Raw genomic sequence first — 72,089 nt, forward strand, 5'->3', positions numbered from 1 at the left:
TTTCTTACATCTTTTTTTTTTTCTTTTTTTTCTGGTGTGTTGTGAAGCTCACCATTTTTTCATTGTTCCTTTATACGAAGCTGTTCATGAATGTGTATATCTCAGTAATATGAGTTTTTGGAGCTCTCTAGAGGATGAGTTTGTAAGTGACCTTTCAGCTTTCCCTTTCAGCACTCATAAACCGTATTGAAAAACATTTCTAAAAGTTAGGTGGCACTGAAAATGTTTGAGCCTCAGTATAATTCCTAGTCCTCTGAAGTACATATGATCACAGGAAATAAAAGGTGATCATGAAATGGCAGAGTTCTTCAGCTGCTGCTGCTGCCCATGCTGCTTTGCAGCTGCAAAATAAAACCAAGGTTTAAGTTAACTGGCTTCATTTTCTACATGACTCAGAACAGGAACATGCAATTAATCTGACGAGCAGTTACTTCTTAAAAACTTACAGATCTGGTTGTGGTATTTACCACTTGTTGGGATGTCCTAAGTAAAATTTATGTGCACAGTTACAGGCTCTAGAAAGCTGCTGTTCAGGAATGTAAGCTCTTGGCATTACAATGAATATTACTAAGCAGATATCAGTGGTGACTAGAAGAAGAAAAAAGACTTAAGAGTTCATTTGTGTAGAAGAGGAGAATAAAAAATTAGATTTTTATATCCAGGGTGCCCGTATTCTGGAGCCTACTGCAATTCTGGTTCTATTACCTTAAAAGTAAATGATGTATCAAATTGGAAAAAGAATGATAAAGCACGCTAAGGATGATGAGATATTAAACAGTTTCCATGTAAGGAACAAGGAAACATACTCTATGTATTTAGAGTGGAAAATAAATGAGTAGGGAAGAACATGTATGAGTGGCACGGAGAAGGAATGACTGTATTTTTCAGTGTAAGAACTATGGAGTATCAAATGAAACAAGTACGTGGAAGCTCCAAACCTAGCAAGAAGAGGTATTTCTCACAAGAAGCAGTTAGGCTGTAGAATAACTTGTCATGAGGCATTATGGATTCTAGGAAATTATGTGAATTCAGAAAGCAACAGACTCTTTTAATGGCTGGAAAATGAAAGTGTATCAGAGGTGATCTAGAGCCTCCAATCACTGGGAGATGGGTGACTAGACAACCAAGTGTTGGTGTATGTTTAGTTAACTATTTCTTATATTCTTATCATCCCTTGTCACCAGCTACTGTTAGTACAAGCTACTGTGCTAGACAAATCTCTGCTCACCAAACAGACAGATAGTCCAAATTTATTTATTTATTTATTTGAATAAACCTCACTGAAGTCAGTAATGGTCATTGCATTTCACCACAATGTCTTGTTTTAGAGGCTGACTTTAAATAAGTGGCATGTGTTTTAGAATTACTGAGTATGTCAACCTGGATTCTCTGTTGTTTTAAATGAACTGTGTTTTGCAGTACTGCAAATGCACCTCAGAGAATCAAAGGACTCATTTCTGATGGTCAAATACTTCTTGTTTTCACATTTGGCTGTCATTCATATGAGACACTTCAATTCCTGTTTTTGTAAAAAAAAACAAAAGGTCAGGATGATGTCCCATGCAGGGAACCCAACAGATAACTTTTCCTGTAACAGTAATTAGCCTTTGTATTTGTTCTTTCCCAAAAGGAAAAAAGGTTCAGTCAGCCATTTGGTGACATACTGTGTTGACAGAAAACTGAAAATTTACTGGAAACAAACCCCTCAGGTTTTACGTAGGCATATGATTGCTTTGATACAATACAAGGTAAGCATTATTCTACAGCGTTACTAAAAAGTGCGTCAAATGTGTTTTCATGCAGTTTTAGAGAAGTTTTTTAATAAAAAGAGTATAATTTTGAGGACTATGGTCTGAATGCATATTGGAGTTTAGAGCCCAAAGCTGTGCATAAAGATTTGCAATAGTAAATTATATTGTACAAGAGATCAGTTCTGTACTGCGTGATGGAAGCTTTGTTTTAAACCTCTGTTTTATGCCATGGGAATGTACCTTCCCTTGGTGTCCTAAGGTTGCAATTTAATTGTTAGTTTTTCAAAGGTACAAAAAGTATCTTACCTGCATATGTCTCTTCTTGGATGAAATGGATTACCTGCAAATACAGCTTTTACACTTGTGTTTGGGAATGCTTTAGAAGTGTTATAGCTTTTTTTTCTTTTTCCGGAAGTATTTATGAATGCTTTTTAGTTATCTGATGTTCCTGAGCATTTCTACTTGTAAATATTTATACTGTGCCTTCAGTCAGATATGTAATTCTTAAATATAAATGCAAAACATTTATGATACATTTCTCAACAGTGGAAGCCAGACTTTCCTTCTTTCTCCAAGATTAAGACAACACATTTGTGTGTGTGTGTGTGTGTTTGTGTATCTGCTGTATTGTATATATCTGCCAATGTGAGTGAGGATCAGAAATCTATGTTTCGTGTTCTGCTCTTCCTTTTGTAAATTTCTCAGTACGTTAACTAAAATTGTTGTCTATTAAACACAAAATTAGACCCCCAAAAAACTCAGGACATATATTTATGGCACAGAAATATTATGCATGTTCTGCATTATTGATATTAATTATGCATGTAGAAATGCAATAAGGTGATAATGTTAAGTGCATGAGATGAAACACAGTCATAGATATTCCAAATAGTCTCACTAAATTCTGGCAGGCAACTTGTAAGAGATAATGCATTTAATGATTTTTAGTCTGCTTTATGGATTATGAAATATAAGAGCTCATAATCCATAATTATCAAAAAAATATAATAGATATGTAAGGATCTGTAGACTGCAGCTTTTGGTTTAAGAGCACAGCACTCCAGACTGGACTCTCCTTGGATTGACTAGACTAGTAGTTTTTCTGGTTACATTTTGTTTCCATTTCTTGATCAAACAGCCAGATAGGACCAAATAGCCCTTAGGGTTACCAGTAGCTCATTTAACAATCAGTTTCCAGTAAATGTAAGCCAAATTTACTACTGCAGTTGCCTAGTATTTTTGGCATTATATATCAACCCCAATCACATTGAAATAAATATTGAAGTGACTTGGAAGGTGGACACCTTCAAAGAAAAGCCTTCCCATGGAAAAGTATTTAAATACAGAAGACAATCAGATTAAATCTTTTAAGTCACATTGAACCAAAATCCAAACACAGTGGAAAAAAATCATTGTAATTATTTCTTGGTGTGAGACTACTCAGCGTATGGATAGCTTTGGTAAGAATTGTGACTTTTACTGAGATGATATTAAAAACTAATGCAATATGAGTTTGCATTTTGTATTTTCCAAACTGTAATTTACAGAATTATGGAAGACAAAATACAGCCATATCTCCCTTGCCTTGCCTTGCCTTGCCTTGCCTTGCCTTGCCTTGCCTTGCCTTCCCTTCCCTTCCCCTCCCCTCCCCTCCCCTCCCCTCTATGTTTTTCTGCTATATATGTCTGGCTACTCAGCCTATTCTCATTTGGTCCTCATAGTTATCTCCAACCTTTCTTTAAAATCCCAGTTCACAAATCCTCCTTTCAACCTTCACTGCAGCCTATGCTCCCATCATTAACAGGAGTTTTGAAATGATTTTGCTGGTTCACTGTCAGTGTCTGCTTACAGAGTATAACATTTAAAAGACAAAAGAAAAAAAAAAATATCTCATTTTTTCTTGTTGGCTTTCAACACTTCCTAACCTCTGTATGACCCAGAATCTTGAAATTCCAATGTGTTTCTCTGCTGTAAAATTGTTGGTAACATCTGAAGTGAAGAGGCAGAATGAAAGGTAGGGTTTTGATAGAACTCAACTCAGTGGATCGATTAGGGGAAGCTTTAGGGAGGTCTGTGAAATCCTTGAAGCACACAGAGCAGAGTCTGAAGCCTTGTTATGTTCGCCACATAACACAGGTTTTTGCTGTCTGTTTTTAGTGCTATTAATTTCAGTAGTAATAAATGAAGTCTCTAGTAACACTTCCACATTTTCTCACAGACCTGCAAAAAAGAGAGCTGAGTGCTAAGTGGCTTTGTTCTGACATGAATTAACAAATGGCATGGTCCTTCAGTGGGCAGGGGAAGACTACAAGGTGGAAATGTCAGAGGGGAATTGTAATACACTATGACACAAGAAGACACACTGAAACTACTCCCTCCTAAAACCTGGTTACAGATCTAAGCATTCCTCTAGTGTGCAATTTAAACGCTTTCATCTCCTATTTTAAGCTGTCATTACATCTTGTTAACTGCTGCTAGCTTTGGTTGAAGCACAGCATTTCAATGTAGGAGCAGGAGTTTACCAACAGCAAACCTCTTCAGCCTAGGCAGCCTTTGTTTTATTTCAGGAATCTCACTTTTCTTTGCCACACAATATGTTAAACTCCCAGAGAGGTAATTAAAAATACATGTGTTTAGTATGATAATTTAAAACACAGCTACTATATGGAAAAGGTATTACCACAGAGTACCCGGGATGAGTGCCAGAAAGGCTTAACAAGGAAAGAAATATGTATGTTTGTTCTCTTATCTGCAATACACCAACAAAAGCAAAATTTTCTGAATCACAAGGATCCGCATAGGAATTCAGAGTTAGGCCCTGATTTTGAATAGTAACTGGGCACACTTACCACTGTCCCCCCAGTCCACTAGAATTTATTTTTGCTTAGAAATACAAAAGGTGTCTTCCTTATTTATTTTGAAATCATCAGACCATGGTCACCACATCAATGGCCTCTTTCAAATCTGCCTTTTGGTATTTTTAAGGTTTGTGATATACTTTTGACACAAGGATTTGTCTGCTTAAACCCAAAGCAGTGTGAGGGAAGAAGTCATGCCAGATGTAGATGCAATGCTTCAGTGCACCATTTGGGTTTGATACCGAGATTTCAAACAGCCAGGTAATCTTGCAAGTCCAATCTTTCACAAATTTAGGGGTTTAGGTTACTGTTACATCCACATGTAACCATCAGTTTTGGAAACTGTAGCTGGTGGGTGATAATTCCATTCTGTAATTGATCTACTGTTTTTACAGTTGACAGATATTTGTGATTTGAGTCAGGTTAACGAGAAGCATGTGTGTGTGTCATTTAAAATATATGTATATATAACACAATGCATTTAGCTTCGGATTACCTCATGTATGTAGAAGTGTTTCTACTTTTTGCCCCCATACAGTGAGTACCAACAAACATCTACCCATATATCACTGAAACGAGATCTTTGCACACCCCAGACTGGGAATGTTAATCAGCAGTCTGAAGAAGCGTATAAGAAGTAAATGGTTCTTTCTGGTCTTGGACCCATATCTTTCCAATGGATAAGCAGTGCTGTTCTGATAATGGATAAGCAGTTTCCAATGGATAAGCAGTTCTGTTTCATTTGGCATTCTCAAGGAATAGTTCAGGAATATATGAAGAAAGATAACTGAATGAGTTTTTTGATGTAAAAGTGGTTTTCAGGACGCCAGACACATGCTAAAAAAAAATTAAAAAAAAAAGTCCATTCAGTAAAAAGAGTACGCCAAGTATTAATTTGCTACAGTTTCACTGTGTATGAACACAATTGCCCGTCCAAATAGACAACTGAATTAATAATTGAGCATGTGCGTTTCATGGGCAAGCACGGTAGTACATGTGTAAAATGGATGTCCAGTGCAGTGCAGATTTTGTTTTGTTTTATTTTAAAATGGACATTTGCTTTCCAGCTGAAATATTTGAACTTCACATTAAACAAAAATTAGCTGCCGTCAGTTTGGCTTGGTCTTCAAAACTAAAGTCACTGGCAAATGTGAATGCTCAGTTTGTGTGTGCATTTGTTGAAATGAGGCAAAGATTTACAGTCGCACGTGTTAAAAGGATTGCGCTCCCGGGCATTAAAAAAAAGTTAAGCTAAAGAAGACAAAGGCGCGATCAAAGGGAGATGAAAACGCCTTATTCATATACCCAAGGGCTTCCTTCGCCGTGGTTTACTGCAAGTTAGGAATTGCCCCAGCCTGTCCCGCTTCTCTGCAGACAAATCTGTTCAGCACCGCGCTGCTCCAGACCTCGGTCACGAAGGGGGCGGCCTGAAATCGGCCTCCTCGATGGATGGTGGCCACTGGACGGTGGCTGGTGGCCTGGATCCTTCGCCCCCGAAACGAGGGCGACCTCCAAGGTTTCGGGCTGGTTGGGTTTGCAGTTTGAGGTTCAGGCACTAGATGTCTCCTCGGGCTGCACGCGAACACGGGCCGGCTGCGCTCAGCGGTAAACAAAGAAGAAATGGCTAGAACTGAAGTTATGGGGCAGCGTTTATAGGAATATGCATGAGTTATCACTTGGTTCCCAGCTGTCTGGAATTTTCCCAAGGAAATAATTAAGTTGGAAAATGTTGGCTGTATTTCCGGAACCGTTTCATTCGAAGCATTTTGAATCTGATCAGGGTTTTTTTTTTTTTTTCCCTTCTTCCTTTTTTTTTTTTTTTTCTTTCCGATTTGTAGAGAGTTTGGCCCAACCTCAGTGCACTGGAAACGGTGGGAGGTCCCAAACTTAAGAGCAGCCCGTTGTCAGATCTACATCAAAGCCAGCAACCTGGGCGGCTGCCCTGGAGCTCCGGGTCTCCAGCGAAGGTAAGTGCTGGAGCTCCTCAGTCCCTCCGAGTTTTTACATCAGACCGATGATGTGCTTTGCTGGGGAACAGCTGAGGGCACCGGTTCCTTAAAATCGAGAGTATTTTGGGGTTTGGTTTGGTAGTAGTCCAAATCAGACCATATATTTATATAGGCATATGTATATATGCAGAAACCAGAATCAGATTTTCCAGCCAGCTCTTTTCCCAGGTCAGAGGCTGTCTGGGCACCGGCTCACGTAAGTACCTTTATTTTCTTTAAGCCCAAACGCGTGAGTAACTTTATTCTCTATTTTTCCCTAAGCCTGAACGGAACGAAAACCAGCTGGTACCCGCCTCCTTCTCGCCGCCTTCCCTTGCTGCGGGTTTGTGCCTCCCCTCGCTGCCGCTGCTCACACCCGGCAGGGACCCCCACCACCACTACGACCACCCCCCCCCCCCCAGCACCTGCGCCTTTGCACCGCATTTTGGGGGCTCGGGCACCCCGCGGCACCTCTCTCCCTCCCCTCCGCCTAGCTACCGGTCCGGGGGTCGCGGTGCCGAGCCCCCCCCCCCCCCCCCACCCGAGGGTACCCCCGCGGTGCCGGGCGGGGCGAGGGGCGGGCGGCTCGGCCCCGCTCCTCCCCGTGCCGGGGGCGGGACGGGACGGGACGGAGGAGGAGGAGGAGGAGGACGAGGACGAGGAGGCGGTGGAGGGGCGCAGCCGCCTCCTTTCGGGGCTGGGAAGCGTCGCCCCCGGGGGGGTTGCGCCGTCGGCGGCCGCTGCCAGTTGCGTAAGGGCGGCAGCCGGGGCGGGGAGCCGCGGGGGGTGTCGAGCAGCCGTGCGGCCGCTCGCCCGCCGTGTCCGGGGTGGGGAGCGCCATGCCGCCGCCCTGAGCGCGCCGCCGCGACGCGACGGGCCCAGGTGAGAGCGGGAGGGAGGCACCGGCACCGGGACCTGGGAGAGGAGAGAGGGAACGGGGGGAGAGGGCCGCGCTGCCGGGCGGCCGCCCCCCACCGGCCTCTTTTGTTCCCGGCAGCGGGGAGGGAAGGGAAGGGAAAGGGAAAGGAAGGGGAGGGGAAGGGAGCGGCACGGCCCGGCCCGGCCCCGGTGACCCCGTGCCGGGTCCGTGCGGCCAGCGGCAGGTGTGGGCAGGGCGGCAGGTGGTGCGGGGACCCGCGCTGCTCCCCCTCCGGCCAGCGGCAGGGCAGGGGTCGTGTGTCCCCCCAGTGTTTGGGTTACGGGCTGCCCTCCCGGCTCGTGGCTCGCTTTACTTGCCCAACGGCCGTGGGGGGTAGAGGGGAAGAAAAAGCAAAAAAGCCACCCCGCAACAACAATGGGGGCTGTATTTCTCAGCCCTCCTAATGAAAGCGAGCGTGCGGTGACAATTGTGCTACATCAGGGCTCAGTCAGGGCTGTGTGTCGGAGATGCCATCCTCACTTATGTTTTAAAGGTTGAATCAGTGGTGTGGAGTCTCTTTAAAACCGAAGGGACTTTATATCCCTTAGTAATTATAACAGTGAAATAGCGTCCCGAGCTGCAAAGCTAATTAATTGAGGTGGGTAAAACAGCACTTGAAATTTTGGGGTAGCATTAGCCCGGTTTTGATGCAGCATGGCAAAAGATTTGTAGGAGTGTGGTGCCTGTGTTACTGATGTGAAACGGCCCGTGGATAGCAGTAGGGAGGAGCAGGAGAGGATCATCTTTGTTCTTACAGAGCGTGTGGCTGCTTTGTCTGCAGGGATCCTGCGCGCTGCCTCTGGCGACGTGAAGTCTTCTGCCAGGTTGAGCTTGTTGGGAGCAATATTTAGCTTGTTTTTCTTGCCCTCTCCCTGCTAGTTCAGCGTCCAGCAGAGAGCTTGTTGTGGGCAAAGTGCCCAGAAGAGTAAGTTTTGTGTAAAGCACAGGCAATACCCCCAACTATGAATGGGATTTGTGAAGGAAAAAGGAGGAGGAGGAAAAAAAAGAAAGGGGAGAGTGAGAAAGAGGGAAGCAACTACAACAAAACAGAAAACGGAAAGTTGTTGTGAGGTCCTTGATAAAGCGAGGTTGCCAAAGTGCCTTCTGAAACTTAGCGTTTGATCTGAAGGTTAGCTGTGGTGAGTGCTGCTAGAGGTAGGTATTTGGTAGGTGGCAGACTATAAGGTTTATTTTAATTAGGAATGTCATTACTCTAACAGTGGCTAGGGTTGATGGGGAGCTCTTAACCTGTTCATCAGACTTACTGCTAATTGTTGGAGGGTGGACACACTAAGCAGGAGATGTTGATGACCCCAGTGTAGGAAAAATGTCTTTTTCTTTTTTTTTTAATCAAGTCCTGTTATATCCTCCAGAGGTTTCCCAGCTATAACTGGTCCCATGACTGGAACAGTTGCCATTTGGTGGCACAAATCACACTTCTTCCAAGTTGACAAACCAGGTCATGGGGCAGAAGGTTATTTTTTCCTTTAAGGCATGATTATAAAAATAGATATGGCAGAATGAGATTTGCTAATCCTAGCAGCTTGAAGAACAAACCATGGGGCCGGTCTGATTTAGACTCTTGATCATGACATCCTTACCATGAAAGGTGCAGATAGATGCCCACATACCCAAGAAAATACAAACTAAAAGAATTCAGTACCTCTCCTTGGTGTTGAAGCAGTGTTGTTTTTCTTCCATGTGAAGCAAGAAGGACGGGCACTGGGAATGTCGGGGATGTTGTTCAGTGGCGCAGCGCTGCCAGCTGTACCTGTGGGAGATGGGGAAGCCCCAGGCCTCGCCTTGCCACTGCTCCGTGGGCAGGCACCAGGCCTCTGCGTTGTTCGGCCTCTCACGGGAGGTGGTGGGCATGAAGACGCGGAGCTTGGCTGGAGGTCTCCTGCTCCTCAGCTCCTGCCTGCCCCCCTCTGTGACCCAAAAGCTGTTGGCAGCAGTCAGTGGGAGCCTAATCACCTGGCCAGTCTCCATGTCTGCATAGCCAGAAGTTGTGTGACAGGAGCACAACGGCAAAGCTCATCCTTTGCGTTAGCAAGGCAGTTCTTTGGAATTGTCTAAAGTGTACATCAAAACAAGATTAAAATCTGTAACGTTTAAATTACAGTTTTTTGTTTCGAATCAAGTCATGCTTAGACTTGATTCTAAGTCATTCTGATTCTAAGCCATTCTGAGCTTATTTTTACAAAAAAAGGATTTCGGTGTTGATTTAGTGGAGGTGTTTTTGGCAAGACAAATGGGAATGAATTGTTTGTAAATGTGGATTCAGAAATCCACAGAAGTATTTTCCTGGAACAGCAATACTGGGAAAGGAAATGGGGAGGGAGTAGAAAACTATATACCTTGAAGAAAGATGTGAGGGAGAAAAAGTGCTGAATGTGCCAATATGGAGAGGAAATACTGAAGACGTTAGAGAATGCATGCTTTAAGACCTGTATCTGATTTTCTTTGTTTTATCTTTGTTGTGAAATCCATTAACAAAAAGGAACATACTAGTAGCTCTTCTATCTCTTTTGGCACGTGGGACTGGAAAAAAAAAAAGGTAGAGTAGTCATGTGAAATGACTAGCTCTACCTAGCAGCACACTGCAAAGCTTGGCTGCTGGGTGCAAAGTTCTTGGAGTTCTCTAGAAAGGAATTTACCACAGTAATCCCAAATATGAGCGGAGCTCAGCAGAGTGCATACTTAATGGTGGCGTAGAAGTCTTTGTTTTGCATTTTGGAGACTTGCTTCTGTTTTTACACATCCCATTTGACATCCCATTTCTGCTTGTGATTCTTACAGATGGGAAGTGATAGAGAATGTTTTTCTTTTCTAAAATTGTCCCTTGGAAAAATTTTTATGTCAGGTAATTTAAATTACTGTATGTTATTCACCAGGCTCCCAGCTCATGTATTTCTGTGACTCCTGTGATACCTTAAAAAGCTGGCATCCAGACATATTCAGGTTACTATGCATTAGCTTGGCTCTGGGAAACTCCTTTCAGCCTGTACCAGTAGCAAGACTGTTAGCTGTAAAGCTTTGGGATGTCACAGATTTAGCTGGTATTTGCCCCACCCTTCTGCTGGAGGCCACCAGTCCTGTAGCAGTATTGAAGCTGTTCCCATGCTTCAGCTACCATGTACCAGTCTGACATGTTAATTTAGGACATCAGGTAGTTATATTTTATGCTTGTGATATCAACAGACAATTACAATGACTGAGCTAAGGGCTTTTTTTGCCCTTAGAGCAGGAGGTGATTTTTGGAAAAGTAGGGGCACAAGATGTTTAAATGAGATTTTAAAGCTTAGTAGAAGAATGGCTCTATCATGGCAGAAAAAGTGTCCAGACAATTACCTGTTGTCTAACAGTGATGAGTAATAGATGTCTGGTAAAGATATTATATAATGATACTACTGCTTCCAGCCTCCAACAACGTGAAGCTCAAGGACTTCCTAAACTATTCTTTGTGTAACAATCTTTGACTGGATTCTCATTTCTCATCTGTAATTCTGTTGCTTTCTGAACCTATATAAATTCTTCATCCAGTACTGATTCAGGTTCAAAAACTTCCCATCTGCTTTTTTCTTTTTTTTTTTTTTTTTCCATTAGAAGAGTCATTTGAATTCTCTGTGCTGCTGCTGACTGCATGGACCTCTGTCATATACCCTCTTAGTGATCTTTTTACAGGATGAAGAATCCTTTGTGGGATCTAACAGCTAAGAGGTGCTGATGTCACATTTGCTTGGTCAGTGGATGTGATTTGGAATTCTTAGCTTAATCATCTCTTAATGCAAACTCCTTGGCTCATAGAAATGCAAGGCAACTCTGAAAGAATGTGGCTGTGCAGCTACACCAATGCAGCCAATGGATGGCAACTTCTCAACCAGCACTGCAGTATTGTCTACTTTGTAGCTGATGCACAATTAAAAAAAATTGCAGAGAGAATCCTTTGAGTAATCAAAACAAGGGATGACATAAGTTACTGAAATGTGAGTTAGTTTGGGGAAAAAAAAAAAAAGACTTTGGAGCTTTAGCAAAAAGGGAAACCAGCACAAGTACAAAGAACCAGGAGGAGGAAGAAAGAAATGTGTATACTGTTGTGGAAGAGAACATGTTATGATACTGATCAGTGCGTTAGATATAATTTAAATATGATAGGCCGCTGATTATTAAGTGATTCTAGCAATACAGTGAGGAATTTCCTGGAGCATGTATGTTTGTGGCTTCTGACCAAGCTAACGTGGCATTTGACCTTCCTCACTGCCTTCTACATTCTGTGCTGTCATATTTGTTTATACCATTTATAATGTTTTTTTTTTTTTTTTTTTTTTAATAAGGGCTTTTCAGCCATAATACTGGATTAGAAGGAATTAGATATTTAATCTTACCCTCCTCCTCTGGAAGGCCAAAAATCTATTTCATCAGTCATTCGCAGTAGTGCCAGAGCTGGACCTTACTTCTCTGAAAGTGTATTACTATTATAGAGATTTTTTTTGTAAAGCCCTGAGATGTAGTGGTTTATGATCGGATTTGTGTTCTTCCAGATACTGCAAATATCTGCAAAGACAACTTCTTATCATCAATACGATAAGTAGTAGTTTTTTTTCCCTTTTTTTTTCCCCTACCATCTTCTTCAGGTGAATGCTGCGAATCAATTACTTTCACATAGATGCTGTTGACTTAAACAAAGCTATTTATTTGCTTAAAATTAGGCTTGTACTGGGATGCATTGCTGAGATGTGGGAGACCGAAGTGTTCTGTAAACTAAGCCTCACAATGTCCCTGTGACTGTTTTTCCTCATGTTACAGGCTTGGGGCCTAAATGAGCTGTGACTCACGCAGCAAGCTAATGACAGATGCATGATTAAAATGCGAATCTCCACTTTTGATCTCTTGTGCAAATTATTAAAGCTTTCCTTTCTGAGAATGAGAAACACAGTAAAAATGATTCCCTTCGTGTCATCTGTTTCAGCAGGCGTGAAGTCTTTCCTGGTGCACCGAGCGGGATCCTCTGTAATAGAGACATTGGTAGATTCACTTGGATACAAATTTAAAAAAAAGGTTTCTGAAAAATTTCCTCCACCCAAACATTCTATTGTCTAAACAATGAATGGAAAACAGAACTGAGTTCCCCAATCTGTAAACGATTTATAAAAATTAAACCATGTCAAACAGAGACAAAGGGAACAAAATTGAAGTTGCTGGAAGTGTTATGGCATGATTTTAAATATATGGACCACCATTTCAATGCCATGGCTTCTGGCTATTGTTTCCTTATTTCAGAGGGCAAGATCTAAAGATGTTACAAGTGTATTATAGCAAACCAAAAATAGCTGTCTCTTGACATCTGTTAGGAACAGGTGAGTGCTTACGGGAGAGTGTTTGGTGTCCAGGAATCAGAGAAGACAGACGTATCCCTGCAGTCTCAAAACTACGAGGATCCCTGAACTTTGTACATCAGCTTTCTGAAAAATTAGGTATTTCATCTGCTGTGTCAAGTGCTCTCCTGGCTATTATGTGAGTGAAACCAAGTGACTATTGCAGAGCTCATTCACAAAAACTGCTGATAAGAGACAAAAGCATGCCCAATTATCATTGGAGAGAGGAAACACTTGTAGAGGAAAAAAAAAAAAAGACACTTCACCTCTGGTTTTTCAGCCCTCAACCTTAAGGGTGGTCTACCAAACACCTTCAGAAGAAGCCAGGAACTAAATTCATGGCTCTCCTCTATGTCGTAAGCCATAAACATGAGTGGTTTCAGCTGACATGCTATAATTTCATATTCATTCCCACAGTCAAATGCATATTCCACAGACTACAAATTACCTGTCTCCTTCCCTTGGGAACCAAGCTTTTCTACCATCCCCTTCCCATGTCCCAACATCCTTTCTAATCCATGGATAGTAATTGGGTTGTTTTGCATATCACCAGAAACATACAGAACTGTCTCCTACTTGTATACAGCTTTGGAATTCTCTTCTGCATCTGAACCAGAGAAGGACTTGTATGCTTAAAAGATTTTACTAGAGCAAGTGGTAAAGATGGCTTTTATCTATGGACCTTGTCTTACACTATAGATATTATTCGTGCTTGTACTTCTGTGTCTTGATCCATGGTACTTTGGAAAGACTTTATTTTTGAAAATGTGTTCCTCAGTTTGATTAGTGCTTGTGTATCAATCTGATCTTGTGCATTTTCTGTGTGTCAAAAAACAAAACAAAACAAAAACCCAAACCAGTACAATTAAGTCACTACACAGCAAATTCAGAAAAGCTGGGTCAATGTGATTAATTTTGGACAAAGTTTTATAATTATTACCTTGTAATGTATTTGTAACCTTTTCTCACTGGCCATTGCTGTTATTCCTCTGAACTTCTGAAACTGCTGGGCAAGGGAGAAGACTCAGTGGTGGTGTGTGGCAAGTAGTATATGTGATAGAAGTCATCTACTGCTTTTGCAGTTTATTTAGTTGGGATTTTGTAAACATTGTGATTTCCCACAGCTACCTAACTCTGTTAGTTTTACCGTGCAAATATTCCTTCCAGCTTTTGCACTTCGTGATGGAAAAGTAGTTTCCTATAAACATGCTGCCTGTTATAACAATGAATAGGCATAATTTCAAAACAAGGCAGTGGAATAAAATGTGAAACAACAGGGCAGAGCATGTGGACACCCCCATGTGCCTATTAGGGACTATCTTTTTCCTTAAGGGAAAGCTTAAGATTTGTTGAACTGGGGACTTCTGAGGCATTCGAAACATTTTCCTGAAATTGGTATCCCTAGCAGTTAATGGCCAACGTGGAGGCTTCTAAAGGCCGTCCTCATTGTACTTCAGTAGTTTATACCACGTTCTATTCAGGAATTATAGCTACTCAGGAACTTTAATACAGACTTCTTACCCCTCTTGAGCACCTCACACCAGGCAAGTCCCTTTGCCAAGAAAGCAGCAGTGACCAACGTGGCACTGTGTTAGAAAGGGAAATAATATTCTTGATATGTGTGGATTTCTCCTACCCTTTCCTGGTCCTTTTCTTAATGACAATTACATACTCTGAGATTAAGTGCTGTATTAATAGGTCAGCATGCAACTGCTAGTGTTTGATAGCCAACAGCAACAAAAGTTTGGGTTTTTTTCTAGCTTCCTTTCTGTTTAAGAATACTTAAGACCTGTGAACTATGCATCCTTAAAATATACTTAAAAGGAGGCATTAATTTATTTCCACTATGTAGAAGTAAGCTTACTTACTTACAAAGTTTTGAGAAGATGCAATGTTGAAGGAGTTTTACAGCACATCTGATGTGTTGCTGTGCTATGCATTGCACAACAGATGTGTGAAATGTCTAGGTGTATTTCACAGAATCACAGAATCAATTCTCACTTTTTGGGTAGTTTCAGATGATGTTTTGAACTGCCTTGTGAAGGGTGTAGAATAATCCAGTTCCTGTTCAGGAAACCAGCCCCCTCCTGAGTAACAGATAAGCATGCCACTCTCTTCTGGCTTCAGGAGAGTCAGATGTTATCCTGTGCTTTGTACAGTGAATACATTTCTATTTTTTGCCAGTATGGGACAGTGTAGGTTCATTTAGGTGTATGGTAGTGGCACAAGTTGGAAGGGGTGAAGGAACATGTGAGGAGAGTGGAGATGTTGCAGCCTGCTCGGTGGCACTTTGGGGTTTGCTATCAGCACAGCTCAGGTGCTCTGTTGACAGAAACAAGCTTGCAGGTAATTGCTGCTTCTGTTGAGCAATAAACTGGTTTTGTTTTTTATTCTTTTAGAGTGGTTTAAGCTAGATTGTCTGGCCTGATGAATACAAGAAGTACTTACCTGCTTGCTGATGTGGTGTTAAGGGGTGCATGAGCAGAAGCCTGGGTTGTGTGGAGTAGTGCTGGTCTTGCAGAAGGATGGCATGCAAATGTATCTAGCTTCCCAGCACAGAGGTAGTAATGAGAACATGGTGGGCTGAAGCAGCTGTCATCTTCTAGCTGAATCAGCGTATTTGAAGTTTCACTGGTATTAGTTAGCTGGAAGCACATACTTACATGTCCTTGAGTAAAAGCTGTGGTGAAAAATGGATATCAGGTTTGTGCAGACGGAATTCTCTACAACTAGCTGTGTATTGTGTAAAAACTTAACTTTTAGTGAAATCACTGCAGCAAACTGCAAAACAAAATTCCGTGTCATGGCAGTGACACAACTCACCACATAGGATTGTAAAAATGGTGGTTTTCTTGTCCAGGGCTGTGCTACCGAGGGGAGATACCTAAATCGTGGAGCTCCTTGTGAGGACTTGTTTTTCTGTGGGGCTAGGAGGTCCTGGAGATAGGCCAGTCTGCTCTGGTGGCTTTGATTGCATGGGGGCTCCTTTGATTCAAACCCTTTTTTGCCTTCTTTTTTAAAGGAGCATAACATAGGCACAGGTCAAAGGGAAATGGAAAACCTTAGTTGTAGGTGGAGAAAGAAGAAGTGCTATGTAGAAAAAGTCAGGTGATTGGGAACTTGAAAGAAAATGTGTTTTTAAATGGTTAAAACAGTTTTTTTTTTTCTTTCCCCCAGACCCTGCATTTTGGTTAAACTGTTTATGTACAACCAAATAGCCTCACTCTCTAGGGCGCTACTGACTATATAGCTATCTACTTCACTTGCATTTGTTTGATGCTATCTGAAAACTTCCACAATGGAAATAAGTCAACAATTTGAATCAGATTATCAGTGTGTCTTAATTTAAAAGAAAAGTCAGTAGCTGCTCTGCAGGATAAAATTCATCTAGAGAACTTCAAATGACACAGGAAGAGGGAAGGAAGTGTTGAAATGGTTACTCCTCTTGTAATGGAAAATTATATGGTAAAATTTTTGATTGTGCTAAGTATCTCATTATGGCTGTTTTCGTTATTTTTATTTTGTAATGGGGAAAATGTGCCTCTGCAGTCTATTTTCCACCCATCCTTGGGGGTGACCAGTGTTACCACTTGAATGGGGTAGTCAGAAAATTTTTACGGTTTGGAAAATGGGGGTTGCAAATAGGGCTGAATGCTTTGTAACATATAAGACAAAATATGTTTGAAATATAACACAAATGTTTTCAGTGTGTTGCAATGAGTGACTTTTTTTTCTTTAGAGTGGTAGCAGTCTAAATAGGCCTTAGTAGACAGAATTGTGGTAAAATTATGTTGTAAAAGTAAAGCTTTGCATAAGCATTCTGGATTTAGTCTGCATAACTGAGTAGTTAAAAGACCTGTTAAACTCTATGTGTTTGACATTATAATGAACACTATATAGCCAGTTTGTCAGTGAGGTAGATAAACACCATTTCTGAAAACTTTAGCCAAGTTTATGGAGTTTAGGATCCAAACCATGAAAAAATTTCATCTCTGGATCAGAATCTTCTTTATTTTTAACAGAAAAATGGTTAGGTATTTGTTTTGGTTAGACATAAATACTGCCTTTGAATTAGTCGAAAATCTTGTTCTATAGTAAGCTTTTAACACTACTTGTAAGACAGAAATGATTGAGATTTTACTGTTGAAAGATGTCTAATTGAGTTCAAAAGCATGTGGTGAAGGAAGGCTATTTCACAATGGTCATAAAGCAGTGGGCAATGAATTTTGAGAGCAGAGAATTAGGTATGGGAAACAGTTTCTCAAAGAAGAGAATGGTGAAAATCAATTTACTGCAGCAAACAGGTGCAAGAAACACTGCTGGAGGATTTGGCATAAGTTTTGCACTCTGGGATGGCTACTCCAGTTAATGTTTCAGTGCCTTTATTGTCATTTTGCATACATCTGGAGGTACATTGTCTCCCATGAAAGGGTAATCCAGTCTGCTCAATAATACCAACTCTCTTGCCTTGAAACAGTGAAGTATCAGATTTTGCAGCATGTCAGACAAAAGACTCCTTTGCTATGTCTCAGAACAAGATTACAGTTGTCGTATTTCTTCTTCACCAGCGTGCCTGGCACTTCAGAGCATAGCTTAGACTTCCCTTTGTTAATGGAGGAGAAAGAGGATCTTTATGCATTTGGTAGTTTTTGTTTTCGTTATTGGTAGTTTTTATTTTCATAATTCATTTTGTGATTTAATACATGTGGTTTATGCTTAATCCCCTTCAGGATTTGGTTTAGAAGGTTAGGTTTCAGTTAACTGAAACTTGAGCAGCCTTCTCAAAAAATCCCTTATCCCTTAGAAATGTTAATAATAAAAAATAATAATAATAATAATGCCAGCTTTGTGAATACTCCCTACCATACAGCACAGTTAAACAGAAAGCTTAAGAAAGCAGTTGAATGCAGTTTGGGATCTCTTAAGGCACAGAAAAGTGCAGTGGTTTAGAACCATTGGCTAGAGTGGGTCAGGGACAAATATTTTTAGTGGCTTTTCTCTCTGGCTGCTTCAGGAAAAGATAGAAATAACATGAGTAACTGAAATAAAAGTAGTGCTCAGTTCTTGGTGGTAGGTACAGAAATCTGGAGCAGTCGTGTTGTTTCCAGGATTTGTGTCCAAACCCAAATATCTCAGCAATGAGACAAACCCTGAGGTTTGTGGAACAAGACTTTCCTTACAGGATCGTTCCTGATGTACCTTTATTAGAAACCGAATCCTGCTGCGAGCGGGTTAAGAGTTGGCAGGATCCACATTCCTCAAATAAAAAAAAAAGTGTTGACTAAGTTGCATCAGCGTGAAAATAAATAAAATTGTTTTTATGTATTCAATTTAAATGCTTCTTGCTGCTTCCAGGGTGGAATGAAGGCATGTCTCCTTCAGCTTCTTTTCCACAAAGGAAAACAATGAGGAGCTTGTTGGGTTTCTGCATGCAGAAGAAATACATTTAGGCATTCTTCGCATAACTGTGGGGAAGAAGGGGTTGCTAGCTTTCTCATTGTTCAACTTGTTTCTTAATCACACAGTACAAGTCAACTGTGAAAACCCTCTGTGAAAATACCTAACAGAAGTGGTTTGTGCTGTAGTGTTCCCATACCAGATTCTTTCCAGTTTGTATTGGAGGTATTTGCTATTGTTGCAAACTGTTACACTGTGGCAAAGCACTAATATCCACAGTGTGACTTATACTATAGAAATAGCTACATTAAGGAGGAGGCATGTGTCTTAGAATTGCTGTGTTGTTGTTGTTGTTTTTCTTTAATGTACTGTGCTCTGTATTCTGAAAGCCTGTCTCTTATTTTTATTTTTATTTCTCTGTGTCTGTGTGTGCCTTTTGCAGTGACTTTGTAACATGCAAGACACTGATGCCAGGGGGAGTTCCCCTGCTTTCCTTCGGCCTCAGAATGGGAGCAGTCACAGGTCTGCTGGGTATGTCCCAGGGAGAATTGCCCCTCTTCGACCCCCACCACCTTCACAGAGCCACGCTTCAGCCGAATTTACCTCTGCAAGACAAGAAGCCCGGGCGACGTTCACATCCTTACCATCTGGACAGAACCGCCGTCAGGCAGAAGCCAACAGACATAAAAATACTCTCATTTGCTTTGCCATTTCTAGCTTGTCACTTTTTCTTGCACTGGGAATTTTTTTGGGAATAGCTTCAAAATACGCTCCAGATGGTAAGTTCTTGCATGAACAAAATCGTACTAGACGTTAAGGTCCCTGTGAACATAGTACAATAATTCTGCATCGGAAGCAGTGTTAAAAGTTCAGGGTAAAAATAGGATGCTTACTGTAATTTTAATTTGGAAGGAAGCTGTGTTCGGAGGTTTGGTTCCTTTTGCTGTTATCAGTGTCACTTTCTGTGTTTTTACTGTGAACTATTTATTTACATGAAGAATAAAAGCATAGCAGTAAATAAAGATGACTGGTGAGGGGGAAAGAAGTGAGAATATTGTATTGTATTACATGTGTAATTATCACGTGTACGTAGAAGTTGCCTGTTCACAAAATACAGGCAAAATGAAATACTGTCTGTGTAAGCAGTAACTAGGGAAGGTAGTAAGGAGCATTCAGGTAAAACATTTAAAAGTCTAGGAATTTATACCAGCAATTTATTTGCTTCGTTTGTAAACAAGTCGAGCAGGGAGTTCTTTGACCACTTAGCCCTAATTTTTTTTCAATTTGTCTTAGAAAACTGGGCAACATTGATGGAATTTGGAAAACCTCTAAAATGTGACTGTCTATAAAGCACAAAGAGGCGGAGTGATTAACTGCTAGTCATTAAATAGAGAGCCCTCTGGCCAAACACTTACTATGAGACCCAGTTGGTAAGGGTTTGTAGTATCTTTTGGAGCATGGGTTCTGTTTTGCTTACCTGAGGAAGAAATAGGGTTTCTAAAAGTTTTCAAAATGATTTTTGGAATAGAAACTGGTGCCTGTTGTAACACTACAAGCTTAGACTCCATGGTGGCTTTTGGAGCAGTAGTTCAGAAGTTTCTAGAGTCAATGCAGCACATGCTGAACAAATTAAATAATCAACTGAAGGTTTTAGGTGACAGTATAAGATGGATGTGTTCATCTTAACTGGGACACAGTTCATGGTGGGTTGCAGAGATCTCTTGGGTGAAGTTACTGAGTTTTCCTAATAATTAGGAAGGAAAACAACATAGAACAAACACTGAAGTAGTAGTAAATGGAAGATGACTGCTATATTGTAAACTAAATCACTAGTAATATGGGCATATAGACACGCAGTAAGGACTCTAGTTACAAACAAGTTGAAGACAAAGCTGATGGGTGATCTAGCACGTTGATTCTAAGAAGTACTTGAGGGGAAAAACAACAGCAACAACAACAATAGTAAAAACACACTCCAAAACAAACAAGGAAAGCCTTTCTACTTTGATACCAAGACTTTAAAACATTTAATTAAAAGCTGTAGGTTTTAATGGTTGTTTTAGTAGAGGTGAGGCTGTACTGCATGGACAATGTAAAATAATAGACTTCTCATGCTTTAAAAGCTGGTAACGTGAAAGAGATGGGTTTGCCACTTTTAAAATGAAAATGTTTTTGGAGTATTAAAATTTTAATAAGTATTATTATTTTTTCCTCTGCAGTAGTTCATTCCCAAGGCACTGAGTTTTGTAGATTTTCTTACACTGCATATGTGGTCAACATGTAGTTAGTTTATGGATCACCAAAGATACTGAGGATGCTGCAGTAGACCTTTTTATCTTTGTCTGCTGTAGTAACTTACATGGAAGTTCTGGAATAATCAAAGGATGTAACCGCTTTCCTTTAATGTCCCGTTGCTCCTCTATGGAAGTCCAGCCAGCTTTCAATATTGGCTGTTGAACTGTGTCTTTCAGAAGTTTCCCTCCATTACCTTTTAAAAGAAAAAACACGCACACGTAAGATCTATTGGAAGCCCTCACACAAGAGAAACTCCATGAGGGCACAAAGGAAAATCTGACTGACTGAAATTTTAATTTTGTGACAGTGTTGCTGCAGCAGCTCCCCAAGGATTCTTGACAGGTTGAAATGTTAATACCCTCAGCTCCATCCTCACACATGCGGTACTAAAGCCAGCCACTGCAGTTCCAGCTAGGTGTGCTCTTGCTGAGGGCTAATTGGAAATCCATATTGTCAGTGCTTTTAATGGTTGTTTAAAAGGCAGTGAAGGGAATGTGAGACTTAGTAGTAATTGTGTGTAAATCCTAAACCTCCGGCATACCTTCCCCACAGGGAAAATGATACTTGTCTGCATTTCTGTTCCTGCCTGTCAGCTGGTTTCTTTTTTCCTCCTTACTTTTATCTTCCTGTCATCATCTTTTTTTCTAAGAAGTCCTTAGCACTGGAGATCATGTAGAGTGCTGGAAATGCAATTTCCTTCCGCATTTCCAGGGGCTTTTGCTACAGGGTCAGGAAGACAAGCAGCGGAGGTTGTCAGGGAAAAGTTCTCTTTGGCCTTTGCAGTTCTCTGCTGGAGCTTGCCCAGGGTAAACAGGATCCTCAGAAAATTTAGCTGCCAAACTGTGATAAACTTCTGCTGAGCATAATATAACACTGATAATTTTTTCCCAGAGGCCTTAAAAACTCCAGACTTGGTGGCTAAGCAGGTAGAAAGCAACTATTTAACTACATTTTGAGAACTGTTTCCTGCCTTTTCTCCTGCCAAAATTCATATCCTTTCTCCAACACATGGAAGGTTCTAGAATTTTATTTTTTTGGCAGGGTGTTGTGTGTATGTGTTTTTTTTTTCCACCACATGCAAAAATATTATTTCCCCACCACCATCACCTTACTAGAAGCAACTAAACCTTATAGACAGCTGACCCATTTTTACAAAAATGCACTGAAGCAGAGGCCTGACTTGAAAAAATTTCAGCATGAGTGGTTAAATTTGGCAGGGCTATAACTACCTTAACGTTTTCTGGTTTATGCTTCTGTTTCCATTTAACCTTAACTGTCGAGGCAATGACTGTGGTCTGTAAAATCCAATCAGTAATTTTGAAGGTAACATATGGTGAGGTACTAAATATTTGATGTTTCCCTGCACCCTTCTGCAATTACTAAGGAAGAATTTCAAAATACTTTTGCTGAGCACATCTGATTTGCCTGCCAAAAGTTGATCCACCGTGCTTCAGAAGCATGATCATGTTACAGGAGTGCCTATTTCTGATTCCATTGGCTTCCTTCCTCAAACATAATGTACAGTAGATTCAGTGGGGTTGTTGTTGTGTGTTGTTTGATTTGGTTTTGTAGTTGTTGTGCTGTACCTATTCTCTAAAACTCAACAGAAAAACTTGTGCAGTTATTAGATCTTTTTCCTCCATGAATCACGCTAAGTAGAAATTACCAGGTTGCTGACTCATGGTTTCCTCACACTGCCCTTTGCTACCAGCCAGGAAATGTGTGTTTCTTCACAGAGACTGTGTGTGTAGTGTCTGAGGAAAGGGGCTCAGTGACTGTGCATGAGTCAGGCAATAGAACTGCGTTTTGTCAGTGACTGCTCAGCAGTCTTGCAGATAGCAGTGTTTCTTGCTTTTTGGCTTCCCCTCATGTGTTGAATTTCATTTTTTTAAATGCTGTTTTCTTAGGATCCCCCAAAAAATTTCTTTCGTTTTTATTTTTATATTGCTACTTAGATGCCTTTTGGCTTCATGCAGTTCTGCTAATTTTTTCCCACTGGCAGGCAAATCTTGGTTTCTGTGGGTTTCCTGGGTTGGAAAGGATTTGAGATGTGGAGAATAACAGTGAAGGAAAACAATTTTGTCAGCAGAACTAAGGATGGCTTATGTTAAATCTGTGGGTAGGCTTCTCTTTCTTTGTCTTATGGAAAAATGAGCTATTATTGCAAGTAGCTTTTTGCCCCCAACATTTCAGATGCATAGGGCGTTTTTTTCCAGAAGATGTGAAAAGGCAGTTATGACTGTTAATTTCAGTTGGGCTTCTAACGTGTTTATTTTGACATCTGTTAGGTTGTGTTTTTTTCTCAATAAAAATGTTTGTAGTCTGTGTTTTTAATAAGAAAATCAAAAATTCAGGACATACTTTCAGTTTCTGTTTTCATAGTACTTCTATGCTCCTGCATTAATCAGCTGCTTAATATTCTAAAAATGGGTATGTTGTAAGTACCATATTGCTGTAAGTTCATCTGAAATCACACAACCCTGTCACTTCTGTCTGCTGCTTCTCCTTCTCTGGCCTTAAAATATGGCGTTGCTGCCTGGGTAGTGCCAAATCTTCAACGGAGTTTTGAGGAGGATCGTGTGTATCACTTCTATAGCGTGGTTCAGAGACTGGTGTTTATAGTATCTTAGGAGCACAAACCATGAATTTGGATCCAAATGCTTTGCTTCCCAGGACACTGCTCTACCCATAGAAGCTTAACACTAAATATATTAAGGTCGTCCTGTCCCCCTTTCTCCCATATCTGCAAACCTATACTGGAAGAAGTGATTGGGATGCTCAAAAGCAAGAGGGGATGGATTAGACTTTCTCACACAGGTTCCTGTGACCTTGAGGGAGGTGAGATATTTAGATACCTTACCACCATGTTAGTGTTTCATGTAGGTGGCCTAGGATATCCTGGGCTCAGGGCAACTGCTGTGAATTGGAGTCCTTGCTGCTGAGCTCTTCTCATCTACTGTAGATGATGTAGAAAATCTCAAAAAAACAAACCAACCCTCAAACAAATAATACCAAAAACTAGATGCCTATTGGGGGGCTTGAAAGTACAGTATATGTTGGCAGTTCAGTCTACTTGTGGTCTTCAGTGTTTTAATTTTGGTACATAATTACTTTCCATCCTTTGAAGCTTAGCCCTGATTCAGGTGTCTTTTTGGCTGCATGAATTTAAACAGTAGAACTAGTAGCTGCAGTACTGTGAACACAGAAGGAGGTGGGAATCCTTTGTGGGTGACTGACTGCCTTATTTAGTATGCATCTTCATGCTGCCCTGATTGCTGTGGTCCTGTTGGTGATGCTTATTTAAAAATAAATAAATAATGTATTTCACTTTATATTGCAGAAAATTGTCCTGATCAGAATCCTCGTCTTACAAACTGGAGCCCCGGAAAAGATCCTGAAAAGAGAGTTATTATCAAAAAGGGGGATTTGTTTCGTCTGAACTCAGATGCTACAGTACACTCTATAGTCATACAAGATGGAGGTATGAAATGGAAAGATGAAAAACATGCTTCAATTCATAGAATCATAAAATGCTTTGAGTTGGAAGGGACCTTAAAGATATCTAATTCTAACCCTCTTTCAACGGGCAGGGACACCTTCTGCTATACTTTGTTGCCCAAAGCCCCATCCAACCTGACCTTGAACACCTCCATGGATGGGGCAACCACAGCTTCTCTGGGTAACATGTGCCAGTGCCTCACCACCCTCAGAATAAAGAGTTTCTTCCTTCTATCTAACCTAAATCTCCCCTTTTAGTTTAAAGCTGTTCCCCCTTGTCCTGTTACTACACCCGCTGACATAGAAGCATGCACCCCAGCTTTCCTGTAGGTATTGGAAGGTCTCCCCAGAGTCTTTTCTTCCCCAGGTTGAACAATCCCAACTCTGTCAGCCTGTCTTTATGCATGGCTTTTACTTTTGTGATTAGTGGAAAATTACATTGGAATTTTGGTATTGACCAGTTCCTTTGCTTTTACTTTTCTGCCTGCTGTCAGGCCAGACATACCAAATGTTAAAATGATAAATGAACACTATAAAGTCTGTCATTGGAGCAGTGACATGGTTTTCTGTAAAACAGTAAAAAAAGACTTGTGTAGTAGCTTTCTAGGTATGGGCTCTGATTGTCTTCTGATGGTGAACATAGTGTGTTAGCAATTTGACCAAGATGGTAGAAAAAAAATAGGGATAAGCTGACCAGATGCTTAGAAAGGTAATTCACAACCAGTAGAAGTTACTTTCCTAAATATTCTTAACCTTATTAAAAAACTTAATAGTTTGTTTTCTGGGTGCGGAAAACAAATCTTTCTTAATCTTTCTGTTGCTCTTATTGTGATCTTGGTTCTTCGAGTCTATCTTAATATTGCTTTGACTTACAGATTTCTTTTTTCCCTTTAGGGTTACTGGTTTTTGGTGATGATAAGGAAGGTTCTAAAAATATTACTTTGAGAACTCGTTTTATCCTGATAAAGGATGGTGGAATGCTTCATGTTGGAGCAGAGAAATGCCGCTATAAATCCAAAGCAACTATTATTTTGTATGGGAAGTCAAACGAAGATGCTGATGTGCCGGAATTTGGCAAAAAATTTATTGGTGTGGGTCCTGAAGGAACGTTGGAATTGCATGGGCACCAGAAGTTATCATGGACTCTTCTGTCAAAGTCTGTGAATTTCTCAGGGCTGGCCTGTGGTCATTATTCATTTAAAAAGAATTTTTCCCGAGGACTAAATGTGAGAGTGATCGATCAGGATACAGCGAGTGTTTTGGAAGTGTTGAAATTTGATACTCATGATTTTTCAGAAGAAAGCTTGAAGCTCCAGAACTTACTGAAAAATAGAAGTCCTGGTCGCATTATTGCTATTGCTGTAGGAGATTCAGCTGCTAAAAACCTACTGGAGGAAACTAGAGTAACTATTCAAAATCTTCTGGGAAGTAAGTTTGTCAGAGGATTGAGTTACAGGTAAATAATTCATTTTCCCTTTTGTGTTGCGTAAATATGAGATACAGAATTTGCCTTCTTTGGGTGGTTTTGTTAAACTTGGACAATGTCTGCTCTTACAATACTGACAATTCTTTGTAGATTTTAGGTAGTACAGCAGTAGTGCAATTTGGTTTGTGATGTTTTAATATTGTAGAGATGTTTAGTTACAGGTATCTGTGATAAATTTCATTACTTATTCAATTACACTTTCACTGTTCTCTACAGAAACTAAAAGTGGGTACAGCAAAGGATTTTTTTTTTACCCATTCAAGCACACAGTTATAACAACATAGAAATTGTTTTCTGTTCGGGGGAGGAAGGAATGCCAAACTAAAAACTGAATACAGAGAAGGGGTGTTAATCATCTATTTCAAACATCATTTTACTCATCCCAGCAGATTGGTGAAATGAAGGTACATTAGCCTTTTGCTGATGCTTCAGGGGAACTGATTTGTAAAAATATTTTATTACTGAAGCATACTTGTCAGGTGTGTTTGTATCTTTTGAATGTTCTTTTCAGTTGTTTGGGGATGAAATGGTGGGACGGTAGAAGAGATACAGTAAATGTTACTGTAAAGCAGAGAGGTTAAACTTCTGCACTGTTCATTTAGTTGTTGCAAATGACCTCCTGCATGTTCTGACCCTACCTTTGTATTGTACAGGGTTAACAGTAAGTGTTTAAGGGACACCAAATGCACTAACAGTCAGGCAGTTCTTCAGATACTGTTAAAATGGTTTCATATAACCTGGTTTTATTTTTATTTTTTGGTGTTTTCCAGGAAATCAGTAGCTTAGTTTTTTCTGTTCTGTTCTTACCCTCTCTATTCCCTGACATCTGGGCTCCAGTTGCTCCCCACCCTCTGCTTTGGCAGAGCTGGGCTGGGGCGTGAGTCAGGATGGCATGTTCTGACCTTGCTTCCCTCCAGGGGCATGTTTGTGGCAGCCCCTGTGTAAGCGTCTAGTTATGGGGTCCTCTGGAGAGTTCTTGTGAGTCTGCAGCTGAAGCAGTTTCATCAGAGGTGCTGAGACCTATATGTCCTGTAGTAACTACTGTCGTCTTGTGAGGTGAAGGCCACGCGGCGGTTGGTGAGGGCCCTGGGCAGCCAGCCTCCATCTGATGAGGAGCTGATGGTTTCTCGTGTTCATAGCTACCGATGGCCTCCACGCCAGTAGGCCTGAAGTGAGGACATTCTTTAACCCGCAGCCAGGTGTAGGAAGCACTTTTTCTTCCTTCCCTGCTGAACTGGTTCCTGTCTATTTTCACTGGTCGATAAGAGACTCTGTAAGAACATAAACTTGTCCTGTCCCGACTGCTGTGGAAGACGGGCGAGAAGTTCACTTCTGAGTCCTCACTGAGGTTAAAAGCAGGGTTGGTTTGTTAAAACTGGTGGAAGGGATTTCAGTATGGAGGTCAACAGTCCATTGCATCCTTGTCTGCTTCTGTCTCCCCATGCAGATTAATATGTTTTAAAATACCTTGATATTTAGCTTAAATGTTGATGTGGGAAACATTCAGCTCGTTGTTGGTGCTCCTGAAAAGCTGACCAGGTATATACTATTGCTGTGAGCAGATTAACACTGAACAGTTTGATTTGGCTTTTTAAACACAATCATTAAGAAGAGACTGAAACAAAAACAACTGGATTGAAGGTGGTTTTAATATCTGCCTTTGAATCAATCACTAGCACTGGACTACAGTCCAGCTAGCTGTTACTGTTTTCATTTTGGGTGAATGATTCAACCTTAATGATGCAATTTTGTTCGGCCTTTTAATAGATGATTACTTCCTCAGCACATAATTACACCATTACAGAGCAGTAAAGGACAACAAATATTCTTGTTTTTTGAACTTGGTGGCAGCTTTCTGTGGTGCATGGTTTGTTTTTCATTTCCAAAAACTTGGATTCATTGAGCAGAGCTATAGGAAGTGGAAATACATCCAGTACGGTTTCCTGCTCCCCACAGGCACTCAGCCAAGGTAAGTGTCCAGCTGAGGGAAGGACTAGTCAGGGGAAAGAGGCCAAAGCTCTTGTACTTGGCCTTTGGAAGCATCAGTGATTCCTTGTGTGAAGGTTGTGCAATAGAATCCAGTACTTCTATTTTTTGTGTCTGAGTGTCTTGAAAGACTCAAGAAGTATTGCCTGTCAGGAGCAGTGGTCATCAGCAGCCGCTGCTGGCAGTGTCCATCCTGATGCAAGCTCCGTCTCCTGGGCTCCTCGCCTTCTCTGCACAGACGCTGCATGCTGACCGCATCCCCATGCTGGGAGCGTGCCGCAGCACAAGCGTCAGCACCGGCTCGTCGTCTTCCTGTGCTCCCGTAAGCATGCTTGTGAGCAGAATACTGCATCATTTCTGGCACTCGTTGCTAGCGGTTTTCTTTTTAAATTTTAAAAAAAAAAGCGTATGTTGTTAGATGTTGCACCAAAAATGTATCAGAATGTCTTCTCAATTAAGAGCTATCATATTTGCCAATTCATTTATAGAACATTGTCATTTTGAACTATGCACCTTTCCAGTGATATATGCCTATTCTTGTCTGTATTTTGAAATTACATTCTAAAATGAAAATGGTAGATCAGGCAAAAGGGTAACCTGTATGCTCCTTGTCTTATCCTGTGCCTGTTTGTGAAGAATTTAAGGGCAATTATATTTAAATACATAATTTTATTTTTTGCAGGCAAGCCTGGGCTTTTGTTGGTGTGATAGGCGGTGGGAATTCTTCCTGTAACGAATCAGTGCGAGACTATGAAAATCACAGCACTGGTGGGAAAGCTCTTGCTCAGAAAGAATTTTTCACAGTGGATGGTCAGAAGTTTGTTGTGAGAGCTTACAGTGAATGGAACGATGGTAGGAAAGTATTTTGTGAAACCCTGTGGGTAGGGAAAAAGATACTGTGTATACTTTTTTTTTTTCTGGAAGTGTTTGTTGCAGTTTAAATCTCTGAATGCTGCTGTAAGTTTTGCGTTTTGCTATCCATGTGGCCAGACTATTGGATGAAGTACAAGGATGCAGTTCTTTTTCAGTCCGACCTATTTTCTCACTCTATATATTTAGATCAAAATTATGATTATGTGAACAACATAAGTGTTCTTATCAATATGCTGAAACAGAGTTGTTGTTGTTCGGTCATCTTTTCTCCTTTCAGTCATGCAAATTTTTAATCTAAGCTACCTGAGACATTGGTTATGAGGCTAAAAAGAAAACTGAGTAGGAGCCAAAAGAAATCTTTTATTCCTGTTACAGTCTTAGGTTTTTATTTGATGCTGAACTTTGGTTCTCTCATCAATTAGGCGACTTTTTTTTTTTTTTCCTGCAAAGTTCTTTCTGGTGTAAAAACCCTGGAAGATCTACCACTCATACTTTTATCCTTTTTATTTATTTATTTATTTATTTTTATTTGAGAGATCTATATCATGAGTTCTGCTTTTATGGGCAGTCTTTTTCTGCTTGTAGAATTACTAGCAATATTATATTTGCCTCAGAAGAATTTTTTCAAGGTAGGCAGATACTGATTTGTTAAGTAATTGAGCTATTTGATGTTACCCCTTCACTGTTCATTATGGCCCTATGAAACTCTCTTGACTCATAATAAATAAAAAAAAAAAATCTCCACAAAAATGTACCTTTGACTTGCTGGTACTGTAGGCTTGGAGTCAATGAGTAAACCAGACACCGATTCCATTCTTCCTATTCATTAAATAGAACATTAAATAAAATGGGAGGATGTTAAATACAGTGAGTTGCTGAATTTAAAGGCAATGAAATGCTTGTGTAGTTTAGCCTGCCAAACTGTTTTATTAGCTGTGCTTAGAAAGGAAAGATTTCTGTTGCCAAATCTTTGATTATATGTATTGAGTTTTAAACAGCAGAAAAATATCACTTGGGACAAGCAGAACTAGCTGGACCTACACATTTTTGCTATATGATATATTTGATATATTAGTGTTTTTTAATTTCATGGGTTATTACTGTTGCTGTTATTTCCATCTCTACCCTTTGTTTTATTTGAGATCCATCAAACAAGCAGGCTGTAATAGCACATCTCACTAACATGTTTCAGAACAGAATTGCACTTAGAGGACATAGAAGTTTGTGAAATCTCATGCACTTCTTATCTTTTTGGGGATATTTTTGTATAAAGGTGAATATAATCTTTATAATATTTATTTTATTTTATGTTTTTTAAATACTAGGTGTCCCGATTTCCGGCTTCCAGGTAGAACCTGTAGATGGAGTGATACTGAATCTTCTGGATGATGTTAGTAGTTGGGAGCCTGGAGACCGGATTGTGGTAGCAAGCACAGACTATTCAATGTATCAGACAGAGGAGTTCACCCTCCTTCCTTGCCCAGAGTGTACCAAGCATCAGGTCAAAGTCAAAGGTACGCAAATGGTCACCATCTGAAGAATCTTGTTTGAAATAGCTGTTAATAGTAGTACACCCTAGATGAGACCTTTCAGTGGAAGCAGTAAACAGCACCCTATTATCTCTCAGTGTTGCTTGTTTGCTACGTACAGGAGTGTATGCTTGCCCTTACTGTAAAATTGCTCTGTCAAATGTCAGATCTGCCTCTGACTTCTAAAGCTTACCCCATACTAAGTTTTTTTTTCACTTTCTTCCCAGGCTCATCGAATGCTATAGTTTTCTTCCAGGATTGGCTTATGCTTGTTCTTCTTTCTCAACTCCTTTCTGTTTTTTCCACTAGTTCTCTCTAGAAAATGGCTGCTGTAGTTGTTACCATTGCTGTTGTCTTTACTGCCCTTCCCATCTTCTGAAGTTTTATTATTATTTTTTTTCTGTTATTCAAAGATTGCCATTTTATTCTTTTTCCTTTTTCAATCTTTTTTTTTCCCTCAGTTCCCCCTCCAGCCCCCACCAGTAAAATGGTTATGAAACAAATGGCACTTCCAAGCATCTGCTTACACAGGATATCCCTAACTAGTTGCAATCTGTTTTTCCTTTGGGTGTGATGCACTCAGAATGGTCATACGTGTTGTTGACTGCTTCCTATTTTATTATCTGACTCACTCTGACTTCATGAGAGCCTCCCATGGGGTTGACTCCTTCACTCTGCAGACATCTGTGTTTTTCTTCTGCCACTCTGTGCCCCCTCTGCGCCAACGCCCTCCTCCTCTGACAGTCCCTCAGTCTCGAGTTTTTCTCTTCTCGTTTTCTGGTGGGCTGTAGGATTGGTTTGCAGCTCAGCTCTTGCCTTTTGTAGCAGCTGATTGGTGCTCCTCAAGATCTCATTTTGTCCCATTCACCTCTGTACTGTGTGACTTCCTCTTCTTCAAACAACTCTTATCTCCTTTCTTGTTTCTCAGAAGTTTTCTTTGTACGCCCTCAAACTTTCCTGTTCCCCTGTGTCTTCTGGGAAAGCCAAATTTGTATGTTGGCTTTGCAGTATTGTTTGGATCCCACAGCATTCACTGGTTTGGCTATGATACGTTTTCCTGCATTGTGAAGTCCCAGATAAGGTGAACTTTGATATCTAAGCTTTTTCCTTATTATACATCAGAGAATACCAGGGTGCGTGGAGCTGCAGAACTGACTTAGTGCCATTGTACATGACACTTCCTGGCTTTTGTTCTTAAGTTTTTTACTCCATATGCATTATTTAACTCAGTGTTTTAAGGTTCAAGCTACTTGAAGGCTGTAGTATGAAGTTTAAAATTTTTTGTTGCCACTGAATAGAGTATGTACAAACTCTTTCCTCTTTGAAGTCATGCACTGTGAGAAAGCATCTCTTGAAAAAATGTATATATCTTTTTTTTTTTTTAAACAAGCAGACAAACCCAGATTTACAGGATTTGCAGTATGGCATAAAATACAATCTTTTTTTTTTTTTCCTTTTTGCAAATAGATGCTATCAGATCCGTATATAGATCTTTAAAAGATGCTAAAGGAGATGAACTGTCCAATCTGGATTTTTTTTCCCCTCACCCAATATCAAATGTCCTGTGTCACAGTAAAGGATACTGTTTTTTGTTGTTGTTGTTTTGTTTTTAACAAACAACACCCACAACACCCTATACATTTATTCTGCAGAATATTAATTTTCAGTGGAACAGCAAATTTGACATGCAGAAGAATTCATCATCTGAAATTTTCTTGTATTGCCCCTTTTGTAGTAGAAAGAAAAGTATTGTTTTATAGGATGCCCAGATGCTCCATCCTCACTTGATATATACGTGATAGTTAAACATAAGGAAATACAACAAACAGCAGGCAGTCTTCAAGTTATAACAATGTAATCCCATTTACAGACCTCTGTTGTCTTTAAACAGCAGGAACAAAAGTAATACTGGTGTAGGTCTGCTTCACATACTGGTCATTACCAGTTTAGTTTATATCCTTCTGTAAGTTTTGAGGAGGAATAGTGAAAAATTAGGGAAAAAAATATATATTTAAGTTTCCAGATCATTTTTGCAGTGTGTATAGGAAAATAAACTGATTGTTTCTTTGGAAGCATACTGTAAAAATACACATTTTCTTTTTCTTAATTTTAGTTTGTCCTCAGAATAGCTATTTTGGGGAAAAGCAAACCTAGCTGGGAAACAAAATGGTATTTGTTTTTGAAGAGGATCAATACAGTATGTGTGTGTTTATTTTTATATATATATATATATATATATATATATATATACACTGTATTGTGTGTATATATATATATATATATACTGTATTGTGTATATATATATGTATATATATTTTTTTGAGCAGATTAGGCAGCTACTGTTTTTTCTTTTAAAGCAAATCTGCATTTGTGTTTGTTTCATTAAAGCTTTTTTAATGCATTGTACTCAAACTTTTTAAAAAAATTCTTTTCCATTTTAATCCATTCTGTTCAAAAACTATTAGATTAAACTTAATATGCACCTACAAATAAAATGTGGGGTTTGTTTTAGGTTTAGTTATTTTACTAATGTGAAAAATATTTAAGACAACTTGTTTTGGCATTAAACATACAAAAGCATATTTGATACCCTGTTCTGCAAGATGCTCAGTTATCAATGAGTTGAGCATGGTCTGGACAGGGGAGTTTGATGTTTGCTAGGTTAATGTTTGTCATCTGTCAATTAAATGCTTTTTTGTGCACATTAGCCTAAGAAGGATAGTAGAACAATAAGTTTAAGGTGTCAGAGTACATGTTTTTTAGGGGTACAACTAGTTTACTTACAAATTAGCTTTGTGTTTAATCAATGACAGCACTTACTCCTTTTTTTTTTTTTTTTTTTTTTTTTTTTTTACAGAAAAACCTCAGTTTCCCCATGTGGGAGAAGTTATTGATGGAGTGGACATGAGGGCAGAAGTTGGAGTTCTCACGAGGAACATCTTAATCAAGGGAGAGACTGAAAAAACCTGCTATCGTGAAAAAGAGTGTCAGTTTTTCAATTATGATACATTTGGTGGACATATCAAGGTTTGAAAACATTTTTAAGTAGCTTTCTGTCATCTAAAGGTATATTGAAGACAAAAGGATTAATGTTAAACTTGGCGGGCTTTGAAAATCAACATAAATTCATACACCAGCGTGGTGTAGAAAAGACTTTGTTCTCTACTTTCCCCAAATTAGCTCATCAAGACTTTGTCCACGGCATTGGAGCAAATTATATCGATGCATGAAATGTTGTGGAAGAATCCACCATATATTGCACCCTTGTGTGACAGTGATTAAACCTTAAAAGTGGTGTACCTGCATGTTCAGCCTGTAACATTATAAAGCTTGATCTTCCTTTTCTTTGTCTTCCCTTCTTTCCCTGCCTTTCTTCCTCCCCAAGTGATGAGCACATTATAAAGATCTGCCTCATCTCCTGGAAGTGTCCAAAATCAGACAGTAGAGAGTCACGGAGAGGAAAGAGACTGAGTTGGACCATGGTGGATTTTTATTTATTCATTTTAACTGAATGTACTAAGGTTATATAAAGCAAACTGATGCTAATTTCTTATATCGCCATAAACCTAAAGAAAACGGAGTGAAAGCAGTATTACAGAAACTAATAATGAAACTCGTATTCACTGAGGTTTTTAGTGAAAAGATTGAGCAGCAATATGTCAGCTCTTCAGTGATGCTGGAGAAGTTTGAGGCCTTGCATTCTAAATACAAACTTATTATGTGTTGGTCACAGTATAAACCTCCTTTTCCAAAATATTTGGATGCAGACTTTAGTTTTATAGTTGTGGACATAATGGTGGGAAAGAAAACGCACCCGTTCCCTACTGTTTGTCAGCTTTTGTTTGGTGGAAGAGAAATTGATGGGCTCAAAGTGTTCTTTTGTGTTTGAGATAATGTAAGGAAAGAAGATAAATGACAAGCTATGAATCTTGCAAAGCATGACCTTGATTACCACAAATGAGCAAGTACAGCAAGGCCCCTCAGATGCCTCTCACAGATAGAGCTGAAAACAAACATTTTGAGTCATCAAAGTTGTTAAACTGTTCAGGAGGAGTTGAGTGTCTGTTGCCAAACCTAGACTTCAGCACTAAAAGCATTTTTGCTTTATGTTAGTCATACATGCTCAAGAGGAGGGAGCCTGGGCATTAGCAAATTTTAATTGCCTCAGGGAGTTTGATCAGCCTGAGAATTCGGCTGGTTGCCTGGACAGTGGCACGAAGGAGGCTCAGTGGCAGCAAGGAGAGGCACTCGCTTGTAGTTTTTCCTCTGCGTTAGTGTTTTTAAGTGCTGAGAGTGAGAACTCAGGAATGCCTGTTTTCGACCATCCCTTAGTATTTTAAGCACACAAACCTTAGCGGTGTAATTGAAGAAAACAGAAGATAAACACACACTGAATGGTCTATCAGTGTTTTACTTATTTCCCTTGAGGACAAAATTGTGCACATGAAAACTATATTATTTTTGCTAAATAGCCAGTACGGGTAAGTTAATAGAATAACAAAAAAAGCTCCCTCATTCCCATTTAGCTCTTTGCATCTTAGCACTTTGTAGTTCATCTGTTGCCCTTGGTTTCTATTTTCAGGCCAGGGTTGGTGGAAGAAAATACTTTTGCTTTTCCGTGTGACTTGTACAGCCCCATTATGTCTCTGGTGTTTAATATTTCTGTACTGTATGTGACATACTGTTATGGTGAAGTTGCATAGCTTTAACCTGTTTTGGGTTCCTCATTGCAAAGATGCTGATTCTTCACTGGAGTGTGTCTATTGAAGGTGGTGTGGAAGAGCTGAGAGAAGAGGGCTTGTACAGTGTGGTGAAGGAGTAGAGGAGGGATCTGGATGTGGTTTTCAGGGACCCAGGGAGGGCTCAGAGAATGTGCCGGAAGACTTCTTGGAGGTGTGCACTGGTAGGGCAAGAGGCATGGGGACCAAGCTGCAACAGGGCAAACGCTAGATAGATACCAGGTAAATAAAAAGGGGGAAACAGTTGCTGTCGTATGAGCATCTCTGTAGCTGGAGATATTCTTTGGGCAATGTGCTAAGCAGCCATGTTTAAGCTGGCCCTGTGCTGAGCTGGCAGTTGGAGCAGGTTTCTTAAGAGGTTCCTTTGACCCTTTATTATTATGTAATTTTACTAAACTCTGTCCCAGATGGATGACACAGGTACAGCTTCAGCATAGGCAGGACAGCATGACTTCTCTTTACTTGGACGGTATGTGGTTGTACAGAAAGAATATTTAACATGCCTACTGCTAAAGAACAAAAAGGGAAGTGTGACAATATAGTGTCTGGTGAAATTTGCTCTGTCTTAGCCACATGGAGATATAGCTTTTATTCTTGTTTACAAATGATATTGTCATTACAAATGATATATGATATAGAACAGGATAGTAATGACTGTCCTAGCCTTCATAGTGTTGGCTTACGATGACTGTACATCTGACTTCTGTACATCTGATATAGATGATTTATTAACTTTAATGGTTAGAAACCAAGTAGTTGGTTACTCATGCTGGACTTCTCATCTTTCTAGATTTTGAAGAATTTTACATCTGTTCATCTCTCCTACGTGGAATTGAAGCAAATGGGACAGCAGCAGATAGGAAGTTACCCTGTTCACTTTCACCTTTGTGGGGATGTGGATGAAAAAGGAGGTTATAGTTTTAAGACTTACCTTGAAGGTCTTTCCATTCATCACTGTTTCTCCAGATGTGTCACTATCCATGCAACTAATGGCTTGCTGGTAGGTGCCAGGAGAATAAAATAGGCTGTGTTGAAATAAATGTTAAAAAGAACATTTAGAGCAAAAGTAGTCCCATCCCTTCAAGTTTAATTCTCAGCAATGTGTTTATGACAATGAATAAATAAACAAGTGCTTATTTTTAAGTAACTTACTTTAACAGAGTTTGCCCTTCTGGTTTTTTTCAGATTCTTGCAGGCAGCTAAACTCTCCAAACATAGTAATATGTTTGTAAGGGATAAATAAAACTCCATGTTTGAATCATCTGAACCACTGATACTGAAGCTTCACTCTGCAGCTGTGCCAAGATAGTAAAAACTAAATGGCACTTGTCAAATAAATCTCAGTAAATGCTATTGCTACTGACATAATGAACTTGTGTTTCTGCAGATAAAGGACACCATTGGCTATGACACACTGGGTCACTGTTTCTTCATAGAGGATGGCATTGAGCAGAGGAATACTCTCTTTCACAACCTTGGGCTAGTCACGAAACCAGGCACTATTCTTCCGACGGACAGAAACAGCAGCATGTGTATTGGTATCAGGGATAAAGTGTATGGAAGCTATGTCCCAGTACCAGCCACAGACTGCATGTGAGTATTTCATGGTGAAAAAGTAAAACCAAACCAGCTGCAGTAGTTAAACTGATGATCTCTTGACAATATACAGATAAAACAATTGTTATGCATCATCTAATGAATACAGACACCTTAAAAGTAATCCACATGACCATGCTGTTAAAAAAGAAAGTCTTTATTAAAGAGAAAACACAAGTTGCTTTGTAAAGAGATTTGTCGTTCCTTGAAATACTTGTTCAATAGATTTTAAGGCTGCATCTTTATTTCTGTGGTAAGGCACTGACATGCTTAAGTTGTCACCAAGTTTTTTCTGCGTAGCAATAATCTTTTGAAGAAGCTTATTAAAACAGTTTATAACGGCACTGAGTGTCTGAACTATCTTAAAATATTTTGCATTTAAGTAAAACAAAAAAAGAATTTTTGAGGATGTGTGTTTTTTTGTGTGTGTGTTTTGTGTATGTGACTTCAGAAATCAGTTTAGCCCTTTCTCACCCTTGTAGCGATTGCATCAGAGATATTTCTGTAGGGACTAGAGATTTTTTCCGTTCTAACTTGTTTCTGAATAATATTTCAGGGCAGTTTCAACATTCTGGATTTCTCATCCCAACAATCATCTTATAAGTAATGCAGCAGCAGGTTCACAGGTGAGGCATATGGATGTAGTTCAACACAAACTATTTGTGCCACTTACTCACAAAACACGTAATATTTACAATGTTTAAATGCATAATTTTTTTTATATGTATATTTATATATATATTTATATATTTGTCGTCACGCGGCCCTTGAAGGGCAACCAGGCGATCAGGCCCAGTCAGCATGGGTTTGTGAAAGGTAGGTCCTGCTTGACGAACCTGATCTCCTTCTATGACCAAGTGACGCGCTTGGTGGATGAGGGAAAGGCTGTGGAAGTGGTCTACCTTGACTTCAGTAAGGCTTTTGACACCGTTTCCCACAACATTCTCCTCAAGAAACTGGCTGCTTGTGGCTTGGACTGGTGTACTCTTTGTTGGGTTAAAAACTGGCTGGATAGCTGGACCCAAAGAGTTGTGGTGAATGGAGTCAAATCCAGTTGGAGGCCGGTCACTAGTGGAGTCCCCCAGGGCTCAGTACTGGGGCCGGTCCTCTTTAATATCTTTATCGATGACCTGGACGAGGGGATCGAGTGCACCCTCAGTAAGTTTGCAGATGACACCAAGTTAGGTGCATGTGTCGATCTGCTCGAGGGTAGGAAGGCTCTGCAGGAGGATCTGGATAGGCTGGACCGATGGGCCGAGGTCAACTGGATGAAGTTCAACAAGGCCAAGTGCCGGGTCCTGCACCTGGGGCGCAAGAACCCAAAGCAGCGCTACAGGCTGGGAGATGAGTGGTTGGAAAACTGCCTGGCTGAGAAGGACCTGGGAATACTGGTTGATAGGCAGCTGAATATGAGCCAGCAGTGTGCTTAGGTGGCCAAGAAGGCCAACAGCATCCTGGCTTGTATAAGAAGCAGTGTGGCCAGCAGGTCTAGGGAGGTGACTGTCCCCCTGTGCTCGGCTCTGGTGAGGCCGCACCTTGAGTACCGTGTTCAGTTTTGGGCCCCTCGCTACAAGAAGGACATGGAGGTGCTCGAGAGAGTCCAGAGAAGGGCAACGAAGCTGGTGAGGGGTCTGGAGAACAAGTCTTACGAGGAGCGGCTGAGGGAACTGGCGTTGTTTAGCCTGGAGAAGAGGAGGCTCAGGGGAGACCTCATCACTCTCTACAGGTACATTAAAGGAGGCTGTAGCGAGGTGGGGGTTGGTCTATTCTCCCACGTGCCTGGAGGCAGGATGAGGGGGAATGGGCTAAAGTTGCGCCAGGGGAGGTTTAGGTTGGATATTAGGAGGAACTTCTTTACTGAAAGGGTTGTTAGGCATTGGAATGGGCTGCCCAGGGAAGTGGTTGAGTCGCCATCCCTGGAGGTCTTTAAAAGACGTTTAGATGTAGTCCTTAGTGATATGGTTTAGTGGAGGTCTTGTTAGTGTTAGGACAGAGGTTGGACTAGGTGATCTTGGAGGTCTCTTCCAACCTAGACGATTCTGTGATTCTGTGAATATGTTTATATATGTTTGGCAGCATATTGTCATTACAAGTGTAGGTTTTGTCAAAGTGTGGATTAGATCAATTCCTCTTTGTAATTTAATAGATCTGTCAGTGGTGCCAGTATGTAAATGTAAAAATAAACAGCTTTCTTTTCAAAGAATTAGATATTAATATTAAGGCTTTTGTATTTTGTGTAATTTCTATCATGAGTTTACTGTTTGACTGCTCTGAAAAATAATGTTTTTATACCTTTAGTCATTGGAATGAAAAATAGTTGATTGTATAAGGAAGTGCAAAAAAACCCCAAACTTTCATTGGCTCTGTGTTTAATTACTTTTTTCTGAGCAGTGATTGCTGGTATGTTTTTACTTATTGTGAACCTTAGATGTTTGCAGACCTTTTTCAGTTCAGCCACTTGCAAAGTGAAGCTGAACTACTTGGTGCAGGCTGTGGAGTAGGGACTGGGATCTATTCTGCTTTTAAATCAGATGAGATGCTGAGACAGTGGTTCTGAGTGGATTTTTCCGAATAGATCAGTAGCAATAGAAAAAAGAAAGACTGATGCTGGAAGTAGAATATGAGTATGTTAGTGTATTCTTAGGTATAGAACATGTAACAAATTGTTAATAAGGAAAAATTCAAAATCTTTAAATAAGTTGAAATATCTGTAATATAGAAAAATATAAAATTATTATGCTAGTTTTTTTTTTAATCATCATTTTTGGACAAACCTTTGTTGTTGTTGTTGTTGACTGCCTACCACTAGGAAGGACCTGGCCATACTTAACTGAACCAAACCAGTTTTTCTTTTCTTAGCACAATGTCTTTCCATTTTGTCTACTTTAGATAACATTCCTTTGCCTGTTTTTAATATTGCAGGCTGAGTTAAAGGAAACATATTTCTTGACCTGATACTTAAACCTTCCAAGATCTTTTTCTGCCTCTGTATCCCAGTGAATTTTACTTTCTTCTGTTATACTGTGCATCCTCAGCATTTTTATAGGTTATGAAGTTTTGCAATTTTAATATATATTCTTTTGCATGTATACAATCATATTGGTATAAGAGGACTATAGCTTATTATGTTTCAGAAACAGATTACTTCAACTACGTTGATATAAACACCGCACTGTAGAGCTTTTTCTAGTGTAAACTAACAATTCATGAACAAATAAATAATTCCATTGCCTTCTCCAACTCTGTTGATATACAATGAAGTCTACTGTAAGGGTGTATCAGCAGTTATGGTTCTTTTGTTTGAGCTATGAGAGGGGGAAAAACAACTTTTATTTCTTTCTGAATACTTGTAAGTGCTTAAGAAGCTTTTAAGTTTATTAAACTTTTTTTTTTGAAGCATAAAGATGTGTTTTGGATAAAACTTGTTTGATTCTGCCAAGTGCAGAACTGTATTTAATTATATGTGAAGTAAGATTTTGGTATTTTATTAATGGAACATCCACATTTGCTTTGGAATTGTTAATCACCAGAAATGTCAAAATGTGTCGTCATTACGGATGGGAATATGTTACTCAGAAGCAGAATTTCCAGGGCTGTTTGGAAAATGAGTATATTCTCAGAGTGAAATGTATGAAATCTTTTTAGCCAGAATGAATTGGCTTTATCCATATTTCCTGAACAGGAGAGTAAAGACTATTTTTCATGATACAGAGCACATAGTATGCAGTATTTCTTTTACTGCTGTTTAACCCTTTAATGCTCCTTATGAAATTATTTTTTTCTATTAATAAAGGCACAGAGCAAGTAAGCAAAAATTTTCATATGTTTGTATCTGATGTGCAGGTGCTTTTGTTATGCCACCCCTTGTGGATTCAGATGTGGTTAGGAAAGGAGGCCCACAGAATTTCCTTTAGAAGATAAATCCAGCTTCTTTAAGAGCTGGGATGTTGAAGAAGTGGAGAAAATGAACAGATGCTGAAATTATTACTGCATGTTATTGGCACAGTTCTCTGAATTGGCCAGGCTTCTTGAAGTGCTTTATTCCCTTTTCCTGAAATCTCTTGTGGTTTTTTTGGCTGTCATTAAATTGTGATGTGCGCAGAGATGAACAAACCTTAGTCAGACTGCATCAGTAAGGCGGAGTAGAGTGCTTTTGAGTATTTTACAGTAAATAGTATGATTTACTAACAAATCAAGTATCTGTAGAAGTAAATTGAAATACAGAGGAGATGGGGAAGAGGGGAAAGAGACACATTGTGGCTTGAAATATTACAGAACCTTAAAGGTGTGGTATTAAATGATTTCACTGTGAAGCAAACACTTTTAATGCATGTTATTCACTAGAATATACCCTTATTTGCAAACTTCTACTTTTTCACTGGACAGTAGGTTTGGAGACTTTATTTTGATAAGTATGTTACCCTGTGCGCAGTTCGGAGTATGTTCTTATTTGCTTCATTAAAAATCCAAGTTCTGCTTAACATTCACTTATTTTGTGATTTGTAAGTTCTGATTTGTTTGCATTTAGTAGTATCAGACTCTTATAACTTATGCCATTCTCTCCTTATTTGCAGGATGCTGGAATATGGTATTTGTTCCACAGGATTGCTACAGGAGACTCTCATAGTTTAGCCATTGAAACCAAGTCAGAGCTCACACCACTAGGAATCTTCTATAACAACAGGGTTCATTCTAATTTTAAGGTAATGTACTGTCTCACAAAAAACAAACCAAAAACAGTTCTTAATTTGTACATATTTTATACTGGGAGTTGTTTGCTTAAATTTTGAGGTGGCTAAGTGATGATGGATTCATGCTGTGTTTGAACCACATGGTTCTATGTAGGTATTGCAGAAGAGTGTGTAACCAGCATATCCATAGTTTCTTGACTTGTCTGAAATATTTACTGTGTTTAATATCCTCTTGAGGTACATACAGCTAAAATCAATTAATAGTGTGAGAAATATATTTTTTTTCTCAAAAGTAGCATTTCATATGCTACTCTGTTACTGATGGCCTTGCTGTGGAGAAAGCTGATCCTTGAAGTACTGAGACTTATTACAGCTGTGATTCATCTCATCAATTCGTAGAATGGCTGTGACTTGCTTTCCTGAGTCTACAGTAAGTCAGATGTCTGCAGTCTCTGAACAGAGGTTAAGCTTCCTGTTGCCACCAGGAGCCCAGCAGCAGCCCTTTGTTATAGAGTTCTCAGTCCAGATACAGTCATTCAGTATTTATTTACTAATGGGACTTGGTTGTCTCTTCTACATTCTGCTAAGTGAAGTTAACTGAAATCCTTAAACTGATACTTTTGTTTGGAATCTAGTTGCTGTCCGTATAAAAATATACATGATGTTTTCTAAGCTCTCTACACATCTGTGTTAGTAAGCCTGGAGTTTACCTGAGGGTAAGGGCTGGGGAAGAAGTATCAATATAGGTTAATTTGTTTGATTGATTGATTTAACCTAATGAAACTGATTTTGCTTGATAAGTGTATATCTGGAATAGTAAGAAGTGATGCATTGCTTCATAGCAGTTATGTTAAGAGTGTGTCTGGAACTTTAGGGCTCTTGTTCAGATTGGAATTGAAAAATACTGAGTACAAAAATGCATTGTAAAGTAAAGTGTTTCAGCTATATAGTTCATTATCTTTAAACATGGATCGCGGTTTGTGTGCTGAAATTACATGTCAACAAAGCTGACTCTAGGAGCAGATCTGAGGATCTACTCGTGTAGATCAAATCTACTCATGTAGAACTTAATTCTAATGATAATTTGGATCACAGATCAAGGTGGCTGCTGCTACTTTTATATGTAATTCAGGTTAAACAACACAAATGTTTCCTTTTGCTTTTTTACTTTCTCAAGTACATTATTTCATACTGGATTATTGAGTTTCAAGTTGATGACGTCTGGGCAAAAAACAGCTTTAGTGGTGAAGATAGTTGAGTTTTAAACTAAAATACAAAGCATTTTTGCACAGCAGCATTTTTTTTTTCATTAGTAGCATTTGTGAGGATATTTTGTATTCACCACAAGATTGGCTTCCAAATTTTCCAGAACAGCATCTGGAAGTAAGTGTAAAACTTCAAATAGTCAGATGTGAAAAAAATCTGAAATTAACTTCAACGATTTTCCATCATTTTTTTTTTTTTTTAAACCCCAGGCAGTTCTTTTCCTGGGATTTTTCAATTACTTTTCAAAATTTGCATAGATAGTGCTTTTTTCCTTAGACAATACGTCAGTTAAGTCCAAGCTGAAAGATCTAAGAGTCTGTAGTAAAGTGTATTGAATGAAATGTAACTTTTAAATTTTAGAACTCTAATGTTTACTGTCTCTTTAGTGTTGTCCAGTATGAAATTTCCCCCCCTTTTTTTTTTTTTAAGGCTGGTTTGTTCATTGATAAGGGTGTTAAAACAACTAATGCTAGCGCTGATGATCCCAGAGAATATCTTTGTTTGGACAACAATGCAAGGTAAAGGATACTGTCTTACAACTGAGTGAAAAATGGTAAAGTTCTGAGTTTTTCATACATTCATATGAGGAAAAGCATTTTTAACACACTATAAATAATAAATGAGCAATAAGTTCATATATTTTTTTTTTCCTCATCTGTGTGTCTGTTTGGGAGCAACAAAGCATGTTGTACCTTAAAGAGCTGGCTTTTCCTTCTAAGACCTTGGCCAAGGCAGTTTTTAGCCCCTTAGAACTCGTAGGTTTAACCACGCTCTGCTGTCACGCTTAACGTATGTTCTGGAATTGCTATTAAAAGTAAAACCTTATTTTAAAATCTGCTTCAGATTTATGGCTCAGTTCTAAATAATTTTTAGGAAAAGGCATACTAGCAGTAAGTGTAATACATCCGTTTGCCTTTCCTACTGCTGAATGCTTCCTGCCATGCCTTCTAGACTTAGAGATTGTCGTTCAGTGGTATAGTTTTACTGAAGGCTATTTGTTGAGATAGTACAATCAACCACATAATCTTTAGTTTACAAAGTAAGAGAAAATAGTGGAGAGTCTAGGAAAAATTTAGGTTATCCTATGTTTGGTCTTGTCCTGTGCTTCAAATGAAATAGCCTGGGTTAGTGGTCATATATCAAATGACAAGGAAAATATTGGATAACTGTACCCATCAACATTTTATTATGATAAACAAGCATTAAGACTGAAAATGAAGTTCATAAGATTATCTGTATTTCTGATGGAGCTTTGTTTAGGACGGGGATAGTTAAGTGATAATTGCAGTTTCAAAGAGGAAAGTTCCACAGTTTGGTGATACTTTATGCTTCATGCCTTGGAAACTAAGAGATGGTTAGGTTTAATCGTTAAATTTTAAGTGAAATCCCATATAATTCCTTTGGATTACCATTGGTCTTAACCGGTAGTCAAGAAGCATTTAAGGGAAGCAACAAGCCATGTCAGAGCCTGTAGTGTGTTGACAGGTCATCAAGAGGGGGTGCAAAAAATTGTGTTTGAAATGTGGTTCATCATTCACAATAGCCAAAGAATTTATGAGGCTCCCTGTAGCTACATTAGACCACTAATCATGTAAACAAACTGGAATAGTTAAAATGTTAATTTAGCAGCCTTATGCTGTCAGAAAACAAACAAACAAACAAAAAATTCACCCCTTCTCCCTTGCCCTCCAAAAAGAAAAACACCAAAAAAAACCCCTACACCAAAACTTCCAGAAGCCTAGATTGTGATACCACAGATCCAAACTAGGGTAGAAGGTGACTATGGTAAAGGGCATATATTTGCTCAAACTGCATTCTTATAAAGATATATATATATTTTAACGTGTTACATCTTATGTGGGATTCTGGGCTTATTTTCTGACAGCTTCCACCAGTCTTTAATCAGGCTGTTCCTTTCTATTAGCTAAAATTGATACTAGCTATAAATTACCATATGAGGCCATCTTGACTGCAATACAGAGTATCCGGGTTAAAATAGAAAAATTATCTCATGTGTGCTCAAACTAGATAAGGACATGAGTGGCAGGAGAGCAGCTCAGCAGAACATCTGGAGTGCTGCTTGACAGTGGACTCAACATGAGCCAGCAGTGTGCCCTGGCAGTCAGAAGGGCAAACTGCAGTGGGGGGTGTGTTAAACACAGCACAGCCATCATCCAAAAAGGATGATTCTCCCACTATATTTAGTATCGGTGCAGCCTTACCTTGAGTATTGCGTGCTCTTCTGGGCTCCACAGTATAAAAAGGATGTTAAAGGTCCTTGAAAGAGTCAGAGGAGGGCAACGCAGCTGGTAAGAGGGCTGGAAGGTATGTCCTGTGAGGACACTTGAGCTGTCCAGTCTGGAGAAGAGATCAAGAGGTGACCTCATTGCTCTCTGCAGCTTCTGAGGAGGGGAAGCGGAGAGAAAGGTGATGGTCTTTGCTCCTGGCCACTGATGACAGGATGCCTGGGAATGGTAGAAAGCTGCACCAGGGGACATTCAGACTGGATCTAAAAAAAGTTTTATATTCCCTCTTCATGGCACACCAAAGAGGCTTTTCTGGGAATGGATAGCTACAGATGCACATGGTTTTGGCTTCTGTCAGTCCTAGCATGAAGCAGAGTTGATTTTACCTGTCAGATAAAAGTGGGTGTTTGTCTTTCAAGGTTTCTCAGCTCAACATATTTGACCCATATAAAACAAACAGTATTTTTATATTAAATGTTTGGGTTTTTATCTGTCACAGGTTTCGACCTCATCAAGATGCAGACCCTGAAAAACCCCGAGTTGCTGCCCTGATTGACAGATTAATCTCTTTCAAAAACAATGATCATGGGGCCTGGGTCAGGGGAGGAGATATCCTTATTCAAAACTCTGGGTAGGTATCCAGAAGCAAACAGCTGCATGTTGTTAAGAAGTTTCCCCTGAAGCTGTTTTTATGAAATCGTCCTACAGGGTTATGATAGAAGATTGAAGCTTTTATCTGGGAACTGCTTGATATCTTCCAGTGCTTTCACAACAATCCACTGCTTTAAAAGAAGCAAGGTTTTACATGACTAGATGAGAACCTGTCTTAATGGAAAAATTAAACTATATCTATAATAGAAGTCTAAAAGTCAGTTGAAACCATACATTTATACTGAGATGTCTGTGGTTTCTTTGAGGCTTTCAGGTTTCTACTTAAAATATGTAGAAATTTGTTTTGTTTTGTTTTTAATCAGCATTGTTATAAGAATTACTTGTAAGTATTGGTGTTCTCTAAATTCCATTAATGCAAAAACTCAGGCTTTCTTCAGCAGATAGCAGGATGTGTTCTTACAGCATTTTGTTGTAGGATAGTCCAGAAGATGTAACTGAAGCTTGATTTGAAGCTTTGATGAACTTTCTTTTAGGTTTGCGGACAATGGAATTGGTTTGACATTTGCTAGGTGAGTACTTAAGCTTCATCTCTTCCGTGTTTTCTTGCTTAAAAGTTGAGAAAAGTAAAATAGATAAGTCAGTTAAAGGTAATGGGTATACTTTCATAAGGATACAGTTTCAGTTTGCTGCCCGTTTCCAGTGGTACGGAAGATGTTATTAAAGCTGTTAATTGACATAGCTGCCAAATCTTGCACTTTATTCAACCTGTATGCTTTACACCACTCTTTATCAAGAGGGTTATGTTTATTCAGGTCTTTTTGGTATGGTATGATGCCCTAGACAGTTTTGATTTTTTTCCTCCTAAACAATTCAAGGTGAGTAAAGGAAAAGAAGCAATGAGTGTTAGAGTGAGCAGAGTCTCATTTTAATGAAAGGGAATCAAGTACCTTGGGTAGAAAGCCGAAACTGCTGCCATTTAGGTTGTGACAAGCTGTTTCTAGAGTTGTGGGAATGGGCTGTAACAGAAAGAGTGCTGCACTACAGGGAGAGACAGAAAATGTAATGCTCAGCTCTGTGCAGGTGTTTTTAGCCTTTCGAACTGTAGTAGACTGTAATACCATTAACGGTTAAATGTATTGCTCTATGTATTACAAATAAGGTATAGACTGCTTTGCTTTATGAAGACTACTACAGAAGTAGGAGTAGGACCATGCCTTTGTGTTTTCATCTGCTGTAAAGTCTTGGCTAAAAGACTATCTCTTATCTCTGATGTTGCTTTGATAGTGATGGGAGCTTCCCAAATGATGAAGGTGCCAGCCAAGAAGTATCTGAGTCTCTGTTCATAGGGGAGAGCAAGAACTATGGGTTTCATGGTGGTCAAAATAAATATACAGGGTCAGGAGGAATAGACAATAAGGGACGCACTCTGCCTCGAAATCGGTAAGTATGTCACGAGTGAAGGAACTAATACGTCAGAAGTGTTGTTTGTATCAGTTATAAACACCTTTCTTACTTGAAATGCAGGGGGCATGAAGATACTATTGAAGGTGATACTCCCCTTTTGTTTTGAATACTTTGCATGACAGTTGTCTTACCTTTTTTTCTGAGGCAGTTTTCATTTTCTGCTGCTGCAGGTTAATTTTCCTTAGCAATTTAAGTTATCCTGCTTTAATGAAACCTTAGTTTATTATCATTAATGTGTAAATATTTGGGCCTGGAAGAGAGAGAGAAAAAGTTTTCAGGTAAAGGGAATTCTAGGGTCAATTTGGAACTACCGACTGCAGTCTATCTGTAACAAATACAAATGTGTGACAGTGATCCGTTCCTTCTCCCTGTGGATTGCTGGAATGCTTGTTAAAAATGGTGCCAGGCCCTGCCCTTACTGCAGAACATGAAAGACATGAGAACTAGATCTCAGCCATCCTGGTTTTGTGTCACTTAGCCATGTAGAGCAAACAACTGAATGTGGTAGTGATACTTGAGATAATTTGAGATAAAGGTAGTGATACTAGAGATAGTTGAGCTGGGCAGGCTTACAGAATGGTGAAGGGAGATTTGGAGGTCATCTGGTTCAACCACCCTGCTCAAGTAATGCCACCTACAGCAGGTTGTCCAGGACAATGTCTAGGCAGCTTTTGAAGATCTCCAGAAAGGCAGACTCTACAGCCTCTCTGGACAACCTGTGCCAGTGCTCAGTCACCCACACAGTAAAGGAATGCTTCCTGATGTTCAGAAGGAATCTCCTGTGTTTCAGTTTGTTCCCACTGTCTCTTGTCTTGTCACTAGGCACCAATGAAAAGAACCTAGCTCCACCTTCTTTTACCCTCCTTTCAGTTATTTATAGACATGAGTGAGGTCCTGCCATGATTCTTCTCTAAACTGAACAATCAGAGCCCTCTCAGTCTTTCCTTACAGGGGAGGTGCTCCAGTCCCTTCGTCATCTTTTTGGCCCTTCCTTCCTTGTCCAGTACCACTGAGATGTCTTCCTGGTACTGGAGAGCCCAGACCTGGACCCAGTATTCCAGGTGTGGCCTTACCAATGCTGAATAGAAGGGAAGAATTGCATGCCTCATTGTTCTGGCAACATTTTGCGTAACGCACCATTAACCTTTGCTGCAATGGCACATTTGTGGCTCGTGTTCAACCTGGTGTCCATTAGAACCCACTGGGCCTCTTCAGCAAAGCAGAGTGCAGTGGTGCATGGGTTGTTCCTCTCCAGGTCCAGTACTTCACGCTTCCTATTGTTGAACTTCATGAGGTTCCTGTCAAGCCATTTCTTCAGCCTGCTGAGGTCTCTTTGAATGGCAACATAATCCTCCAGAGTATGAGCAACAGTCTCCCAGCCTGCAGACTAGCTGAGGCACTCTACCCCTGTCATCTAGATCATTAATGAAAATGTAAAACAGGACTGGACCCAGTATTGATCCCTGGGGTACACCGCTGGTTACTGGTCTCCAACTAGACTCGGTTCCACTTACCACCACCCTCTGTGCCCAGCTGTTCAGGTGGTTTTCAGTTCTCCTTACTGTCTGCACATCCAGCCAATACTTCATCACCTTCTCTGTGGTGATTTTATGGAAGTGTTAACAGCCTTTCTGAAATGTGGGTAGACAGTATCCACTACCCAACTGCCTTCCACCCCACCACACCCCCCCATCTACCAAACCTGTCACTGCATTGTAGAAGGCTTTCAAGTTGGTCAAACATGCCTTTCCCTTGGTTAATGCATTGTGACCACTCATGGTCACTTTGTTCTTCATATGCCTGGAAATGGTATCTAGGATTAATTCCTCCATCACTTTCCCAGGGATGGAGGTGAGGCTGACCAGTTTGTAGTTCCCTGGATCTTCCTCTTTGCCCTGCTTAAAGACAGGAGCGATATTTTCTTTTCTCCAGTATTCAGGCACTTCCAATTACCATGACTGACCAAAGAGAGGATGATATTATTCTGCTTTGTTTCCCACACTGGAGAAGGAGCGCATTTGCAAATGGACAACAATAGCTGTTCTCATCTAACAGAAAAATTCAAAAGGGCATGGGAATTCTAGGCTCATTAGATAAATGCAGAAAGAAGATTTCCTTTACCAGGATATAACCTGCAGGTCATTGTATTAATGTTGCATTCTTGATTCTTGTGAATGAGTGAAAATGTATTTCTGATACTGACTTAGGCTTGTCACGGTTTTTGTTAGAGGATGCTGTAAATATTTATTTTTATTAACAGGACATTTCCAATTAGAGGTTTTCAAATTTATGATGGACCTATTCACCTTACCAAGTGCACATTCAAAAACTTTGTGCCAACTCCAGACAGATTTACCAGTGCAGTTGGTTTCTTGATGAAAAACCCTTGGCAGATGACACCAAAAAACAACATATCTCTTGTGAAGTTCGGTCCAAATGTAAGTTTATTACAAATTTTCTTTTACTTTTTTAGGTGGCTTAGATTTTCTTCTTGCTGTATTTAAAATAATCATCTAAGGCCCTGTGGAAAAAATGTCCAACTCTTCCTTATATCCCTACTCCAGAGTATCTCTTGACTGGAGGTCACCCAAGGTGTCCTTTGTCTCCCAGACAAAAAAACTAATACCAAGGAATATGTAGGATGGGTTGCATTAATGATCTCTTTTATAGCTAATGATGAAGCTGAAAATAAGTTTTGTAAGGTCTAGTGTATGCTTAGTAATGAATTTTCAGTTGTAACTACTAACACAGTTCAGAAGTAAGAGATGGCCTGAGCCTACTAAAATTGCATTGCTCTTGCCTGAAGACTTTTAATCAACTTTGTCAAATTCCTGTGTTTCTGCAAGCATGTAGGTGTTAATCTGTGCTTCACCTGGGAAAAAGGAAAAATATATTTTAATTCTTGTTACCAGGTTTCTCTAAAAGCCTTCTTTGGAAAACCTGGTCCCTGGTTTGAAGAAGGAGATTTGGATGGTGACAAGAACTCAATATTCCATGATGTAGATGGTTCAGTGACTGGTTACAAGGATACCTATGTGGGCAGAATGGATAACTACCTGATTCAACACCCCAAGTGCATTAATAATACAGAATGGAATGGAGTGATTTGCAGCGGGACCTATGCACAGGCTAGTATTACTCTGGCTTCTGTTTGAGACAAATCTACACTATGCACAAGCTGTCAGGGAGAAGTGAGGTGAAAGAAGTGCAAATTCTTCATCTTTGGATTTAAAGAAAAGAAAAATCTTTAACATTCTTTTAAGTTAAAAAAAAAAAATGCACAGTACAATTTTTGGCTAGTTTTGTATACCACCTTCCCTTCGGCATGCAAACTGGGAGTACAATATTAGATGCTGCAGGGTAAAAACAAATGCATATGTTGTGAGTATGCATGCCAAGAGTTCCTTGTTGAAGTCCTATCTATTAAAATATTTTTGTATTGGAGGTGTTTTCTTCTGCTGGAGATTCCTGTGTTTTGTTGATGGACTGTTTTTTGAAGTGTTTCTGTTTTATTATTTCTTTTTTAATGAAGATGTTAAACACCACCTCTTGAATATAAATCTCATGCAGTTCTGGTTCCTGTTCTATATGAGTTTGACCAAGTACTATAGTATTACAAAAATACAATTTATTTTTGTTGCTGCTGTTGTTGTTCCCTCTTTTTTTTTTTTTTTTTAAAGTCTGTAAAAATACCCATTATTTTTTTCAAATAGGGCTCTTTTGGGGGAAAAGAAATATTTCTTCTGAGAAATATTTGCATATTGCATAGCTCAAAACCTCACAGTGCAGGAGTTCTGCTGCAATAATATACAGATTTCGCTATTTCCTTTAATTTCTTCTTGTACTGATTAAAACACTGCATCCAAACCTTCCCTCTTTCTTTTCCTCCTCTTTAATATTACATAGGTCTATGTCCAAACATGGAATGGACAGAATCTTTCCATGACTATTGTACGAGATGAGTACCCATCCAATCCCATGGTTCTTAGAGGTATTAATCAAAGAGCTGTCTTTCAGCAATACCAGCCAGTAGTGATGCTCCAAAAGGGCTACACAATACATTGGAATGGAAAAGCTCCAAATGTCACTTACCTGTATCTCATCAACTTCAACAAGTATGTTTCCATTCTTTAATATCATTGAACCATACGGCAATAATTAAGTAATGTCTTGTAGAATTAGCATGTTGAGAGTTTGTAATTATCAGTCAGACTGGATCTTGAAATTATTATTTTTTTTAATTGCAAATATTAAAGTATGAAAAGCAGGAGATTAAGCAAAAGACCTGTACCTAAAGTTAAAAATACATCCAATGTGGTGTCTTTAAGGAAAATCCTTTGGAGGAGAAAATACGTCAAATGGTGAAGTTCAGCAGAACTGAAGTTGAATAGTTAGGGATACTTGGTCTGGATGTCAGAGGAAGTAATTAAATGTCTAAAGAATAAAATCAAATATTTCCTATGGGTGTCCAAGTTACTATAATATTTTAATGAAACATTTTAAGTAGAGGAGGGAAGAAAGATGTTCTGGTTGGGGGTGTAGGAGCTTTTTGTGTTCTTGTTACTTGTTTTTTTGAGTGATCTGCATGCTGCGCATCGTCATGTGAACTGCTCCTGTGGTGAATTATACATTTATTTTGTTTCAGGAATGACTGGATTCGTGTTGGTCTTTGTTATCAACCAAATACAGATTTTGTTATAGTATTGGAAACCTTTCAAAGGAAGTCATCTGCTTTGTCAAGCAAGATTGAGCGCTATGTGCCTGTATCTTCAATTCTGGAGCTCGAAAAGAATCGATCAGACAAGAAGTTTTATTTTGACAACAGTACTGGGTAACACCTTATAACTTGACCCTAATGGAAGATGTTTAATGTTAAAAGTGGTCAGTTTGACATCAGTAATAGCAACTAGTTAAGACACCTGTATTAGAGGAAAGCTGTTAGAAAGGAGCCCAAAGCTGCTTTGAAAGAATACTTGGTGACTTTGAATCTTCAAAATAGAGATGGCTGTCACTGGAGTACTTTCCCAAGCGCACCACAGTTCCACAGATATTTCCTATCCCACATCAGGAGAAAACATGGTATCAATGGGGCTGCAGAAAAGTATCTTGCAGGAAGTACCTTCTAAGTCTTTAAAGAAAATTCATACATTCTTGTTCAACTTCTGAGAAGTTTTCTGTTACACGAATGTTTTGAAAAATATGTATTTCCAGAATCTTTTTTCAGCCATGTGAATAGTATTTAAAATTCCTAGTCTCTTTCAAAATTATTTCTGTCAGGAACCTACTGAGATCCTTCTGACAGGTTTAACAATATGGTCAACGTTTTCCAAAATAAGTCCTACATACATCAGTTGTGTGTTTGAAATTTTTGATTCTTAATGTATAAGAAATGATTAATAAAATACTTTGTTCCATTATCTGTGGTAAATGGGCAGATGAATGTAGCTTTTTGAAAGACATGTATGGAAACCTGTAGCTGGAAACAGCTACAGTGATAACAATTAAATATATAAAAGAATTACTATCAGTTTCTTTGCAGTGGTAGCATTTATGACCACTACACTAAATTGCATTTCCAGGCATTCACTTAGCATGCAACAGTCTAATTATATTATCCATTGCTGGTAGATATAGATGAATATCCAAACAATTACCAGTGGTATCTGTAAATATCTGTGATCAAGGAAAACATTTATGCTCTATAGTTTGTTTGTTTGTTTGTCTTTTTTTTCCTGAAAGCCTCTATTTTGAGGAATGGCTGTTCTTTTCTGAACATATGCATCCATAGTGATATCTCTTTTAATTGCTGGGGATTTCAGATATGTCTGTGGGGACTTCTTAACTCTAGTAAGCTGTAAATATTTTGAAAAAGTTTGAACAATGGTTCAGAAGTAAATACTGTAGTTTTTCTGCTTCTCAAAATCATGAAATATAGCTGCTGAGGTTTAACATAAATACGTATCTTTCTAGTAATTTTTCTATATTCTTCCCTCCCCCCTACCTTTTTTGTGTAGATTACTGTTTTTATTTCTTCAAGCCAAATACAATAGGGATGGTCACAGTTATTGCTCATCTCAGGGATGTGAAAGGATCAAGATTGTGACCAAAGATCCAGCAAAAGGGGTCAGTAACTGCATGGCAAAAGCTTACCCAAAGTACTACCAAGGACCAACTGTCATAAAGCAGATGCCAGTAAAAACTACTGTACCGTGTACAAAGTGTGGCACAACTCAGGTAAAATAAAATAGGCAAAAACTTGCATCATCTATATAGTTGGTGTTACGTTCTACTCATGTTAAGGCAGAGTTTCAGTTTTTCAGCACAGAATTTGCAATGGTCACATTTTTTATCTCCTGTACACTAGAAGGCAGGGAGGCTCTGTAGCATGGAGTTTTCAATTTTTGCTCTTTGAAAAATGCTGCTACTTATTTGTGTTTTGCTCTGTGTGCTTTGGAGAAGGGTCTCCATGGCATGGGCAGATCTGACGTCTTGAGCTTCTGTATCATCTGTGCTCCCATGTAGGAAAGCTTTGCTGTGGAGACCTGTAGTTCAAGGCATACTATTGGCCAGCCTTCTCTTTTGCGGGGGATTTTGCTTATTAGCAAAAACTTGAAATTATATTTTCTCTATGCAAGCTGAGAAAAATACTGAAAGTAAAGAATAAAATAAATTACACTATTTGTATAACACTGTATTTGTTAGCATTACCAGTAACACAAATACTGTCACACTGCTTTGGAGCATAAGCTGTCTTGCAAAATTTATGTCATGATAAAGTGTTGATGACATATGCATATGAGTAATTAAAGTGTTTTGTTTGATATCTAGATGGTATTCACCAGTGATCCTCACAAAAACTACCTCCTTGTGCAGATTAATTCATCTGGTAAAAAAGACTTAAGCAGAGGTCAGCAAGCATTTATTTTTGTAAGTATTCTTCTTTTCTTTCTTTCTTTCTTTCTCTGTAGCAGCTTTTATTACAACAGTTGTTCAGCCTTGCATAATGCTGAGCTCACTTTTCTTCCCCTGAATAAAAAGTGTTGGTTCATGGTCTGGAAAACAATCAGAAAGCTTGTGTTTTAACCTCAGAAAAGGAAGCTACGAAGTCCTCCTTTGTGTATTCAAATCCTTTGCACCTGGAGAGAAATTGTACTGGTAGGAAGAAACTTTAAATGCTCAGATTCATGTAGAAACCTGGATGGTTATGCATTTATTGTTGGCAGTTTTAGGAAAAAAACAAACAAACACAAAAACACTTGTTAGTTAAATCCACGTTGTCAAATTTATTCTTAACAGATTAGTGGTTTAATAGGATGAGACATTCAAGTCCCTAAGTAGTTTTGCTAAACTTCTATGAATTCTTTAGTAATTGACATTTTGAAGATTTTGGTATTTGTTCTGATATAGTCCTGGTAAATCTAGTAATGTAGAATTGTATAAAATATCCGCTTTGATTTTTCTGTTCATATGCTGAAGGAGACTTGCATGTGATTGAAGATAGTATTTGTAGATAGGCTTACACCACAAAGCTTTAAGTTCATTTGTGACTTAAGTTCTGCAACATCAGTGCACTAGCTTGGTTGAAACAGTGAAACTCTTGAATTCTTTAGACAGCTGAATGTCACGAGTAGTATAATCTTATCAGCTGCAAACTTGTACAGGAATGTGTTCGCTGTATCCAGAGCAGTAAGAATGCAGCATAGGAGGACAGAGCACTAAAACCATGCAGCCACAGAGACTAGTTAACTGCACTACTGCCAACAAGTGTGGATTTGGTATTTGAATGGTAGCTTTCTGAAGCAGGTAGTAAATCACTTGAAATTTGACTGGTCTCCGTGTAAAAGCTGGTTTCCATACAATTTCAGAAGTCCCACTGAAAGTTTCCGCTTGTGGGGGAAAAATGGAGAACTGCTAGTGAGAGGAGAGCATTTCTATTTAGAACACTGTTGTGGCTAAACCTGATGTAGGTTAACACTGCAGTATAACAGCTGATGAATTCATAGTAAATTTAAGAAAAACGTTTTTTCTCTCCTGTCTCTCCTACCATTCAGGTTAATGACACTACGTTTTCCTTCAAGGATAATGGTATACTTATTGTTGTAGTTGATGCTTGTGTTGGCACAGTGTCAGGAAATAAATTATTTTCTGGAGAGGACATTAAGCGTGTAGGTGGATATTTAAAATCTGGAATTCCACAAAGGTACGTGTGATGAGCATTTATTTCTGATATGTTCTGCAAGATGTAGTTCTCCTCTCTAGCAAGGATTTAACTAATGATAGTTATGTAGTAACGCTGAAAGTGAACAAAACATGTATCAAAGGTAAGGAAAAAGGAGAAATATAGGAGCAATTTAAGAGACAAATTAATTTGAGAAAACAAAGAAGCTCTTTAGATTTCCCAACACTGCCTGTCTTCCAGTTCAAAAAGAAACTAAACATCATGTTGTAACACCTCTTCGCTTAAAACAGGAAGAACTTCTGTTTTAATAAGGTTGCTTAACACTACTGACATGAACTGTATGACAAGATATCAAACTAGTTGGGAATGACTTTTCTCCCTATCCAGGTGAAAATTATTTGGCATTTTAAAAAATTATAAAAAGATAGTGTTAGGAAAAAGAGTCTAGTTTCTAATATTTCAGTTTTGGGTCAATAGTTTCACTTGATTTTTTTCATACAAAAATAATTGGAAATGTTATTTAAAGGATTTTGAGTTAAATATACAAGTTTTATATGTATATATATATATTCTAGTGGATGCTTTTCTAGGTACTACTTTCCAGAGAATTTTGTCTATCTCTATGTACAACCTTACCATGAGAACTCTCAAGCAAGTGGACTGTAAGGCCAGCTAGCTGTAAAGTATGTGGAAAAACTTCACGGTTATAACCACTGCTGTCTCTGTACTGTTTCTGATGCAGATCTATAGTTCTACTGAGCACAAGAGGCGACGTAGAAATTCCTAATAACTTATCAGAAATCTTAATGTCCCTGGGGACAGCCAAACCACCTTATCTTCAGAGCAACGGTTGGTGAAATTTTTTGCATGTTTCTTTGACGCTACCTAGCACCTCCTTGGTCTATGTTTGTTTGCATGATGGGTTTCTCATGTGGGCAGAAGTCACTTCCCGTTGCCCAGAGCATTGTGCAAAGTTTATTGCAAGCAGGGAAGTGACTAGCAGTTCTGTGTACCTGGATTACAGAGAAAGCTGCAGGCTTTTTTTTCCAAAGCCTTTATTTTGTCTCACACAGCAAATCTGGGGAAATTGCATTCTATTTTTAAACAATCCCTTGTGCTAGTCTAGTATTTTCTGTTGTAACAAAATGTGAAGGTAAAGATGAGAAGCTGTTGGTATTTTGAGGGATGATACTTTCTACGGACACCATGGGGCAGCTCTCATCCCTTCAGAGCTGTGACACAAGTCCTCTGTGAGAGAGCAGGTTTTATAAATGTGAGAGTCTTTAATACTGAATAACAATTAAAAAAGTTTTATTATTTCCCTGTTAGGTGCATGTGATGCTGAGGCAGGTTTAATATACTGAGTAATTGGCAGGGGGAGGATTTTGGAGGAGCGTGCTGCTCCCCTCCTGCCCAGATGTGTATTGCAGTTGAGCTGTTTTTGTAACACTGAGCTGTTTTTGTCACAGGAATCTTGGCCTTTCTGGGTTTCAGAGGCACCTTTAAGCCATCCTGGATTAAGCTGTTTACTGGTCCTGCTGGGCATGGGCTAGTTCAGATAGAAAAGTATATCCCTTTGCAACTGGAAGAGTATGGCTGTGCCAGAGCAATCAAGAGCCGACGGAAAGACCTCGAGCTGCTGAAGAAGGCTACAAGAGCTCATTAAAGACTAAGATGTACATAAAAACTGAGGAAGAAAATGTGAACTAACTTATTTTTAATTTATGGCATTTTAAACTATATTGTTATCCAAGTAAATCATGTTATTGTCTGTCAGACATTTGCCAGCATTGACCGCTTGAATGCCAGTCTGTGCACCTTCTAGTTGTACAAAATATGAAAGAATTTATTAGTATTTGTATAAACAGGTTTCAGAGATTTTTCAGATGTTTGTATTTACTGTAAACAGGTTTCTTATGTTTAATACTCCTTTTGTATTTAAGAGGGTGTTCATAAAAGCCTTAAACTTTTGATAGCAGGTGTTGGTAGTGCATCTTGGATTACTTGAAAGATTAATGTTTGTCTCCCTAAGCAGCTTGAATTGATCATTATAACTTAGTTTATTTGCATTTTCCCTCTGCTGTATACATGTTTTCATGAGAGTTTATTTAGCAGTAAGCTCAGCTACATTCTCAAATAGCTTTCCAAGATGTTTAAAAAAAAAAACAAAACAACAACAATTCCTCTTATTCATGCAGCTGGACTCAAGGAGTCTTAACTGCAGTAAAAATTTTTGATTTGCTGTCCAAATGGTGGAGAGGGGGGATTCGGAGATCCAGCCTGGGGCTGGTTGGGGATTGTGTACTGTGCAACAGAGTTTAACAAGGCTGTGTGTATGTAGCAGCATGACAGAGAGCAGAAAATGACTGCCATTCTTTGGGATCACTGCTGACTATTCACCCCAACATGTACAGGAGTCTGTTAAGAGTTACTTCATCAGTTCATCTGGCTATTAAGGCTGGGTACAGCATGATTTCAGATTTTTCTTTTAAAGCTTTTAACCAGAATGACAAAGCTGAGAAATTTGTTACTCGTGGTTTGTTATGAAGCTAAGCTTCTACTCCTGACATGATTTCTGAGGCTATCCCAGCTCTAAATTTTGAGTGAGTGGAAAGTGTTCTCAGTTCATTCAGTCATGCAATATGTTTTGCCTTAACTTTGATTTTTTTAATATAATCATTTTGATAAATTCTATTGATTTTGTATTAGGTCTGTTTGATCTCTTTGGGTTTTGTTGCAATTATCGGACCCTTTCTGCAGAGAGTGTGAAAATCATTTAGAAGAACTGAGACACAGATGCCCATTTTCAGGATCCTAGTCTTTGAAATTTAATTTCAAAAAGATGCATTTCGTAATAGGGAATAATGTGTGCCATGGAGCTGAAATGTTACTATAGTTCTAATAAAACTGACATAATTCTTTCTCATCATATGTGTTCTCGTTCATTCTAGCTGGTATAATGTATGTACCATCCAGAGATGCTTTGTGCTTTGAATTTAAAATGGAGTGGATGTTGGAAATGAACCCTTCACTTGTCTTCTCCAAAGACATTGAAAAACTGGGGATTTTCTTTTTGTGTGTGTGTGTTGTGTGCTTTAACGGAGAGGAGGCACAGTAACACACCTATTATTCTGTTGAATTAAAATATGCTACCTCAGTACAATTAAACTGCCTGGTCTAATCCTTTTTTTTTTTTTTTTTTCCTAAGTAAGAGTGGAGGGGAAAGGAGCACAACACAAGAGATGAAGTTAACAAACAGATGACTGATTTTTTTATTGTAAAACCAAGCCAAATGGATGATTATATATTTCACAGTTGTTTTGATGCACGGTTCTGTCATAATGTTTTTTAAAAAAAAAAAGTTTTAAAAAAAATGTTAGGGATATATGTGGTAAATTTTTAAGACTAGCTATAATGTTTGGTATTACTAATGCAGGACAACGTGTTTTATGTGCTCTGAGTGCGGTAGCGGTAGTGTTTGGGGATTACAATAGTCTTAAGACTTCCACTGTTCTGATCTGTGGATAATGCTCGGCAAAGAAATACTGATCAGACAGTGACCTTCAGGCTTGTGAAGTTGGCCATTATTTATGAGATTCTGCTGTTCTAAACCATCTTGTAAAAATTATACTTGGAAATGTCAAGGCTATTCCAATGTAAAGCATACTGATGGACAATTGGACCTGAAGTTGAAGTGTCAGCTTTTGTGTAATTTAAAACATTTGATAAGTAGCATAAATAAATTTTTACATCTGACAAGACTTTAAAATCTTGGGTCTCTTCTGTTCTTGTATCAAGTAACTTTATATAATGTGCATTGTCTGAGCACTGTGAACTGTTTTATGGCAAACACTGACGGACCTGTGTGGTTTGTGTCTGTTCTACCCTTCATTTAGCGAGGAGTTGGAAATACTCAAAAAGGAGCTGCTAGTGGTGACTGAAGCTATTTGCCTGTCTCCAAAGTTTGTGGGCTTAAAGTCTGTCTTATCTGCTTTGCTTAGTCTTTTCAGTGTGGATGTTCTGAACTCAATAATACACTACAGTGTTGTTACCCATGCTAGCCTACAGGAGGGAAGGCTGAGGGGCATCTTCACCATGTGTATAAATAGCTGGTAGGGGAGAAAAGATGGAGCCAGGCTCAGGCTCTTCTCATGATGCCCAGTGACAAGAAGAGGCAATGGGCAAATACAGATGTACAGGAAATTCCATATAAACAGAAGAAAAAACATGTATTGTGAAGGATGGTCAACCACTGATATGAATTGCCAGAGACGCTGCGGAGTCTTCATCTGTAGAAGAACAGCTGTGGCTGACCTTACTTTGAGCCATGTCTCCAGAAGTGGCTGGCTGGGCAGTGCTGAAGCTTTATACAGTCAAAATTACCAATGCACCTGTCTTCTATTTTCCCAATGTACCAGTTACCACAACCTGCAAGGACTGAGCTGCACCATTTTCACCCCATGCCTGAAAGTCATAGAGGTCTTAACAATGCGGCACCTGTGCCTCAGACTTGGTCTAAAGGCATTGGAATTGCTTCTCCAGGATAAGGATTTGTATAGGAATTGAATTCTTCGAGGAATGGACAATGTTGCTATTCCTTACTAAAATGGTGTCTTTTTGCAGTAAAATAAAAAAAAGATAAATTAAAAAAAAAAATCAAAATTCACCAGTCTAGGAAAGAAAGGGTAGTTTAAAGCTCAAACATAATGTGTTAAATCTTAAGGCACATCTAGGTAAGAACGCATCTACGTTCTTGCTCTGCAGGCTAGTTTCTGCATTTTATCTTGTAATTCTTCTAAGGCTTTGAAAACAAACAGAAAACACCATCAACAATAAAAATAAACTTGGAGCAGGGATCAGAGTAAGTATGCTATCAGTAAAACACTCCCTCTGGCCACTGCATGAGGGGCTGTAGATCCTAAAACATTGGGATGATGTCAAGGACATGCTTTAGGAAAAGGTCAACTTAATTCTGCATGTTGTAGGAGTGCAGTGGCAGCTATGGCTCCAAATAACTTCTGAGTCAGGACATAGAAATAAGTTTTCCTGTTTGGAGCAAACCTTATGAGGTGATTTCCTCCACTTCCACTCAACTTTTCACATCATGTAGGATAGGTGTACATCTGAGGACAGTCATACAGCTCTGGCTGAAGAACCCAGTCCACCAAGTTTGATGATGACTGTATCATATCACATTGGTCAGTGACGGTGATAAAATGTGTGTCATGGCTATATTTGTTTGATGTGAAGGTTTAACATATGTATCCCAGTGTCCAAACATGTACCAAGCGCAAAGAAAAGCAGTAATTGCCTAACTTCAAAATTGCATACATATGAGCATTTTCTGGTAATTACTTTTTCACCTCTGGTCATACGCATTGGGAAGGTTCTGGTGCTTCTTACAGTTCACAAGAGTATTTTTCTTTTCTGTTGTCTGGTGGTTTTTTTTTTTTTTTTTTTCTCTCTCGTGTCTTTTGTTGGTTAAACATAAAATAGTACACAGCGTTGAAGTATATAAGGCTACCTTAGGTTTGAGAAAAATTAAAAGGGTTTTAATTATCTGGCCTGGGAGTACTACAATTTTCTATAGCAATTATAACTTCATGAAAAAAAAAAAAGAAAAAAAAAAGGTTGTCTGGAAGTTGACTTACGTGACTGGGAATGGTGAGACTGAAAAGTCATAGAAATCCCTCTCCTGTGTATTTAGTATTATTTTTTTTTTTTTCTATTGTGAAGATTTTCTGAAGAAATTCTGAAAAAGTCACTCTTCGAATACAATAAAGATAATCTGGGAATCTCCCAAGATCTGCCTAGCCTTTTTTGATATGATATCTTGTCTGCTCTTGTGTCCTTCCCTCAGCCCACGCTCAAAAGATTCAGAGAGAGGCTTGCACTTTTCTTGAAATGTTCATGGTTGTCACGTGTGGCGTACTAGTGAGAAGTTAGCTTAGTCAGATCATGGAGAAATCTCAAGGTAACTGTTCTGTTTAATCTTTGTCCTTAAAGGCTGACTCCTTCACTTTTCTGAGTTCTATTGTATTTAAAAATATAAAGCAGGCTGAACTGTCAAGCCTGGGAGACGAATTCTTCGTTTCATCTTTGTCCAAGTTGAATGTGGGGGGGGGGCAGCTGAATATCCTTTTTTTTTTTTTTTCTATTTTTTTCCTGATGAACTGTTCTTAGAACACACAATGGCCTGTCTTCATATATGATTTATTCTAAACGGAACGTAAAACTGTAGTGATATTTCAGGATTATTTTTGTGTGTGGAAGTTTACAAGTAATAATGCTGAGCCAGAAACAGAAATATAACTCTCTCTTGTGAGAGTTACTCTCTTTCCAGTAACATTTTCAATGGATACGCTAGGATCAGCTCAGGGTATGTTTTATAACATCAGTAGTTTTCAGAGATGGGTCTCAGACAGTGATGTCATCTTTTTAGTATCTATGAGGTTCTTCAGCAGAAGATAGTTGTACTCCATCTGCAGGGTGTGAACTATGACCTAATAGTGTTCTTCCATCTCTGATGCAAATGATGACTGTGGCACATGTTTTCGGTAATAGCAGACAACACCACGCTTAACTGTGATCTCATTATTTCTATTTCTGAGAAATTATTCTATGAGGAGCATCACTGAGTAGTACACACTGCAAATTTCTGCTTTTAATGTCCTTTTTAATACTCTACTGTAAATCTTCTACAGGGTTCTCCTTATTCCTTTCCTTTCAGGCCATTACACTTGGGATGCTGCTCTGGTTAATTATCTTATTCCTTTAAAAAATTCCATTTTTTATATTCCCAATATTTTTCCATCTGTGGATTTTTCTAAGTAATCATCCATTATTTTTCTCCAATAGTTCTGTTTCCAAAGCATCTTGGGCAGCAGTTCATACCTGCCCTGTTTTCCCACCCTTTTAGTCTATCCAGTCTCACTTGAGTTTCAAAGTGAAATCTTATTCTTTTAACAAAACCATTATCCAAAATAAACTTTTCTTTAAATGCTGCTGTTTAGCAACATGTTTGACATTGGACAGATGCATGGAAATTGCTTTTGCAAACAAGATTCAGGTGTGGGGACACTCCTCATGTCAAACTGAAGGAATTAAAGGCATAGCCTTCTGTAAAAATGTTGATCTCCACTGCTATTTTTGTGTATGGTGCTGCTTGCTGAGTATCAAACAGAAATGGAAGTCAGGGTGGGCTTAGGTTCTTCTATAGAATAAGCCTGATTAAATGCTTTGTGGTTCAGCATGTACAATTACAACAAGTACCAATATGAAACTTAGAAATGTTCATGTCCACAATTTATAGGAATAATGATCTGTTTTTTTGGTGTATATTTTAAAATTTTAATTATACTTCAGTTTCATTACTTTCACACTTAAGTCATTGTGTACTCTTATTTTTTCCCCTAGGACAGTTCTACACAGACTCCATGACATAATTGTTAATAGTGGCATACAAGCCAGTTTCTAAAATAAAGTTAAATTAGGTTCACACTAATAAGCATATACCTAGCAGTTACTGCTTATGCAAGGAGGAAAATAGGGTCTTAAGTCAAATGCAAAGTTTCTATATTAGCATAACATGTGAGTGTGTAAATAACTATTAAATACATTTCCAAAAATAGATCTTAGAAGTACAAAAATATTTTGTGTGTGTGTGTGCAAATGGTTCCTTTGTTTGCCTGTGAATGCCTGATGTTCAGGATCTATGAAAAAGTAAATGACATCGCAAATTGTCAGGAATCTATACCGAAGTTGTTAAGGAATGTTGTTGTTGGAGGGTCCCAGGACAGAAGTCTCAGCAGAGAGCTTAATAGGGAAGCAGATGCTCTGTTATAGACTGCAGTGTCCTGTAAACTTGAGTCAAAATCATTTATTCCCTCTCACAGGTGGAACCTATAATCACTAAAAACAAGAGGTGAATCTGCATCTATCGTTAACCAAATTCCAACCAGACACCTAAAAGACACTCAAACATTTTGAGTGTTGATTATAAACATTAAGAAAGCTCAGAAATGCTGTCAAGAAATGCTGAATTTGGTCAGATCGGTGGCCTGCTGTTTGCTAGAATATACCTGCAAACTAAAAATATGAAATGAGATGATATTTCTCATTATTCAGAGACACAATAACATAGGTACAGGCAAATCCTTGGGCTCTGAAGAAAGTCACTACAAGATTGACATATCCACATTTTTTTAGACTTATAATTCCATAAATATTTAACCTTAATCACCTACATGAATTTAAGTAGTGTTTGAATATGTGTACTAGGTGGTTTTTTTTTGTTTTGTTTTTCTTGAGACTTCTTGCAGAATTAATTTAGCAATATGTACCTACAGTGAGTGTTTAATTCTGCTTTTCTCTTTGTGGTCTGTTAACTTTGGCTTTAACTTCTACTTCTGGCAAACCAAATTATTGTAGTTCATCATTCCCTTTGTAAAAGTAATGAACCAAACTACATGCAAAAGAACCATCGAGATTTTCCAGACAAAAAAAAAAACAAAAACAAAAACCAACCAACCAACCAAAAAAAACACCCTCTCTCTCCCAGTGTAACAGGGGATAATGAGGAGTGTGGGTTTTATCTTTCCTATCTTTTATATATTTGCAGTAGTATGGCTTATTCATTTGCTGGATAAACTGGTATGGATGAAATTGTACAGCTTTTTTCTTTTTTTTTTTTTTTTTTCAGGAGAAAAGCCTTTTCTGGTACCATGAAAATGTAGTCCACATGTACATACATCATGTATTAGGAATGAGGTACCCAGATCCTATGATATATAGAGGCTGTACCAAAGTACGTGCAGGAATCACAGACCATGCAGAAAGAGAGCTGACTCATCATGAAAGAGGACAGATTTAAGAAAGAAATGTCTATAAGTGCTGGTGTGATTTTTCTTTTTCAGACAATGTATGTCACAAACAAGAGTGGGTTCCCATGCAGGAAACAGCTCTTCCGTAAAAGGAGACAGGGAACAGAGTGTGTTAGGCCAAGGCAGTGGCAGAGCAAACAAAATGAGTACAGAGGCTACTGATTTCCTTCCTCTGTCGTGCCACAGCATAATTTATTGCAGAGCTGGAGAGAAGCAATTACTCCAGCTTTCAATATGGTTGTCACCTCTGATTCAAAGAGAGAGCAATGCACGTTCTCATCCTAACAGATACTCAGATCAAAAGGTACCAGCTATGGAAAAACAAATGCACGCAGCTGAATATATTTGTTATCAAAATAAATTTCCCTCAGATATTATCAGAAAAGGGAAGTTATCTTATTAAGGAAATTGTTCAAGAAAAGATTAGCATGCGGCTATAGAGTGTTTCAATTGAAGGAAGTTACATTTTTGTGCCTCCAGTTAGCTAATGTTCATGAAGCAAGAAGTACTATGATGTGCAAAACCAAAACCTACCCCTACTGATTTTGCAAGCCCTGTCAACAGATGTAGAAAAAGCCTGCAAGCTCATATCACACGGAGAGGGAACATTCACCAGCACCCACAGGCAAAGCAGAGGTGTCACACCTGCAAGCCAGGAGTCAGTGATAGAAAGGATGTGGCTGAATAGCTCAGAAATAAGAGAGTCTGTAGCCAAATCTTTTTGAAGTGGAACATTTTGGAGTTCGGCTTCCTGAAGCATAACTTTTCTTGAGCCCTTTTGGAACATTAATTTCCACATGGTATGTTAGGTTTGTGCTCATTTGCAAAAGGTGTTTTTTGTGAGTCTGGGGTAGAGCCTGCAGCAGAGAGTGAAAGAATCCAGCCTGGGAGGAGCTGGCACTGACAGGGTGTTTGCAACTCAGGTGTGCTGGGAGCCAGAGAGGCAGGGATCTCGTATTGCTTTACTGCTTGGCACCTCTCCAGCAGATACTGCAGCCTCTTGAAAAGGTCTCCCTGCCAGGCAAGGCAACAAAGAACATTTTGCCATCACTATAACTGATTAAGGTGAAGCTGCTATAATAAAAAGGGGGTCACTTTAATTAATGGGTTAATGTGAGCCTCTAAATTGAAATCCTGTTGGAGGGAATTAGAATAACCTCTGGGTGAACTTAGTTGGAGCTATCTGCCAAGCTTCGCATGAAGAAATGTAAAGCGTGGGTTGTTGTGAGCACAGATGAAAAGAGTACCTTGGGTGGGAGCACTGGAGAAATGAAGGAAGGATTAAAAGACAAAACTGGAATTTAAGAAGAAGAGATTTTACTTGTCTCTTAGCTCCTACTCTGTCTTGAGTATTGTTCCAGATGTTCCCCCCTGAAAATCTCCAACAGATGTCTATCTTCAAACAAAAACCTGGAGCTTAGCTATGGAGTAAAATCTGAGGCTAAGCCATAGTGTTTCTCAGAACTACTGAGAACTGTCATTTAATCAACCAGCAAAGGCATTTTCAGATAGCTCTGCCATCTCCCTCCTGCCATTTTACACAGTAATTAAAAACACAACAGCAAAACCTCAGAAGCTGCTGCCTCTTAGATAAGCTATGGCAACAATGCATTGGAGATTAGGAGAGACTGAACTTGGTTAGGAGGCAGAACTCCATTTTTTTTATTATTATCATTATGTATATATATATTTAAGTTATGCTTCCACCATAGCAGCAGCTATTAGTCTGTGGACTCTAAACAACATATCTGCGTGGTAATGGAGACAGTTTCAGTCTCTCAGTGCCAGCCTGAAAAGTACAGATGGAAACAGAGGACAATAACTTCACTGGGATATTTTGTGCCAGATGATAATTGCAATAGTAATTGAGCTGTAGCTGACCCTTGGCCTCTGCCTGCAGGGTGGTTTATTCCTAAACCAATGCCTATGTAATGCCTCTAAATTCTGCACAGGGGCTAAGGCCCCATTCATTTCCTGGCACGGCACATCAGAAGGAAGTGTTCCCATCTTTGTCACGTGAGCTCTTTCTTCCTCGCCTGCTCGAGTTCTTCCTCCCAGACCAGTTTTTCTCCAGATGTCAAATATCTAAAGTTCATTAGTCAACAGTAGTTCAGCCTTAAACATCCATTAGATGCTCTTCTCTCTCCTCTTCTTAGTCATTGTGGTTTCCCACACCCATTAAGAAAAAAGGCAGTCAGCAAAATGATTCTTATTATTAACCATTCTTCTGCCAATGCAGACAAAATTAAACCTTAACTCACCACAGATATACAGAAAACAGATAAAAATCAAGTGTTCATAAATTCTATTGCCTATTTTGAAAGACTGCCACCACTTTACAGTTTCTTTGCTCTATCTGTAAAAGAAAACCACATTTCCTCATTTCCACCATTTATTTCTGCATCAGTAATGTGAGCAAAGCTTTCTGAGGTTTTTATTGAGAGCAGTGATGCACAATTTACATAGCAGAGCAACAAGGTTGGCATCAAAATGGTTCCCAACTAAATTACTGTAAAGGGAAGGCCTAAGACCCCAAATGACATTTAACAATATATATATATACATACATATATATATATTAAATATTATTGTTACACTTTTTTTTTTTTCTTCTGAAGTTTTTTTCTTTTTTTCACTTGGGACTTTATATTTCAGTAGAGGGCACTGTGACCTTACTGAGAACTCTATTTGCTAATTGGGCCATTTGAGGATGGAAAAAAAGTATAGCAATTTCCCTGAGCATCTGTCCATAAGCCACAGGTTTATATATACAGGAATTACTTATTCTCCATTTTAATCACTACCTCATCATCATGGCTAAGTGGTTGGATGCCAGTGAGAAAAAACACTTCATGGAATTAATAATTCTAAAAAAAAAAAAAAGAAATACAAAAAGTAACATCTCCTTCCTTTTTTAATAGGGGAAAATTAGCTAAATAGAGGCTCAGGCTCTTTTTTCTGTGGGTAATGTAATTTTCTGCAGTACAATCCCTGGTGCAGGCATTTTAACAAAGACTTTACAGCAGCTGTTCTGTCAGAAGATAACACAAAACCCTCTTCAAAACTCCCAGACCTCAGCAATGCATGCAAACCACTGAAAACACAACCTGCTGCTCTGTACCTTGACACCCACACAGGGCAAAAGCATCGAACCCATTTCTACTGCAATTAAACCTGAGGAAGGCCCGGACAGACGGGTGTCCCATCCTCACTGTCCACCAGGAGTCAAGCCCATGCAGTGAGCCTCAGCCAGGCTCGGCCTCCTTTTGGCTTCCATTTGAGAAAAGGGGACATCTATAGCGCTGGCAGGACAGCTGGTGGAAGTGTCCCTAGCCCTGAAGGTACACCAACCAGCACGCTTGGCACTGTGGGGCCAGTGGCCAGGCCAGGCCCCTCTGCCAGCTGATGTGAGATGAGCACCTCCTGCCACAGTGGGAAGCAGAGCTGCTGCCGCTAGCTGCCTGTGTTAATTCCACTCATTTGGCTCCTATTTGGAACGTGACAGTCAAAGGGTAGAAAGAGACATTGCATGTGAAACAGCTTAAATTGCTGGCATTATTCCATAAAGGGTAAATTGTTCATTCTCCCAGGTGTGTCTGTGTGTAGAGGTAGCTATTAATAATGAAAAAATATGAGGTAAGGATACAGAAAATATAATAATGTAGGCTACTAATGCCACCCTTTTTTCTGCACTGAGTGGATTATTTTCAAACCTCTCAGCTGCCATTTTATCCAAAGGAGGTATTTGTATTCCTCATGGATCATGCGTATCTCAGAAGCCAGTAAAATGGTTACTTGGAGCTCCGCAGTTAGGAAAGCTTATTTAAGATATCTCCTTTTGCTTTTGATAGCTGCAGGTATCTCTGAAGAAAACCAGTTTGTCTTCCAAGAATGACCCTCTCCTTTCCCTTCCTCTCTGGGATTAAATACCCTGTTGTTACAAAGCAGCAACACGGGCACCAGTTATGTGTGCATTAGGCCACAGGACCATTAACATGGGTACCAAGGGGTGCTATAATGCTCTATGCCTATTATTTGCAATTTGCAGTACCTGAGACCTGTTCCATATATTTAACCAGCTGATGTTGGTTGTGATGCTTACACCAAAAGGCTTCTGGGAGTGTGAGGCTTGGTGTGGTTTACAGACATCTGATGCCAGTGCTGGAAAAAGCTAATACAAGAGTTATTTCCAGCCCCATGGGCATGTAAAATACCTAACAATAACAATAGCTATGTACTGTTTATAGTCAAAAATTTATGGCAAGATTACCCACCACCTGGCTGACAGGCTGTCCTACTAGCTGCTGTCAATAGGATCCCTCTAAACAGGCAAGTATTTTTTTCATGATGCCTTAAATAGCAGGCCTACCTGCACATAAAAACCATGAGCCACACAGCAGTGACCTCTAGATAATTATTGTTACTGTGCCACCCACCATACCCACAGGAAGAGTTGCAATAGTTCTGTTTCCCTGGCCTTTTCTATGCCTTTGATTTTGATGAACACAACAGCTGATGCAAACAGGGATGGATGCTCTGTGATGGCATGAGAACATCATCTTTTTTCAATTCTGTTTTTGCTTTCATCCTCGTTGCTTTCAGAAGATTGACAGGTTTTACCATGTGGCTTCATTGGCCTGGCAGAGCCCTCCCTTGCCCCCACCAATAACTTCTGTGGTCAGCAGGGCCAGGATGGCAAAATCAAATTCATAACCATCTTGATCCCAGCATTGCTTCTTGGCTCTCAGTGACACTTGAAAGCCTCTTCCATGTCCTGTTGTGAGTCTGTGGTCTGTGCTGGTTCCTAAGTCTCAACTCTGTACAATCAACATATTCAGTATAGCTCACACTTAGTCTTTTAATTGCTTTTGCCCTGTGAAAAAATGCAAAGAAATCATACCTATTGGATTCTGGTTTATTTGCCACCCGCATGTCTTTATAAAAAGGGAAGCATTCAAAATAAGGTTAGATGTTTAACTTCTTAAGAAAGATTTAAACAGCTTGGCATTTCATTCTGCCAGTGCAGACAGCATTTTGGCCATGTAAAAGATCATCGCCTCGCACTTCTTGCGGGCGAGTCACAAATCACAGCTGTGGGAGTGGAGCCAAGGTCGAGGTGTTGTCGGGGTCCTGGGGGAAGTGGCGGGGTCCTGGGGGAAGTGGCGGGGTCCTGGGGGCAGTGTCGGGGTCCAGGAGGTGGTGTCGGGGTCCCAGGGGGCCCCCACGGAGGCAAGGAGGGCTGGCGGTGGCAGCAGGCGGCTCACAACGGGGCGGCTCAACATCCAGGCACCTTCCCCGGAGGGAGACTTCCTACTGCCCTGGGCTCATGGGCACTAAGGTCTTTCCAAAACCAGCCTTCACACCTGGCCGCTGGGCTGCTCCTCCCGCAGCAGCAGCGTCCCTATCAATTGCCCTAATTACTTGGCTGCCTCTGGATACGCTAATTCATTTAAGCTGTCAGTCCTTGTTAAGTGAGTCCTTCGGGGCTTGATGAGCTTCCCTTTGCAAAGATTGCACACTCTGAGATCGTGGCTGGATGTTGCTTTAAAAAATGGCACAAGGATGTTGTTGGGTTGTTGTGATTATTTATTTTGTAATCACTTGTGCATAATTCGGGTTTGATAGCTGTGAAAGTGATTCCCCCAGCACTTACACTGCCTGCGGTTCCTCTTTGTAATCTGTGAACAAATCTACCAATTCTTGCTGATTTCTTCTCATCTCTCTCTTCTCCCTCCCCCTGTCTTAAATACAGATTTGCAGATTTTTGGTTAGCCCACTCAGCAGTATTTTCCATAACAGATTATTGTAGCATCTGTTGCTGTGTGTACACACTGAGTCTGGCTATAAGAAAACCTCTGGATGACAACACATACATCGCATTGTGTAATATAAAAGGAGACAGCTGAAGATTGCATACCTGTTTTCTTAATGCTGAGGCAGTAGCAAATATTTACAGACCCTGGACATTGCAATTTATTGTGACAGTGCTCTGAGCAGAGGCTTGCCTCTCTTAGTAGGACACAAGACAGTCAAAGCTATATGAAAATATGTTGAACATGGATTCTGTTTAAAAAGAAGAGACTTCTCCATGCTGAGGCCTGGAGAGTTTGACCTGAAAAGAGTGGCACAGTAAGGAGAGAAAAATCTTGAATCAGCCTGACAGCAGCTGCTTACAAAAGTACGTCCTTCAAACCCATTACTTCACAATCTAAGCACATGTTTAACCCAGCAGGCAACACTGTATTATAAATGCTCTCAAACACAGTCCAGAGCCAAGAGCAGCAGACCGTGTTTACCTCAAGACCTAGCTTTGCTGCCCTGCAATGCTGGTGGCCTGGAGATCTCCAGGCAAATTCACATGTTTAGCACTACCAGGACCTGATCAAGTGATGGTTCCTATGAGAAGGACATTTTTTTGGCATGTGTTGCCTTGTAACTTCTCAATTTGTAAATTATACATTTTTGCTTTTCAATTACTGGTTTTCTATTTGTTGCAGCAGCAATTTTGATGGCTGCTTTAACTAGGAGAGAACTGTCAGACACGTAGTCATTACCATATAAACATTTTAAAATGTGTTCTTTTCTGCAGACAAGAGGTACTATTCAAATACTAACATACTGCCCACAAGACAGAGCAAAAATTGATGCAGTTTGGTAGATTTCCAAAGACACAAATACTTAGTCCGTCATATGCCTGTGTGTCTTGTGATACAAATTCTATTCTAAGAACACTTTTGGCCCTCCTACACCTTTGCTTAGCAGTCATAAATTTGATCCCTGAAAGCCCCCAGTACATTTTAACTTTTTTACTTTTGGGACTACCTTTTTTTTTAACCTCATCCCCTTTAGTCTGATAAGTACTGACCAGACCCACTCCTGGCAGGATCTAGCACCCGTTGTCTTTATCTCAGTCTCTCTGCTTTCCTTTCAAGGCTGCAGGATACTGGAAGTAACTTTAGCTCTCAGTGCTTGCATGCAGCACGAACTACACCTGCTCTTTTGGGGACTCATTTGCTCAGATTGGAGTATCATCAGACTCATGAAACTATCTGCCAAACACGAAACCTTTGGCATCCCTGATTTAATCTCTTTGTTGATGCAGGAAACTTCTCTCTGTTCAGTTCAACTCTCATTCATCATGTATCATTGATATTGATTAACTGCCTTTCTTGATTTTTTCTTTTTCTGTCACACATACATTGGCTTCAAGCAAATACAGGGGAGATTCAGGGGGAAAATGTTTTGAAGTAAGATTTATTTTCTCATCAAAAAGCTTCCGGCTATTCAGGTTAGCCATGCATGTCACTATTCAGCTTCCCCTGTTTATGTTAGATTATGGAATTAATTGAATTTTTCTTTTCATGGTTCATTTTTCCTTCTTTTCTCCTTTGTTTTGATTGTTGTGTCCACAGTATTTATCTTTTGTTTTGTTGTTGTTCCTTTCTCCTTTTTTTTTTTCCAGAAATGACCTAGACCCAGAACAGACTTGTACAGCAAGGTGCATTATATGCCTAAAAGACAGCCTACAAACAAGAGTCTGGGATCGCAGGCTGTGCAAGTATTTGTGATAACTTACCATTGCTGTGGGGTGGTATCAGTAGTCCCCATGTACTGACATTCTGCTAATCAGCTAATCTAATCTGATGGAACAATGGAAACCACTGCTATGATATTTGAATTAAAGCAGAGAAATGATAAGGCTCAAGCCAGAAGCAGTTTATAGGCTCAGGACCCTTTGCTCCTCACGGAATTCCCTGTGTGCCGGAGAGAGACAGATGTGAGTTTTTATGGCATAACCATCTCCTCTCCCCTCTGACACTGGTGCTGCTTTGCTGCACACTGCCATGGGCTTTGTAATGCTAAGGGCTGCTTACCTGCCAGCTCATGGCTGCTTTCACCTCACAGCTCCAGCCCTTTTCACCCAGGCTGTGGGACAGTGTTTCCCAGGGCCTCTGCCAGGGTATTTTTCCTTTCTTGTTCCCACACTGCTGCGCCTGTGCTGCTGATCGCATGGCTTTGCATGTGCCCACCCCTGTGCTGTTGTCAAGGCAGGTTCTCATGGGAAGTGACTGCTGCTGACATGAGATTCGCCCTTCCACCCCCCCCCCCCCCCCCCCCCCGCCCTTTCTCAGCCCTGCGGTCGCAGATCTGATGTTCGTTTGGAGACTCAGTACTGTGCCCGCACAAAGCTGCACAGCTGGCCAGGTGTGCAGTACCTGGCCTCAGCAGTGTGTGCTTCTGTCACCAGTAACAGCGGCCTAGGGTGACACAACTCACAGGGACTTCACACAGGTCCTGATGGAAAACTGTGGTGTTAATATAGGCATGTGCTTTGAGGGGGATCATCTGCTGCATGGGAGAGGACAACTGTACGCTGGGGGATGTTATTCTGAGGACACCCCCATCATTTTTGTTTATGTTTGTCTGTGCATTTTTGTTTCGTTTTTGCCTGTAAGAAG

At 39.6% G+C, this 72,089-nt stretch overlaps 1 protein-coding gene across 5 annotated transcripts; it reads left to right on the plus strand.

Annotated features, from left to right (window-relative positions):
• Window positions 1–6,235: 6,235 nt before the first annotated feature.
• CEMIP2 (cell migration inducing hyaluronidase 2) lies at window positions 6,236–58,517 on the plus strand. 5 transcript variants are annotated; one of them, XM_050716135.1, is made up of 24 exons: window positions 6,236–6,576; window positions 18,731–19,067; window positions 23,924–24,064; window positions 24,976–25,537; window positions 28,236–28,405; window positions 29,752–29,940; window positions 32,813–32,982; window positions 35,485–35,694; window positions 36,082–36,287; window positions 36,847–36,916; window positions 40,865–40,993; window positions 42,677–42,765; window positions 44,993–45,124; window positions 45,639–45,674; window positions 46,390–46,545; window positions 48,830–49,007; window positions 49,482–49,697; window positions 50,476–50,684; window positions 51,215–51,400; window positions 52,584–52,803; window positions 53,398–53,496; window positions 54,621–54,769; window positions 55,491–55,597; window positions 56,218–58,517. In XM_050716135.1, exons 2-24 carry the CDS (start codon window positions 18,743–18,745, stop codon window positions 56,412–56,414), a joined length of 4,146 nt encoding a protein of 1,381 aa, XP_050572092.1. In that variant the 5' UTR covers window positions 6,236–6,576; window positions 18,731–18,742; the 3' UTR covers window positions 56,415–58,517. The 5 variants fall into 5 exon arrangements, with proteins under 5 accessions (XP_050572092.1, XP_035414376.1, XP_050572091.1 ...); XM_035558483.2 differs by lacking the exon at window positions 6,236–6,576 and adding an exon at window positions 6,754–6,814; XM_050716134.1 differs by lacking the exon at window positions 6,236–6,576 and adding an exon at window positions 7,212–7,348.
• Window positions 58,518–72,089: the final 13,572 nt, after the last annotated feature.

Source organism: Cygnus atratus, chromosome Z (genome assembly GCF_013377495.2).
Source record: "Cygnus atratus isolate AKBS03 ecotype Queensland, Australia chromosome Z, CAtr_DNAZoo_HiC_assembly, whole genome shotgun sequence".
Taxonomy (NCBI): Eukaryota; Metazoa; Chordata; class Aves; order Anseriformes; family Anatidae; genus Cygnus; species Cygnus atratus.

Coding starts and splice junctions, on each gene's coding strand:
- CEMIP2 (XM_050716135.1), top strand. CDS start 18,743: ATGCAAGACACTGATGCCAGGGGGAGTTCCCCTGCTTTCCTTCGGCCT. Junction 19,068..23,923: donor TTCAAAATACGCTCCAGATG/GTAAGTTCTTGC, acceptor TTTATATTGCAG/AAAATTGTCCTGATCAGAAT. Junction 55,598..56,217: donor ACCTTATCTTCAGAGCAACG/GTTGGTGAAATT, acceptor TTTTTGTCACAG/GAATCTTGGCCTTTCTGGGT.